Raw genomic sequence first — 72089 nt, 5'->3', positions numbered from 1 at the left:
CTCCACCCTCTCGTGCCCCTCGTCCCTCTACAAGGCCAATGGTAGGGACATTAAGCTCTCAGCAGGATGGACAACATGATTTATTGCTCAGGGTTGAGTCAGGACCTGAAAAATGAGGCTGTGTGATGAAATTCACAGAACAAGAGTTGGGACCGAAATTAGTTATTGGAAATACTTCATGGAAAATCCATACGGTCTTGAAAAGACCTTTTTCATAGACAGGGATAATAGAGCAACATTTCCAAACATGGAAGACCTTTGTTCATCTTTGAAACACAAATTAAGATATTTTTGAAGAAATCTGAGAGCTTTCTGACCCTCCATAGACAGCAATGCAACTGACATGTTGAAGGCCCAAAAAGGTAGTAAGAACATTGATAAAATAGTCCATGTGACGTCAGTGGTTCAACCGTAATTTTACAAAGCTATCAGAATACCTTTTGTGTGCAAAGAAAACAAAATTAACTACTTTATTCAATTTATTTTCTTCCGTGTCAGTCTTTGACGCTCATTCTTGGATTTCATCAAACATCTTACTTTGTCTTCTGAAGAAAGAGGAACGAAGGTCTTTACTGGTTTGGAAAGACATGAGGGTAAGCAATAATGGCAGAATTGTCATTTTTGGGTGAACTTTTCCTTTAATTGTATTTAAAATAATAAATTATTATTGATTTATTCAAATAATTCAACTGAAACCATATTTCTTCCATATAGGGGTTCAAATATTGAATAACAAGGGACTTTCTAGTCAGAATGACTGAGAATCACTCTAGTAGAGAGAGAAAACAAGAACAAGAAACAAGGTAGAAGGAACAGAAACGGAACTCAAGCCAAACTAAAACTCATAACGTCCACATGAGCACCGTATCTCAACTTCTAACTATAATGCCACACTTAAACTAAAGCAACTAAAGCATGTATTAAACAATCTATTTCTTTTGAATATCTAGACAATGTTATTGAAAAAGGAAGTTTGTCTTTTTAATATTTTCTACTTGTCCTGCTTCTAAAACAACGTGGATTTGACCAAGTCCTCTTATTTCCAAACCCCTTTTCTCCAATCCCATGTTATTTTACTTTTACAATTTCATTAAGAGTAAACGGGGTCATGAACGTCATTTCAACTTGACTGAAACGAGTGGTTTATGTTTAGAAAACATCTCTGGCACTGATCTTAATAATGATTTACCATCAGCCAATGCCTCACGTCTGACTGCTCCGCTATTTAAATGCCATCAGATTTGATTCAAAATACATTTTCATAAGGCAACTTGACTAAAACATAGGTCTGGGTTGGTCAGGTATCATTGTTTGAGTTTGATGTTGGACAGATAATATGTGACAGGACCCATTCAGTCTTTCATTTGGTATGGAAATGTAATCAGCCTGCAAACACTATTCAAATGAACCCTCTTCCTGCAGTCACATAAAAGACTTACTTCTTTATTTATACTCACACAAACAGCTAAAGCAGTAATAAAGCTTAAATACATATAGATGAGTTTGCATCAGGTGTTTAAAACTTATTGAATTACACAAATATTATGCAAAAGAGACATTAGAAGGCCCAAGCAACAAATCCAACTTTGACAGTTCAACCAGCACTGTAACAAAGAATAAATAAAAACTTCTGCTTTCATTTCTCTCTGCTCACCTGACAGTCACACGTGTGGATACATCTTGCAGGTCTCCAGGATGGAAGAGCTGTGCTTCATTAAGCCCTAGCTTCATACAAGCCTTGAGAAACACATTCACGTTGTCCTGAAGAGAGACCAAGCTTGACTATTGCAGCTAGTGTAAATGAAAAGTTAAAAGTCATCCGCAATTCTTAAGTGTCCATTTAAATAATACAGTTTAGCTGAGAGTACTAGGCCAGGGAAGCTTGGATGACGAAGCTCCACTGAGAATAGACCAGCATAAGAAAGAAACTAGTTCAGCAGAAAAGGGGTGGGAACTGAAGGAGACAGTTGTCAGGTACTGTCCCACACATTCTGAGCATTTACTACTGGAATCCTCTAGACTCGTGGGAAAATGTCTTGGCATTTGCACCGTTTATACAAGTATACCTGAATCATTTGATGATAAAATAATGGTTTCGTTAGACACTACCTGGTTGACTAAAACTTAATTCTACTTTTAAGTTTGCATTTAAAATATGCTCACCAAGCCTGCAATAGGAGTGGAGAGCCTGTTCACTCGTTTGATGATGCCCGGCTTCAAAGTGTTGATCAGACTGAAAATGGATGAAACATATTTTAAAGGATTAGTTCACTTCTAGGGCTTCACTTCCAAGGATTAGTTCGCTTAGAGAAAAATCATCTCCATATAGTGCACTTTAATGGAGATCAGAGGGTTGAAGGTCCAAATTGCAATTTAATGCAGCTTGATACTAGAGCAAAGGGCTATACACGATCCCAGCTGAGGAGTAAGGGTCTTATCTAGCAAACCCATCAGTCATTTTCTAAAAAAGAAAATTAAAATGTATATACTTTTCTACCACAAATGTACGTCTTGCGCTAGCTAGACCTCATGCATTACAATCTGTATTCACATTGGAACGGTCACACGGAAAGTACCGACCCCGTGTTTACAAAGCGCATATGCACAAAAAAAGAAAAAAAAGAAGGTAAAACAACTTATCTTTACCGTTTTACGAGTACACAGATGAAAAACGAACCACACATGACCTGTCCAAGGTGACTACGTAATGCGCATTATAAAGCTAGTGCAAAACAAACATTTGTGGTTAAAAAGTATACACATTTTTATTTTTTTTTGGAAAATGAACGATAATTTTGCTAGATAAGACCCTTCTTCCTCGGCTGGGACCATGTACAGCCCTTTGAAGCTGCAGTTTGGACTCCCAAACCACTGTCCACCATTGAAGTCCACTATACGGAGAAACAACCTGGAATGTGTTCCTCAAAAAAAACCTAATTTCTTTGTGACTAAGGAAAGAAAGACATGGACATCTTGGATGACATGGGGGTGAGTACATTACCAGGACATTTTCATTCAGGAAGCAAACTAATCCTTTAAGTAAAAAAAAAAAAAACTGCAAATCAATACATTGTTATGGTTAAATAAATTAAAGAATTAATAAAATAAATATTTACTAAATAAACAATTACTTACTCGCACAGAAGGACACCATCCTCTAAAGCCACTCGAAAGCTTTTACTTCCAAAACGCTTTTTTGTCACTTCCTGTTAAGAAATTAAACCCAAAAAGATCACATGCACAAACTATGAATAACAACATAAAAAGAGATTTCTATTATGAAGAAATGCTGTTCTTTTAAATTTTATATTCAAAGAATCCTGGAAAAAAGTATCACAGTTCCCCCCAGCTTTCAGCTTTGCCACCACAGGAATAAAATACATTTTAATAGTATATTAAAATAGAAAACCATTTTTTAAAATTAGTTTTTATTGGTTTATATTTTTGATCAAATCAATGCAGTTTGCTGAACAAGACTTTTCAAAAAGCATCAAAAGACAATATTACAGACCCGAAACTTATGAACGGTGGAATATTCATATATAGCAGGTGTATATTTGAATTATACACAGTTGTAATCGAAAATATTCAACCCCCTTGACTTGCAAGACATTTTGCTGCAGACAACAAAATTTCATGAAAATGTTTTAAAGGCATCAGTACAGTATTGGAGAAAGTTTATTAATACACATTTGAGTAATGCTGAGAATGTAAGTTGATAAACAATGAAAATCAATAAATAAATAGCCTCTAAACGTTCATGTTTAAAATTATTCAACCCCCAAAAGTCAAATTTTGCGCAGATTCATGTATTCTTTAAAACCACCAATTAATGCTGCCTATAAGTGCATAGAAGCTTCTGCAACCTCTCTACTGCAATCTTGGCCCATTCCTCACCTGAAAAAGCTTTCAGATCACTGATAATCTTTGGTTTTCTTTCTTTGCTAAACTCAACCTAATATTTTCAATGAGAATTAAATCTGACTGAACAAGCCACTCAAGAACATTCTATGACTGATCCCTGAACCAAACATAAGTACATTTGGGTGTATACTTTGGGATGATTGTCCTGCAAGAAAGTCCATTGATCATTAGCTTCAGTGTTTCTTGCCAAAATGGCCTGATACTTCAAAGAATCAATGTCGTCTTTCATACAGTCATGATTTCCACTTACCGCAACTGTAAACACACCCATAACAGGACTGGCCCACCTCCAAATTTGACAATGGAGATGGTCTTTTGCTCATAAGTTTTGGCTTTTTTTGCACCAGACATACCGCTGATCAATGGGTCCAAAAAGTTCCAGTTCCAGTCATGTCACTCCATAAAACATACTTCTAGAACTCCACAAGTCTATCCTTTTTGTGCTTTTTGGTCAAGAGTGGTATTCGACAAGATGCCTTAACATGAAGGCCATACTTGTCTAGTGTGCATCTTATACAGTGCACTAAAATGTTTTTCCTCCTTTTCATCATCTTGGAAGTCTTCAATATCTTCAAAGTTTTCAATATCATCAAGGTTTTCTGGTACAACATATTTTAAACTATGGCATAAGGCTGCCAGCTGCATCTCTAGGAACTTTTAATGTCTTAGAAATCTTCATGTAGCCTTAGACTTTCTAACATAAAACTATTTCTTTTCTATAGCTTTTGTGAGAGCTCTGTTGACTTTGCCATATGTGCTACTCGACTTCAGCATATGCATGGGCTAAATGAATGTTTGTGCAATTTTGAATTAAATTTGAAGCAATTTTAGGCAATGTTGAATGGGGGTTGAATAATTATGACATAGCTGTGTTATTAAAAAACCTAGAACTCAAAAACATTACATTATATATTGACAGTCACTTTTAATAAGCCAGTAATATGTTACAGATGCAATTTTCATAAAGTACTGCATTCATAACAAAAACTGCTTTATTAACAAACCCATATAAAAGCAAATCCTTTCAGCAACACATACAGATTACCAAGTAAGAATTCATCTCATTGAGTGAATGTCCACAGACGAAACCACAGGCTTTCTCAAAAACATGGCATGCTACTTTCCACTCCAACCACATATATTTCAGAGCACATTCTGATCTTCAGTCATCATATGCAATAGTACACCACATAATTACTTTTACTGTCATTAACCAAGCAAAACAAACTGTGAGCAAAATCAACAAGTGCCCTATAATTCACAAAAAAACACCACCACTATCTCCACTGCTAACCTCAGATGGCACTATCACAAATCAAGCCAAGTTAAGCAACTCTCTAACCAAAACCACATTTTCTCTCTTTTGGTACTGAATTTGTTCCACTCAAATGATCATCCATCAAGTCGTCCCATCCACACATTATAATTGTGCACATTCCCTCCCTCCATTATGCCACACAGTATAACATGTTTAGAGACTGAGGTGCCCAAGCAAGAAGCACCTGACCGTACCAGTCATGTGGTGGAGGGGGCATTTGGCAAGCAGAATGTGACAAACAACTCAGGGGTCCTTTGTGTTCAGATTGAGATGCACTGAAGCATCCATGCCTGATGCCTGGCCAATTCTGCATCCTGATCATCAGCTTGTTTGGGCACATGGAATGTAATCCATCAATGGCCGCTTGTGTACAGTCTACTCTACACCAAAAGAGACCTGAGAGAGCCAAGGCAGACTCTAAAAGATCTAACAGTAACTCACAATTCCATTATTTTATCCCATTTTCAAATACATTTCAAAGCATAGAAAAATTCTGCTTTCATAGTTTTGCATGTCTGAATCACGTGCAACAACAAGAGCAAAAAACACTTCTATTCTAGATGGCACAGGAGTGACAGGACAGGAAATGGTGGTTAGATCTGAGAGGTAAGACTTCAATGCAGTTTGCTGAAAGCAAGAACACACTCAACTTGCAAAGCTAAACACTTAAAAAGTAAATACATTTGAAATATTGCAAAAATGATCTTCTTTTGAACGTCCTATTCACTAATGAATAGAAGAACTGTTTCCACAAACATATAAAGCAACAAAACGGTTTTTAACACTGATAATAATAATAATAATAATAGTTTCTTGAACAGCAAATCAGCATATTAGAATGATTTCTAAAGAATCATGTGAAACAGTTCAAACAAAAATAAAAATTGTCTTATTTATAACTCACCCTCATGTTGTTTCAAACCCATAAGACAATAATTCATCTTCGAAACACAAATTAAGATATTTTTGATGAAATCCAAGAGCTTCTTTGTGCACAATAGGTATTCTCATAGCTTTTAAAATTAAGGTTGAAGCACTGATGTCACATGGACTATTTTAACAATGTCCTTACTTTTTTGGGCCTTCAACATTGTAGCTGCCTTGCTGTCTATTGAGGCTCAGAAAGCTGTTTGATTGTACCCAAAAGTTTTTAATTTGTGTTCCAAAGATGAACAAATGCCTTACGGGTTTGGAACGACATGAGGCTGAATAATTCTTGACAGAATGTTTATTTTTAGGTGGACTATCCCTTTAAGACTGGAGTGATGGCTGCTGAAAATTTAGCTTAGCCATCACAGGAACAAATTACAGTTTACAATATATTAAAATAAAAATTAGTTATTTTAAATCGTAAGAATTTCACAATATTACTGTCTGTGCCTCAGTACATAAGTTATAAATAAAAACATTGTAGAAATCTTAAGTGGTCCCAAACTTGTGAATGGTAGCATATGCCATACACGCAACATGGTATTCTTTAAAATTTCATATAAATACCATGGTACAAAACACAATTCATAGTGAATAAATACTATATCATCAGATACATCACTGTACTGTATTACAGATCCAGTACTTTATACTAAGGCCATTACAATACAAATTTATCGTCCCACTGCAAATTGCTGGATGACATTTAATAAAAGCCACTCCGATGAAAGCAAACAAAGCATTACATCATTATTCAAAACAATTAATAGCTTAATAAAATACCACACATGGTATCTAAGATTCTGTGGAGCTGTACTTGGCTACTTTGCAAATGGTAAAGCTGATAAAAAATAAAAAATAAAAAAAAAAGTCAACCACAAATGGTACAGGTTATCTAAGGCTGCTTTAAAAACATAAGCATTCAAGACAGAAGGGAACTGCATGATCAATGTTATCATGTCTAGTTTCCATTTAATTGGTGCTTCTAAAATAACACTCAGGAAATAAAGCATTTCCTGAGAAGCCCTCACACATGCAAGTGCATGCAATACTAAAGATGTGCTAAAATATTTGTCAGGTTATTTTTTTTAAATATTGCATATTTAAAGCATTTGATTCTCTGAGCGCCCAAAGTACAAAGTCAATCTCAACAAAAGATGAGGGTGAAAAGACCTGCACTTTTGTGGCCAGCATAGGGGAAATACTTGATAATGATGTCATTACCTCAAGCCATCTCTGTGCCTCCTGGAACGCAAGCTCACAGCTGACTGCAGACTGCTGACGCCACTCCATCACACCTGTGTGCATTTCACAATGAAAACTAATATGAATATAAACCCATTTAGAGACAAACTACATTCAAAGACATGAACACAAAAATCTGACTCTGTATATTGAAATATATATTTATACACTACCAGTCAAAAGGTTTTGAACAGTAAGATTTTTAATGTTCTTTAAAGAAGTTTCTTCTGCTCACCAAGCCTGCATTTATTTGCTCCAGTACAGCAAAAACAGTAAAATTTTGAAATATTTTTACTAAATAAAATAACTGATTTCTATTTGAATATATTTTAAAATGTATTTTATTCCTGTGATTTCAAAGCTGAATTTTAGCATCATTACTCCAGTCACATGATCCTTCAGTACTCATTATAATATTCTGTGCTGCTTAAAAAAAACAGCAGAGTAGAAATTAAAAGCATCTTTGCTACACACACACATACATACATATATATATATATATATATATATACATATATATATATATATATATATATATGTATACTGACTCAAAGCTTTTGAATGATATAGTGTATAATGTTACAAAATCTTTTTATTTTAGATGAATGCTGATCTTAGTATCTTTTTATTCATCAAAAAATCCTGAAAGAAATGCACTGTTCTAAATATCTCAACTGTTTCAATAATAAAAAAAATCAGTTTTGACATCACAGGAATAAAATACATTTGAAAATATATTTAAATAAAAAAACATTTTTTTAATTAGTAAAAATATTTCATTATGTTTCTGTTTTCGCTATACAGAAGAGACTTCTTTAAAAATAACACGCATTAAAAATCTTACTGTTCAAAAACTTTTGACTGGTAGTGTATAACTGTATATGAATATTTATATAATATTTTAGATGAATAATAATAAAATAGATTGAGCATCCATTGTTATTTCTAGTTATTTTTAATGTTTACTTTAACAACAATTGTTTCCAAACAGTTACAACATTATTATTTAAAGTTGTTGGAGTTGTTTCACTGTAGGAAGCAGATGAAGCTGTAAATTAATACAACTGTAAACATGTAAAACAGTGAAAGACAAAACATACAGTAAATATGTATCACAGACAATCAATTTTAGTGAAAATTAGACTAAGTGTGTCAAAGAATAAAGCTGAAATCAAGCAGCTCTGCAATAGCATACAGATCTATTACATCAAAAACATATAATAATAATAATTAAAAAAATATGACTTGTTTTAGTAATGTCACTTAGTAGTTTTAATGTCATTACGCATCATCTTATCTAAACCAACATTTATTCTAATCGATTTAGGTGACACCAAAGGACAAAAAAACACCACCAATAGAGAAAACTGACGTCTCTCGGAGTGACTCTGAACGGGTTAAAATGAACTTCCATCACCTCCATGTTTGCAACCCCAAAATGTTTCATGTGATTCATAACGCTGCGCACCTGTGGCACCCCACAAGCATCTCAAGAGGAATGACTCAAAACTTACCTGCTAGCCTCTGTTTCAATTACTTTTATTGATTTCCTGTAACTACTCTTACATTTCACTCCCCAGATGTGTCGACTCGAAAGCGCAAGGTGTTTCCCGCTACCAGTGCTCGTGCCTCCAACACAACTCTTTTAATCTGTTGCAAACATTGCTCTTCAACTTCACACCTTGAAGTCTCTGCAGCCCTCGTTCCACCGAACTTGCTTGTTGTCGTGAGCAGGAACAGAAAAGTCCCGGTTCGGTGATGAGACAGAGGCGGTGAGCGCACAGGACAGTTTGCTTGTTTGCAGAGACAAGTGCATATGTAGTGATGATGAGTTGTTTAAATATATGCCACGCCCCCTGCTGCTATAAAGAGTGATGATATGGGTCGTGATATGGCATAGGAGCAGCAGATGGCGCCAAAGATTCACTTCAAAAACGTTGTCATCTTGTTGAACGCCGTAGAAAAAGGCAAGGGCTTAAACTTTTTATCAATACATACATCTTAGCACTTCAGTTGTAACATGAAAAATAACCCTTAACACTATGTAGTGGAGAAGTAAATTAAATTATTTAATAAAAATGACCATACAACCAGCTAACAAAAAAATGTTTTAATAAACTTTACCGTGAAAATGAAATTATGAGTGTTTTATCATTTCAAATTTTATTTGGATAAAACTGATCTATGCCTAAAAAAAAAAAATGAATTAGCATACATGTTAGGTCTAAATATGGACTGTGGTTAACACTGCTAGGTGCTTTTAACCTCACAGATGAGTTTGGGGTAGAAAGCTAATCTATCAGGCTATTGTATTATTATTTATTCATTTAGCTATAGATGCAAACTTGTATGCTTATATATTTCCATGAACATTAAGAAAAATGTTTCATGAATTTTCACAAATCTCTTTTCCACACAAACCAGTTTAGTGATGCCTATTCATGCCTGTTAAGATCCAGAAAGTACTAAACATATATGATGCATGTACACACATGATGCAGTTTGGTAAGATGCAATTACTGCTGTTTGTTGCATCAGTAACATGCTTATAACTTACATTGAGAGGTGCTTTCAACAGCTGGAACTAAAACAGGAAGTGTTTCATCCAGCAACAGGAAGTGTTAACCAAAGCTGGAGCGATGTACAAGCCTGTCTGCCCACTGGTTTCCTGTGTGACTAGTCTGCTGTCAGACAACCAGCACTTTATCACACTATTGTTGTCATCTGATGAACATTAAGACGAAGTATAGGTTTCAAAACATGCTAGCAGCTCTTCACCGGATGTTGGTGAAAGGTGTCCTCTGTTGTTGGTCTATAAACTTTGTGGTTTCACTCGCAAAGTGATGAAATCTGATGATAAATGTCTGGATGCACTTTTATTGACAAATAAGTTGGATTTCATGTAGGCCTATATACATTATTATATACAGTTGAAGTCAAAAGTTTACATACACCTTGCAAAATGTTAATTATTTTAGCAAAATGCATGTTATTTTTTGCTTAGTACTGATCTGAATGAGATATTTTACATAAAAGATGTTTACATAATAGTCCACAAGTGAAAATAATAGTAGAATTTATAAAAAAATGACCCTGTTCAAAAGTTTACATACACTTGATTCTACTGTGTTTAGTAATAGTAATAGTTCATAAGTCCCTTGTTTGTCCTGAACACTTAAACTGACCCCTGTTTTTCAGAAAAGTCCTTCTGGGCCCACAGATTCTTTGGTTATTCAGCATTTTTATGTATTTGAACACTTTATAACAATGACTGTTTTTGAGATCCATCTTTTCACACTGAGGACAACTGAGGGACTCATATGCAGCTATAACAGAAGTTTCAAACACTCACTGATGCTTCAGAAAGGAAAACGATGCATTAAGAGCCAGACATTTTTCTTATTTTGCCTAAATATCTAGTTTTTCTTATTTTTTTTCATTTAGAACTGCCCTTCAGAAACTACAGAAGATACTTACATGTTACCCAGATGATAAAATAGGCTAAATTTACCCTGATCTTCAAATTCAAAAAGTTTAATTTTAGATTCTAAAAGTTTTCACCCCCAGCTCTAAATGTGTTTTTTCCCCCTTCTGACGCATCAGTGAGCGTTTGAACCCTCTGTAATAGTTGCATATGAGTCCCTTAGTTGTCCCTCAGTGTGAAAAGATGGATCTCAAAATCATGCAGTCATTGTTGGAAAGGGTTCAAATACACAAAAACGCTGAAAAACCAAAGAATCTCTGGGACCTGAAGGATTTTTTTGAAGAACAGCAGGCAGTTTAACTATTCAGGACAAACAAGGGACTCACGAACAACTATCACTAAAAAAAAAAACACAGCTGTGGATCATTCAGGTAAGAAAACAGTATTAAGAATAAAGTGTGTGTAAACTTTTGAACGGGGTAATTTTTATAATAATAAACTATGATTTTCTCTTGTGTACAATATGTAAACATCTTTTATGTTAAATATCTTATTCAAGTCAGTACTAAATAAAAAATAACATGCATTTTGTACCATCCCTTATATTTTGGTAAAATAATTCATATTTTGCAGATTCTGTTTTGTGTTCATTAAAGAGATATCTAGCAATAGAGATCTCTACTTGGGTCAGTCTGAAAAAAAAAATAGTGCACAAAATGTACCAATTGTTTTATGGAGAGGCCTAGTCTGATTGGCAATGTATGTTAAGTACACAGATTCAAGTTGAACAAAAGTGCTCCAAAACTGAAGCCAATTATAGGATTCCTTAGTGGGTTTGATATTCCAAAATCGTTCTCCTCATCAGACATAACTGGTATTTTTAAAGTTAGTTCAAGCCCGGCCAAGAGATCAGAGTTTAAGTAAACATTGTAGAGGTTCTAGAATTCTTAGCAAGCTAAAGCAGATCTAATAATCTTTTGCACATCCATTGCCACAGACTTCTATTACATCCTGATCTTAAAATGTGTGTTTTTGATTCTAATTCTTGGTTTCTGAAGCCACTGGATGGAATGAGCTAAACGAGAAACATACAAAGAAAATTTGTTTACAGTTTGGAGTGGCTATGAGGTTCACCACACATATTAGAGGTGATGTTCATCTAGCTCTAACCCACTCTTACTTACTGGATATGTGCTGGATATACATGTGAAAAAGTCTTCCAGAAATGAATAGATAAGTGAATGTTGGTTTGGCAATGCATGTTTGCGTGAGAGACATTCTTTCAAGCAACAATGAAGTTTGGTTATAAAACAAACATCTAACCAGAGCCAGTGCTACAATTCACAAAGGTTGAAATTAGCTATTTTTCTTCCCATCTTTAAGGGATCATTTCTATTGTTTTCAGCTACGCAGTGGAATGAAACCTTTGTTTAATAATGGTTATTGTGAAATATCTTTTTCTCACACCAATTGTATATTATTTAAAAAATATATATTTTTAGATTCCAACCTCTAAAATCCCTCATATAGTTGCTGTAGAGCCTCAGGGTGTGCATGTACGTATATATGCTTCTTTTGTCCCTGTTCACCGACTGGTGGTCTATTTTACCTGGAGCTGGCCAGCTGTTTAGAGTAGCACTAAACCAGCAGTGCAGTTCCCTGAACACTGTAGCTTTGTCCTGATCTGGCATTGCCAAGCAGACGTGAGAATAGGGAGGGATAAAGAAGGGAAGGTGGGCAGCCAGATATGTTAGTCCAGCCAAGAGCATATTTCACTCCTGTTAACACACATTTTAAAACACTACTAGCATCCAGACTCACTCCCATTACAAGGTTCAGCAAATATTTGATGACAATGTCAAAACTGTATGAATCAGACTAAGAATGAGCTCACCCTAACAACGTAGAATCTAGATTTTTTTTAATGTTCTGAGCAAAATGTGAGTGGTGCATGACAGTGTAAATCTCACCTCCCATGGTGCTCAAATGAAGTGGGTGGTTGCTATATGATGGTCTTATAGCCGTTACTTCTGTGGTCTGCATCAGTGGTTCTCAATCATAAGGGGGCCTCAGCAAACTTACAAAGGAGCCTCAAGATGACTTAAAATGAGACAAAACAGGCATTAAAATAGGTCAAAACTCTTTGAAAAAAAGGAAGAAGATGAAGTTGAACATAATTGTGAAAGTGTGATTCCTAGAACTAAAACAGTTACATAAAATGAGCTCTAAAATATTTTAGCGATTATAAAATAATAATTGTCCTTAAAGGGTTAGTTCACCCAAAAATTAAAACTCTGTCATTAATTACTCACCCTCATGTTGTTCCAAACCCATAAGACCAAGTTTAATTGAAATTCGAGAGCTTTCTGACCCTTCATAGACAGAAACACATGTCACATGGACTATTTTAATGATGTCCTTACTACATTTCTGGGTCTTGAAAGTGGTATTTGCGTTGTTGTCTATGAAAAATATCTTAATTTGTGGTCTTACTGGTTTGGAACAACATGAGGGTGAGTAATGACAGAATTTAAATTTTTGGGTGAACGATCCTTTTAATCCATATCCAGTTTATCACAAACGACTGAAAAAGTCATGGGGATTTTGAATATTGTTTTAGACAATCTTGGAGTCAGAAAGGTTGAGAACTACTGGTCTACATGGTTGCTAGGTGGTTCGGTTAATTGTCCTAAATCAAACCTCTCATGTCCATATGATTCCAGTTAACAATTACAGAACGTTCTTGGAATGTTGGTTTTTGGTTAGAACAAAATAGCCTGCAAAGAATATTTCATTATTATTGATTAGTTCCCAAAAACAACCAAATGGGCACAGTATGCTAACGTTAGGGGAACTTTCTGTGTTTTCAGGAATAGAACCACCCAAGATTATAAATAAATTTATATCCTATGTAATACTGAAAGACATTGATAAAAAAACAAAAAGTTCTACATGTTTAAAAAGATGTATTATTTTACCCAATATATTGGTATTTTTATGCTTATTAGACTTGGCATTAGCTTAGCAACATGCTAATGTCTAACGCAAAATATTTTTTAAGTCTGACGCCACACAACACCGTTTCTGTTTCTAAGCACTCAATCAGATGCCAAAAGCAAACAACATATAGTGTCAGTATGCACTTACTCTGTTTTGTAATACTACCAAAAAAAAAAAATCTCCATACCGAATATCTCAGTTGGCCAGTGATTCATCTTTTATGAATCAGTAAAATATTGCGGTCTAGCTTAGAGGTATGCTATATATGAATAGTGCTCATAATAGTGTTCATAATGGCTGTTAAAGGAATAGTTCACCCAAAAATGAAAATTGGATGTTTATCTGCTTACCCCCATGGCATCCAAGATGTAGGTGACTTTGTTTCTTCAGTAGAACACAAACCAGGATTTTTACCTCAAACCATTCCAGTCTGTCAGCCATATAATGGCAGTCATTGGGACCCACGGATTTGAGAGTCAAAAAAACATACACACACACAAAAATTAAACCCTGTGGCTTGTGACGATACATTGAGGCCTTAAGACATGAAACAATCGTCTGTCCAATAAACTGAACAATATTTATATAATTTTTACCACTGATCCACCGCAATGTCCAACTGTCCTGAGCGTGTTCACAACAGCAGGTGCGTGATGTATCAACAAAATGGTAATTACTTAAACTTATCCTGATTGTTGCAACCAATTAAAAACAAAAAGATTAAATTTGCTTGCGCAAACTCATCCGGAAGTGTTGACTTTTCACTGACTCCCCACTGACTCCCAACTTTTGAGCCTGATCAAATGAAGTTATGGTTGCTTGCTCTTCGACACACGCTGGCTTTTGTGACCACGCTCAGGACAGTTGGACATTGCGGTGGATCAGAGGTAAAAATGATTTGTTTGGTACCTCTATGTATCTTCACGAGCCGCAGGGTTTAATTTGGTTGTGTGTTTTTTTGACTCTCAAAGCCATGGGTCCCATTGACTGCCATTATACTGACTGACTGAAATGGTTTGAGTTAAAAATGAACAACTGATGCCACATTGACTTTTTTATTGATGTACTTTCTGGCTCTTCAATGTGTCAGTTGCAATGCTGTCTATACAGGGTCAAAATACTCTCGGATTCCATCAAAAAAAATCTTAGTTTGTGTTCTGAAGATGAATAAAGGTCTTGCAGGTTTGGAACAACATGAGGGTGAGTAATTAATGACAGAATTTTCATTTTTGGATGAACTATGCCTTTAACAAGTATATTGACAATAAATGCTAGTCAAGTCCAGTGCGGAGTGCTGTTTGAGTTTCTGCGAACAAGGAGCATTCCAGTTCAGTCACTTGTGAGGTTCTATGATGGTTAGGATGATTTTGTTTAAGATTGTGAGTGAGCCAACTAGATTTTGGAACAGAGTTATAATGATGCTTGTATTAGCAAGAACAACTAATTAGAATGTCTTGGCCAAGCAATTCTCAATGTAATAACTTCAAATCTCTAATGAGTAACATAGATGGGGTGAGGTCATCTTAAGTGTGTGTTTGTGCTATCATGTCATCCGTTCTCAACAGGACCAAAGGAGAGTGACAGAGTGAGAAGTTGCCATGGTGATGCCTTGTGGTGTCAGAAGGGTGAGAACAAACTGATGTGTCATACACACCAACTGATCAACTTCCAACATCTGTAATAAGAGAAACACATTGGATAACATTTTATATCTCACTCTTGACTCAATATAACCAGTAAGGCACTCTGATAGGACTGTAGTAGTGAGGCAGAAGCATTGCAGATTGTGGTGTGAGGGCAGAAGGCAGTCGGCAGTCTATTTACTGTGGCGTTATGAAGGCAGTGTCACAGAGAGAAACCATGTCGGTGGCTGGGTTGTACAACAATAAAGCATGGGTTGCATGTCAGAGTGCCTATGAGTCAGTGACAGTTTGCTGCTGTCATTTGCCGAATGGTCAATACGTATAATAAGGCACTAATAGAACAATGACTCAGTATGCTAATAACGCAGTACTGCAGTTCAAGTCTTCATTTACTCTCCCTCAAATTAATCAGAAGGGTTTATTTTCTTCTGTGGAACACAAAAGGAAAATGTTTTAAGACTGTACTGGTTGTTTTTTATGCAGTTTATCCATTATAATAGGGACTGGAGGTTTCAAGCCTCACCATAAAAAGTACCATTAATAGTAGTCCACTCAACTTGTCTACTGTATTCCAAGTCTTCTGAAGGCATAAAAGCGGTTTTGTGTGAGAAGCAAAAAAAAAAAAAAAAAAATCATTGATAATCTTTCACTGGTTTGCACAAGGCACACAGGTCTGATTTGTGAATTAAGAAATTCAAATAAATTTGTGGATTGGATCAAACGGTTCACTGAAATTAATGATAGGTTCATGATTGATACATGGCTGCATAAGTCTTCAGAAGACTTAATGTAACACAGATTCTTATGAATCATTGATTGTATCCACAGAGTGCTGCAGCTGAGTCCTAAATCTTAGACGCCAATGTATTTTTGGTTAAATGCCTAAAATAAGGTCTAACAGAAGCTCAAAATAGTCACAAGTTTAATTCTACAATATAAAATACATCAGTAATACCTCACTTTTACACTCTGAAAACCGCTGGGTTAAAAAACATTTCTGGGTTATTTGGCAACCCAGCGCTGGGTAAATATGGGACAGAACACATGCTGAGTTGTTTTAACCCAGCTTGTTGGGTTTTATACATTAACCCATTTGCTGGGTTGTTTTTTGACATAGTGCTGAATCAGTCAACATATTGAAGGTTTTTCATTTTAAATAATAAAAATGCATTCTAAAAGTTTTATATATTGGGCAGATATATATTATATATCTTTTACAGTCTTAAAATCTTCAGAAACATTCAGTTTTGATATAGGACGTGACAAGAGCAGCCAATGGGAATATGTGGGAAGAAAACTGCTATCAGTAGGCTGTTCCAGTTCATTAAATGACTTCTATTTATGACTTATATTCATGTCTGAAACATTACATCAAAAACAGCTTTACCTTGTCTGTCAGACATAAGTTTCAACCTGTAAATACATAGCGCGACCACAGCTGCAACAATTGCGCACTGGATCAGTAGACGTTCTATTGTAGTCAGTGGAGCACACAGAAGCTTTGTTACATTTAACAGCAAAGTCAGGTCGCATTTCAACCCTATAGTCACCTATTCGTCTGGCGGGAGGTGAAACAGGCTGGTTTTAGCAGGTGGTTTTCCAGCCTGACCTGCTAAGACCAGCCTGGCCAGGCTGGAAAATTGGCCAAAACCCCTCTAAAACCAGCCTGCTGAACAGCTATGGCCAGCTAAAACCAGGCTGGTTGACCAGCTAAAACCAGCCAACCAGCCTAGGCTGGTTTTACCTTTTTTTTTTTTTTTTTTTTTTTTTTTTTTACCAGGGAGAAGATTGCAAAAAAACTGTCTGATGAACAAAAGGCATTTGTGGGTGGCCAAACTGAACCATGTTTTGCAAGAATCTTGACATTCGTGTTTGTTTTCAGTCAGAAAATAGGCTGGTTGGCTGGTCTTAGCTAATTAAAGCTGGAAGTAGCTGGTTTTAGCTGCTATACCCAGCTAAAATCCCAGTATCTTTACAATTTGTCAAAATATTGTGCCCTTTCCTGTTTATTAAGTACTTCTCTATATGATTTAGCAGCTTCCACGGTTTTTTTTTTTCTGTGGTTTGGACAGCGTAAATTAGCAGAACAACGTATTCAGTAGTAGATTGTCCGCAAAATCCATGCTGTTTTTTACATCTTAGTATCGCCAATATGGTCGCATATTCGGGTAACTGACCAAATTGTGACATAAGTGCAGACAATTAATTTCATTCAGGAAGTTCCACGTTAGTCAAGTTTTCTCTACACAAAATGACCGCTGATCAATGTATCTAGTTTTAACTGTTTTAGCACAGATTACCCAACATTGGGTTACACTGGCCCAGGGCTAAGTAGGTATGTGAGGGGGTTCGTCATTTATATTGACAGTAAAAATGACCCTGAAGCTGAGTTACAGAAAAACTACCCAGCACCTGGGTAAAAATATTAAAAATAACCCTCAACCCAGATTTTTTAGAGTGTACATGTCTGGAAAATGGAGGTTGCTAATAAGTGGCTAAATGGGATTGTTTGGGGACATTTGAAAGTCATTATGCTGAACTCTGCTCAGTATAGTTCACTTTTACTGGCTTGTTTTGTTTATACTCTTCAAACTATTCTAACTCAAAATGTCCAACCTGTAGATTTTACATTAAGATTAAAAGAGTGGTAGGAAATGTAGTGGTCATGAATGTGAACTCTTAAGACTGTGGTTTAGTCGCTTATAGCCTACATTTAGCTTTTTACTTCTGGTGATTGTATTTAAGCTTCAAAATTCATCCAAGTCTTGTTCATTTTGTGAAAATTGCCTTGATGAACAAAACATGTAAAGATCAGAATCTTTTGTTGGTCACAGAACGTATTTTCTGCAACAATCCAGAAGCCAATGGAAAAAATCCTATTGGGTTTTTGTAAAGGGCATTAGGGCGATGCTAACTTATGGTTTGGCCAACAAAAATACGCCATCACTGCAACACTATTAATTGCAACTGCATGAAAAAAAAAACAACCAGTACACACTTCAACATTTCTTCTTTTGTTTTCCATGGAAGAAAGAAAGTTATACTGCTTACGAAGGATATGAGGGGTGAGTAAATGATGACAGAATTTCCATTTTGGGTGAACTATTCCTTTAAGGGTGAAGTGGGTTTGAGAGGGAAAGTGTGTTGGGTAAGGCTGAGGTTGAATTTGAAGGGAACGCAAGGATGAGAGTGTTTGTTGTAAGATGGGGAGAAGGGAAACGGAAAGAGAGCGAGAGATCGAGGTTGGTCTGAGAGAGAGTGTGTGTGTTGGAATGCTGAGGTTGGTGTCTGCGCTCATGTTTCCCTCTGGCTTTGAAAATCAGGGAGCCCTGAGCCCATTAGGAGACCGACTCAGAGCTAAGCCAGGGCCTCTGAACCTTGCCAACCACCCTTCTTTCTCTCGCCCCCTCTCTTTTGTCTTCCTACTGAGGCACTCACTTCAAAATAACCTCTTATTTATGCTCTCTCTCTCACTCATCCTTTACTTCTTCGCAGGCACTCTATCATTTTCATTTCTTTGTCACATTGTTGGCTTCTCTCGTTCTTCTCGTCTCTTTCCCCCTCCTGTCCTCCCCCTTTACTCTTCTTCTTTCTCTCCACTCCTCAACTGTAACCACCACAACTTGTCCCTAAATCCAACTCTTTAAAACATTCTGTTATGGATTTTATCAGCGCAGGTTCTGTTTATCAAAAGACACTTCCCGTAAGGATATTTCCTGTGATGCAATGTAATAGGCATCACGGCTCAGTGCCATATGGGTCTAGTTTGTGTGCGCCCCTAGTAAATGAGTCAGACAAATGTTTATAGTAGTACTCACATTTTGTACCGATGTTTAAAGGGGTAGTTCGCTTAAAAATGACAAATCTGTCAGCATTTGGGTTTTTGTCCATACAATGAAATTGACCATTTGGACCCCATTCACTTTCACAGTATAAACAAAAAAAGTTGAAACTTCAGAATATTTTCTTTAGCATTCCACTAAAGAAAGAAAGTGATACAGGTTTAGAACGACATGAGGATGATGACAGAATTGTCATTTGGATGAAGTAAACTTATTTAAGTGGTTATTTTACTCAAAATTTTAAATGATTGACAAATTGACATAATTTGCTCACGTTAATGTTGTTTCAAAACCACTATTTAAAATACAATTGAAGATATTCTGAATAAAACCTGAGAGATTTCTGTACCTCAATTGAAAGTCCATTCTAACAAAACTCTTATGCTTAAAAAAGCATAAAGACATAATTAATGTAATTTATATCAATAAAGTTGTTTAATCAAAGTCTTGTGAAGAGGCATGTTTACTTTGTGTGATGAGCAGATTTCCCTGTTGAAAAAACAGCATATTCTGTTTAGGTATGTTTTGAAGCATGGTTTGAACTGGTTTAAGCTGGTCCTGAGCTGGCTATAAGCTGGTTATATGACCATCTTAAACCAGCTCATGACCAACTAAGGACCATCTTAAACCAGCTCAAACAAGAGCTTCAACAGGGTTAATTTAGACTTTTATTCACATGTAAACACTAATCAATGAACAAACAGAGCACCCCTGTTGTAAAAAACAGCATATACTGGTTAGGCATGTTTTTAAGCATGGCAGCTGGTTTGAGCTGGTTTAAACTGGTCCTGAGCTGGTTATAAACTGGTTATGAGCTGGTTTGAGCTTGTCATGTGCTGACCCTAAGCTGGTCTTAAGCGACTAGATCTTGCTTAGAACCAGCTCATAACCAGTTTATAATCAGCTCAGGACCCGCTTAAACCAGCTCATGACCAACTAAGGACCAGCTTAAACCACATCAAACAACTTCAACAGGGTTAATTTAGACTTTTATTTACATGTAAACACTAATCAATGCACAAACATAAAGTACCTCTGCTGTAAAAACCAGCATATACTGGTTAGGTATGTTTTAAAGCATGGCAGTTGGTTTGAGCTGGTTTAAACTGGTCCTGAACTGGTTATAAGATGGTTATGAGCTGGTTTAAGCTTGTCATGTGCTGGCCCTAAGCTGGTCTTAAGCAACTAGATCTTGCTTAGGACCGGCTCATGACCAGTTTATAACCAGCTCAGTACCAGCTTAAACCAGCTCATGACCAACTAAGGACCAGCTTAAATCAGCTCAAACAACAGCTTCAAAAGGGTTCATTTAGACTTTTATTTATGAGTAAACACTAATCAATGCACAAACATAAAGTACCTCTGTTGTAAAAACCAGCATATAGTGGTTAGGTATGTTTTGAAGCATGGCAGCTGGTTTGAGCTGGTTTAAGCTGGTCCTGAGCTGGTTTAAGCTTGTCATGTGCTGGCCCTAAACTGGCCTTAAGAAACTAGATCTTGCTTGGGATCGGCTCATGACCAGTTTATAACCAGCTCATGACCAACTAAGGACCAGCTCAAACAACAGCTTCAACATGGTTAATTTAGACTTTTATTCCGAGGAAACACTAATCAATGTACAAACATAGAGCACCCCTGTCAAAATATACTGGTTAGGTATGTTTTATAGCATGACTGCTGGTTTGAGCTGATTTAAGCTGGTTCTTAGCTGGTCATGAAGTGGTTTAGACTGGTCATGTGATGGTCCTAAACTGGTTCTGAGCAGGTGCTAGCTGCTTAGGACCAACTTAAACCATCTCAAACCAGCAGCCATGCTTTAAAACATACCTTTTTCAACAGGGACATCAAATATGGTAAAGCTCAAATATGCTTGCCTGATATATGGTGTTTGTTCTCTCATGTCAAACAAGCACGATTGATCTTTCACAGGAACAAATTGCACTTGTTCGTGTGTGTTAAGTACGGACAGTCGATGTTCTGTTTAGAGTTTTTAGTGTGCTTAATGTATGTTGATCATTGTTTTTATTTGAATTAAAGCCTACATTTTCTTAAAAACTATTCGTCATATACTGTAAAGCAATCATGTGTTTTCAGAACTGATTTGGATTTTTGTGTAGATTTTTAAATGTCAAGGTTTTGGTTGCTTGGCCTTTTGATGGAGAGACAGAAATCTCTCAGGTTTCATTAAAAATATCTCCATTTGTGTTCTGAAGATGAAAAAACAACTTATGGGTTTGGAACAAAATGTTGGTGGTATGCAGATGGTAAAATAATGTACCATCTGCACTACACCTAAACCTACCTGATAGTGTGAACAAAAGCTAATGTGAAATAAAAACACAATCATGCCGTTTTAGCTTGTTTTTCGATCTCTCATCTTTCAGCTCTTTCATTATGAGTTTTTCACGGGATTCGTACCCAAGAATTCCACATCCTAAGTCCAATTTAGTGCCGAAATTGAGCTACAGAGCAAGCTTGTTACATTCGGAAAGCGAAACATATGGAGCTGTAATTATAACTGTGTAAGAAAACGATTACAAGTGCTCACTGTTTTATTGCCTCTAGTGTTCAGTATTGTTGGAAACTTCATGATTGGTACGTATTTCGCTTCTCGGTACGTTTTTGTCATGAGATCAGGTCAAGTAAGTATGCTTGATCTTCTGTTTACAGTTTTTATTGTGTTTATCACATGATCAAAGTTTATATGTGAATTAAAGCATAAATATTGTTTAAAACTTCAAGCAATCACATGTTTTTTTAGATCTGCTTGATTGATTTGGATTACTTTTGTGGATTTTGAAATGTCAAGGTTTTGGTTCCATGGCTTTTTAACAGAGAATCTCTCAGGTTTCATTAAAACTATCTCCATTTGTGTTTTGAAGATGAACGAACGACTTATGGGTTTGGAATAAAATGAAGATGAGTAGATGACGTCAGATTTTTCATTTTTTGGATGAACCTTCAGACTGCCCAACAACTGAAGTCACTCATACCAACATACAGAGCGGGCGTGAAATTGATTCCTCGTCTAGTTTAACACAGACTGATCTATATGAAAGACCCTTGAAATGTGAACACGGTTGTAAAACAAACTATTTTTCCTCTGAATCATGACATGTTGCTCTCTCTCCTTTCCTTTCGCTCTCTTTTTCCACAGGCCAGTCAGCAGCTCCCCCTCCTTATTGACTTCTCTCCACTACATGTTCTCATCGTCCGAGCATTCCCTCCACCACGCCGAAAAGCTGTCTCTTATTTTCCCACTGCGCTCTGGTCTGCACTGGGGGCTGTAAGGGGGGCCGGGGGAGCGGACCCCAAACGACGTGGCAGAGAGTGTGTGTGTACCGACTAGCATAACCACACGCCCTTTGAGGACAGTCAAATGAATACGATGGGATTCGTTCAAACACATTTCCCATAAATGATTTCTGTCCACTATGGTATCTGGAATGAATTACCAGTGCTGGCAGTAATTCATCAACAGCTACATCAGTTTAGAGAGGAATTTCACTGATACCAACCATGCAATTTCAATAACCATTGGCGAGGTTACGGGGGGATAAACTAACAGACAGACATGGAAGGAATGGCAAGAAAGGCACACGGGAAAGAGTCGAGCGAATATGATGGTGATTGTTTGCTGGTATATTTGTGTGTCGGACACATTGAGCACAACAGGAAAATGGAGGCTGTGGGAATACTGGCAAGGAGGAAGTACTTCCCTCAAACACACACACACACATTCCGACGATCACACACACACTCCCTCCGCACACATAAACTCCCTGGCCCCCTGCAGACTGTGTGGGGGGTGGTCAGTAGGGCTGATTTTGGCAGCGAGAGTCTGAAGGAGTCGAACAGCACTGAGAAATACATTATCTAGGGTTTAAAAAAACACACTAGACTTTGGGAAAAATATTGGACGGCAAAGAATTGGACGGCAAAGCCACAGTCAAACCCTAAAGCGAACATAAGACTGAAAAGAAACAAGACGTCCAAGGCTACGCTTGTCAGTTTTAAGGGAAAGGTACTGAATCAAGACACTGAGCTGTATTGATATGGGACAGTTGTTGATTTATGAAGGTGATTCATATGAAAGATATTGTTGGATTGAATGTAGAGATCTGAATCACATTTCGTTCGATTCGAAAGTGTCTCCTCTGTCACGATATGTTACGTCATAATACGCACCCTGCCCAGTGCAATCAATTACCCATAATGCCTCACAGTGTATCCATGCTGTTTGTATTTGTGAGCGTTGGTGGTAAAATAGATAAGTATCAACCTGGGGGGTATTAGGCTTCAGAAACAAACACAAACAGCCTCCTAGATTACAATAGCAACCCTTGCCGTGAATGTTGGGGAGCCTGAACTAAATTTCAATAAATCACAACACATCCTATTCAGAGAGCTATTTCTTCATCTGTCTCTAATATAAATAACTCACAAAAGACAATTTTATGACAATTTTATAAAAGTCATATTTTAAACCAGTGTTGTTATAGTTAACTAAAACAAAAACTATTCAAATGAAGATTAAATAAAATACATTCTGTCATTAGTTACTCAACCTCGTGTCATTCCAAACCTGTAAGATCTTCATTCATCTTCGGAACACAAATTCAGATTTTTTTAATGAAACCCAAGAGCTTTCTGGCCCTGCACAGACAGAAATACAACTACCACGTTGAAGCCCTAAAAAGGTAGTAAGGACATTGTTAAAACAGTCCACGTGACATCAGTGATTCAATTGTAATTTTACAAAGTTACAAGAATACTTTTTGTGCGCAAAGAAAACAAAAATGCCCAAAAGTGCACAAAAAGTATTCTTGTAGCATCATAACATTACAGTTAAACCACTAATGTCACATGGACTATTTTAACAATGTCCTTACTACCTTTCTGGACTTTGAATGTGGTAGTTGCGTTGCTGTCTATGCAGGGTCAGAAAGCTTGGATTTCATTAAAGATGAAGATGAACTGAAGATGGAACGACATGAGAGTGAGTAATTATTGACAGAATTTTCATTGTTGGGTGAACTATCCCTTTTTTTACACTCACTTGGTCCTGTATGTTTCAGTGACCATCGTTTACCTCTCTTTTTTTCTCACAGTCTGCTCCAGTGTACTTGACCGAAGATTCCTGGGCCCTTCAGCTGAAACAATATAAAAGTTTGTTTAGGTTAGTGTTGTGTATGTGTGTGCGTATGTGTTGGCGGACAAGCTTCATTTCATGCCAGCTACTCAGTCATCCTTTATAGGTCGGACACAGTCAAATCTACACATAGTTAGTTTACATGCACAGTTATGATCTAGTTTTTAGAATGGGTTTTTGTGTATTCAAGCTACAGCTTTCATCTGTCCGTCCAAGTATACATAACACGATACGTAATCAAATATTTGTATGATTAAATACACATCGCATGTCTCAATTGTAGTCTGATTAGTTTGTATACATACTGAACATAGCTACATCAAATTATAGATCTGTTATCGACTGGAAATCATAGATGAATCACATAAAAGATGAATCATGATTTAAACTTTTAAAGTGCATGTAAAACAAAGGTTGCAAATGGGAGTTTTTGCTGTGATGCCATAGAACTATTTTTGGTTTTTTGGTTTCCCAAAGAACCTTTCAATGAAAAGTTCTTGAAAAGGACCAATTTTCTTAGTGTGAAGAACATTTTAATATTCTCAAGGACCTTTTCCACTAAAAGAACCTGTTAATGGTTCTTCATGGAATTCGCGTTTTTATTTTTAAAAGTTACCATCTTTAACAACCTGATTTCATGACGAAAAAATACCTGTGAGAACTTTATCGCAAGATGCGTAATATGTACATTTCATGACATATTCAATGTGAGATGTAGACTGAGTGGTGCTAAAAGAGTGTTCGCTTTTTTTCCCTGAAACAGATGACTGTACATATAGTAAGTTTTGTGTGACGCTGGTTTTGTACGTCACCACAGTTCTGACTTGAAATGTCCATTGAGTGGTGCTAGAACTCTGTTCCGAGACGTTTTAAAATAACGTACCATCTGCACCACACCTAAACCTACCAGATCGAATGAACAAAAGTGAATGTGATGTAAAAACGAAATCGCAAGTATGCCATTTTAGCTTGTTTTTTGATCTCTCATCTTTTAGCTCTTTCATCGTGAGTCTTGTTTTTCAAGTGATTGTTACCCAAGGATTCTGTAACCAATTCCAAGTCCAATTCCTAGCTACCGAGCAAGCTTATTATGTCCGGAGAGCAAACCATATGGAGCTGTAATCATAACTGTGTGCGAAAACGATTACAAGTGCTCGCTGTTTTACCGCCTCTAGTGTTCACTTCTGTTGGAAATTGCAGTGATATGTACTTATTGGTATTTCACATCTTGTGAAAAAGTTGTTTTTGTCATGAGATCAGGTAGCAAGATTCATACTTGGCTTTAATACACAGAAAACGAAATGCAAAAACTATTACAAGTGACAAAGAAATGAACAGTCACACTCCTCTTTGCAGATCCTCTGCTAATCATTAAGGTTTCGAGGCCACAGATTTTCTATGGGATTAAGGTCTGGAGACTGGCTAGGCCACTCCAGGACCTTAATGTGCTTCTTCTTGAGCCACATCTTTGTTGCCTTGGCCGTGTGTTTTGGGTCATTGTCAAGCTGGAATACCCATCCATGACCCATTTTCAATGCCCTGGCTGAAGGAAGGAGGTTCTCACCCAATATTTGATGGTATATGGCCTGTCCATCGTCCCTTTGATGCGGTGCTGTTGTCCTGTCCCCTTAGCAGAAAAACATCCCCAAAGCATAATGTTTCCACCTCCATGTTTGACAGTGGGGATGGTGTTCTTGGGGTCATAGGCAGCATTCCTCCTCCTCTAAACACAGCGAGTTAAGTTGATGCCAAAGAGTTTGATTTTGGTCTCATCTGACTACAACACTATCACCCAGTTCTCCTCTGAATCATTCAAATGCTCATTGACAAACTTCAGACGGGCCTATACATGTGCTTTCTTGAGCAAGGGGGACCTCGCGGGTGCTGAAGGATTTCAGCCTTTCACGACATAATGTATTACCAATTGTTTTCTTGGTAACTATGGTCCCAGCTGCTTTGAGATCATTGACAAAATCCTGTGTAGCTCTGGGCTGATTCCTCAAGTTCTTATAATCATTGAAACTCCACGAGGTGAGATCTTGCATGGAGCCCCGGACCGTGGGAGATTGACAGTTATTTTGTGTTTCTTTCATTTGCAAATAATCACCAACTGTTGTCACCTTCTCACCAAGCTGCTTGGCGATGGTCTTGTAGCCCACCCTTTTGTAGGTCTACAATCTTGTCCTTGACATCCTTGGACATCTCTTTGGTCTTGGCCATGGTAAGGATTTTGGAATCTGATTGACTGATTTAGGTGTCTTTTATACAAGTAACAAACTGAGATTAGGAGCACTCTCTTAAAAGGAGTGCTCCTAATCTCAGCTTGTTACATGTATAAAAGACAGCTGGGCGCCATAAATCTTGCTGATGGATAGGGGATCAAATACTTATTTCACTCATTAAAATGCATATCAATTTATAACTTTGAAGTGCGTTTTTCTAGTTTTTTTGTTGTCATTCTGTCTCTCACTGTTCAAATAAACCTACCATTGAAATTATAGACTGATAATTTCTTTGTCAGTGGGCAAAGTAAAAAATCAGCATGGGATCAAATAATTTTTTCCCTCACTGTACTAACTTTGCATCTTGCGAAAAAGTTCCCACAGGTACATTTTCGTTATGAGATCAGGTTATTCTTCGTTAGTAAAGAGCACATATATATGCAGATACTTAAAACAAATTACACTCCTACAAGGTCTAGTTTCTCCTTTTTAATGACCTTTTTTTAAAACATCTATGGTATCCTCAGGTATACACTCCTTAGCTAGGCTGTAAAGGCATTTTCTTCTTTATTATAGTAGTCATGTATAGGGGTTGAAGGCAGGTGTTGGAGCAGTCAGGCATACACTTGCCCTGGGCTTCACATTAGCGTCATGCTCCACTGGCTTTTTTAGCAACCTGGCTAGCAGTTCACATACACAGTGACTGCCAACCACTCTAAATCTCTTTTAGTTTATATCTCAATCTTGAAAAGTATGTAATAATATATCAAATAACACTTCCCTCGGTACGACTTGACTGACACCACTTCAATGAATTAACATTAAGACAAGCAGGCAAATTTATTTTTACAAGCCATCACACTAGCTTCTGCAGAAGCCCAGTAATCCAAGACGATAATTAAATATATTCTCCACACTTTTTCATTTCTCTCTTCATATCACCAAGCTTAGCAAACCTGAGCCATTGGAAATCCATTCAAAGCGGTGAGAAAAGACCAAGCCAAAGTCAACAGTCCAATCATCTGTCTTGATACAGTTTGACTCATGTAAAATTAACATTTCAACGCTTGCACTAGCAGCAGATAAAGTTCTGTCAATTTAGACACCCTTTCAGAAATACAAGCTTGTGTGATGGACAACTGTAAACCACTAAACGTCAATGTAAAACTAGTGTTTTCTTTTCGAATTGCAATGGCAATGAAGCAGCTAAAAAAGATGCCAAAAGCAGTTTCTACAGCCAGTTCACAGTCATTCTTTACCTGTAACCAACCAATTCCTGATTGCACTCAACTTCCTGTTCACTTTAGCTAAGCCAGCCGAATAGTTAAAATGGAAGGGGTGTTTTTAACAGCTTTGAGACACAGTAGCACAGTGAGAGGGGGTGGAAAGAGAGAGAAAGCTAGAGAGAGTCCTCCACCTCCTCTCACACCTCCACAAAAGCACAGGACCGACACAAGGTGGGAGAGCAGGTCGCTATGGCAACTGACGACTGGCCTCCAAGGAGAGTCACACACATCCCCCAGACTTCCTCAATTAGCTGTACACACACACACACACACACACACACACACACACATATGTTAGGGAGGGCTAGTGCTTGCTCTGGATGGACATTTTGGTTGCTCATTAACACTGGGTGAAAACTGTTTATTTCTGGATTGTTTCATACATTTATTCTCACATGTATTGTGTCTTTTTTAAGCTTGTATCTACTATGTTCACTGTATTTAGCTGTATGTTTGTAGTCTGCTTATAGATCAGAGGTCACACACCTCTGTATCCACTTGGGAATGGTGACCACCATTTCTATTGACATGCTGGTGCATTGTTACCTCTGGCCCAGTGGTGTTTATTGTGGTGAATCATTTTTGCTATGTAAGCAGCAAAGCTTGAGGACCAAAATATAATGCGTGTAACTGGACAACGTGGTGGGTTCACTACTATCCAGGCATTTCTTAATCTCTTAGATGCTTTTAGAGCTCTCTTAGGTCTCCTGGGCTATGGATGAGCAGCCTCTAAGCAATACAAATCAATGAAAGATTGTTTATTTACTTTTGTTCACCTCCTGAGGGACATTTTATTGCTCTGAGGTTGGTATTTTAATGCTCAGGAGACTTACTGGAGATCTTCGGTTCATGTCATTTACGTATCAAGGTGTTTCTCCTAAAAGTACTAAAATTACTCCTTAAAAATAAAGATTATACAAAAAGGGTTGGCTATATAATAATAATAATAATTGTATAATATTGTTATTATTTAGTTATTTATTTACTGGCCAAAATGATTTGTAGTGAAGCTCATTTTTAATGAAAATATGACTGAAAGTTGAAATATTAAATACAAAACAAGTTGAAAAGATATTTGAATATATGTTTCATTTATTTATTTTTTCTGGACAAAATAATTTAAGATCATTTTTGTTGAGTATGACTGAAAGTTTAACTATGAAATACAAAATAAGTTGAAAAGAGAATATATTTCTATTATTTTTTAGTTTGATTATTTTTTATTGTGTTTATTTATTTAATTGTATTTAATTTTTTATTGATTGGGCAAAATTGTTTTTAGTGAAGCTCATTTTGTTGGCAATATGACTGAAAGTTGAACTACGAAATACAAAATAAGTTGAAAAGATATTTGAATATATATATATTTATTAATTTTTAGTTTGATTTGTTTTTTATTTATTTTTTTTTTTCTGGGCAAAATTATTTTTAGTGAAGCTCATTTTTGTTTAAAATATGACTGAATGTTGAAATATGAAATACAAGTTGAAAAGATATTCAAACATACATTTTTATATATTCAGATTTTTTTTTTTAATTCATTTTTTCTGAACAAAATATTTTTTGGGATTTTTTTGTTTTGTTGAAAATATCACTTAAAGTTGAAATATGAAAGACAAAGCAAGTTAAAAAGATATTTGAAAATATATATATTTATATTTTTTATATTTAAAATTGTATTTGTTTCTGGGCAATATTATTTTTAGTGAAGCTCATTTTTGTTAAAAAAAATGACTGAACGTTGAAATATAAAATACAAAATAAGTTGAAAAGATATTTGAATATATATTTGTATTAATTTTTTGTTTTATGTATTTATTTTTATTTAAAATTTTATTTTCATTTGTTTCTGGGCAAAATTATTTTTAGTGAAGCTCATTTTGGTTAAAAATATGACTGAAAGTTGAAATATGAAATACAAAACCAGTTGAAAAGATACTCGAAAAGATATTTATTTATTCATTCATTCATTCTGGGAAAAATTATTTGTATTGAAGCTCATTTTTGTTAAAAAAAATGACTAAAGTTAAAATATGAAATACAAAACAAGTTAAAAAGATATTCAAATATATATATTTTATTTATTTTATTTGTTCATTCATATTTATTTATTAAATTTTTGAGGGGACTTTAAATTATGTTCCATGTAGATTTTTATTAAGTTGTGCTATAGACATTTTAGATATTTTTTCTTTAAATTTGAAATATGTGAATGTATTTTCTTAGATTGAAATACATGGAGGACAAAAAATATATTTTAAATGCTTTATATAGTTTTATTATTATTAATATAACTTATTTATTTCCCCAAATATCCCAAAACAATATACTGGTAGAAAATATATTTACATAAATATATTTTGAAACATATTTTTTATTTATAAATATGTTTTTGCCATATGAGTGGAATTCTACAGAACCTTTCAGTGAACTTTACTTTTTTCTTAGTGTGAAGTACATCTGAATAATCAAAATATTTTTTTTTTCCCCACTGTAGAACCTTATGTGTAAAAAGTTGGATGAACCACTGAACTATTATGAAGAACCTTTATTTTTAAGAGGAGACAAATAGACAAAATGAGAAAACCATTAACATACAGTGATGGAGCTATAAAACTAATGTGTACCTGACAAGAAATGTTCGAGTTCATATTCAGTTCACTTCACTTTTGAGAACCAGAAAGTTAAAATGAACCAGCTGACACGAAAATACAAAGTTAAACACCCACAACATTTTCATAGTCTGTCACCTACACAAACGCGCGCGCGCACACACACACACACACACACACACACACACACACACACACACACACACACACACACTCCTTGTCCTCTCGACTGGCAGCCCGAGGGTCCACCCCCTCTCTTCATTCAGCCTGGTCATGTGACCCGAGCTCTGTGAGTAGAACAGCACCGTGTGAGCCATCCATTCATTTCCTCCTGAGAAACACACGGCGGCGGAGGAGGGAAGAGAGAGAGAAAGAGAGAGAGAGAGAGAGAGAGAGAGAGAGAGAGAGAGAGAGAGAGAGAGAGAGAGAGAAGGGGGTCACATCAGAAAGTGCGACAGAGGAAAACAAGACGGAAAAGAGGGAGACAGAGGGACGCTATAAGGATAGTGCTTCTCGCTGTCAATTACTGAGGTTAATAAACAAGGTCAGTAATGTCTAACTTTTTTTTCTTCAGTTTATCCCTCTGTTAGTTTGTTAGACTGTGGACCTGTCAGCTGTCATTTAAAAGCTAGTTAAAATTGCCGGTGTAAATAAGAGCTTCTTAAACTCGTTATTTCATGAATTAAAAATGATAAATATTTAGAGTTTCAGTGTTAACACAGTACATTACGTGCATAAATACAATTTAAGAGCTCGAATTTGATAGCATGAGAGTTCTAGTTCTAGTGAGGCTAAAGTTCTTTATAACTTTTATTGCTGTTGACATATTTCTATTATTTATTATTTGAGTGTATTATTGATTATTTTATACAATATTGTGGTCTTTACTGCATGTTCTCCCTGACATTTGTTTAATGTCATATAAGGGCTGAAGTCAGGTATATATAGTTACATAAATGCTATATATTGGGTTTGCATTTCTTATGGTTACTTCTGAAAGACTCCAGGATTGCGTTCACTTCCTTTTTCTTGCTCTCTCTGTCTGTCTGTTTTACACTTTTGTAAGGAACTGCTTCAAATTTCTTTAATACAACAATAAATTGCTCAGAAAAACAGTAGCTTTGTTGTAGACCAGTAAGGAACTAGAGCTGTTGCATCTGTTGGTCTGATTTGGCATGGATGATTTTGTCTCTCTCCATCTGCCAGTGGTTTCCCTCTCAAGTATGTGAGATGGTATTCCTAGCCAAGTCAATCAGGCCTTCAAAGCTCTGAAAAATAATTAGACATCATTCAAAGCGACCACAGTACTATTAGAGTTAAATACAATTTAAGTAGCTATAAATATACAGCATCCTCTGCACCGCAGAACAGAAACCGCACCTGAGAGTTCCTCCAGAGTGTTGATCAGTGTCTGGTGTCTGTCGCGTCTGCACCGGATGAGCTTTGTGTTGCAGTTGCATGGGGAGGAAGTTCGGGGGTCACTGGGTCTTGTGTTTTTTGAAGTGTTTCTTCACTTTAAACGCCAATAAAGTAAGCAAACTTTCCTCTCGCTGTGGTGCTTGATTGACCCAGTGAGGCAGCTGTAGCTCTGGCAGGTTCACCTCTGGGTGGTTGTTGTTGTAGATGGGCTTTAAGAACACAAAGTGGGCGCGAGAGAGAGCTGCTGAAGGGTGAATGTGTGGGCTTTGTGCAAACAAGATCTGAATCAATAGTTTGAGGGGGTGTGAATCAGGTGTGGATAGAGTTTTGTGTTGCAAGTTTTTAGAAACCCTGTAATGGACTTGCAATCCATCCAGGGTGTTTCCCTGCCTATGGTGTGAGATGCTGGCATAGACTCCCATACCCATAAATGGACTGATTGAACTTTTTTAGAAATAATACTGAACTGAAAATCTATGTAAAAATTGTTGTGGATTTGTAGAAACTTGTGATTAATGTTAAGGTTGTTATGACTAAAACATCAGTAGTCAATACTAAAGTGAATTATTATGATCTTGATATTTGGTTTCAGTTTCCAAGACACATAAACCCCACTGATACTGAACCTTGATTTAAATAACAAATTAAATTAAATCAAATGAAATAAATAATAAACAAAGTGTCATGTAAACAATGTTTTGAAGTTGTTTTAGCATTTATTATTTATTTACTAAATAATTAGTAATATAGAACAAGGAAATTAACTAATCTTTAAATAAATAAACATATAAACAAAGAAGTGTAGTGTAAATAGAGTATTTATTATTTATTTATTGTCATAAAAGAACAAAGAAATAAACTGAAACAACCTTTAATTAAAAACTAAAACAAACAAATAAATACATATTAGTGTAATGTAAACATAGTTTTTAAGTTTTTAAAGTATTTATTATTTAGGCTACTATGTGAATAGTCATAACGAACAATTAAATAAAAAACTAACCTTTGAAAATAAATAAATAAACAAACAAACAAATGAATAACAGTGTAACGTAAACTCAGTTTTGATGTTTTTGAAGTATTTATTATTTACTATGTAAATAGTAATAACGAAAATAAACAAACAAACAAACAAACAAACAAACAAATAAAAGTGTAATGTAAACTTAGTTTTGACGTTTTTGAAGTATTTATTTTTTACTATGCAAATAGTAATAACAAACAATGAAATAAACAACTGACCTTTGAAAATAAACAAACAAATAAATAAATAAATAATAGTGTAATGTAAACTAGGTTTTGAAGTATTTATTCTTTAAAATGCAAAAAGCAATAAAGAACAATGAAATAACAACTGACCATTGGTAAAATAAATAAATAATAAATAAGTAAACATAGTTAAGTTTTTAATAATTACTATGTAAAAAGCAATAAAGAACAATGAAATAAACAACTGACCTTTGTGAAAAACAAAATTAATTATAGCATAATTTAGACATAGTTTCAAAGTATTTATTATTTACTATGTAAATAGTAATAAAGAACAATGAAATAAACAGCTGACCTTTGAAAACAAATAAATAAATAATATGCAAACATAGTTTTGAAGTTTTTGAAATATTTATTATTTACTATGTAAATAATAACAAAAAACAATAAAATAAACAACTGACCTTTGGAAATAAATAAATAATATGTAAACACAGTTTTTAAGTTTTTTTTTTAAATATTTATCATTTACTATGTAAATAATAATAAAGAACAATGAAATAAACAACTGACCTTTGAGAATAAATAAATAAATAGTGTAATGTACATAGTTTTTAAGTTCTTAAAGTATTTATTATTTCCAATGAAACAACTGACCTTTAAACAATCAATATTGTAAAATTGTAATGTAAATATATTTTCTAAGTATTTATTATGTGTTTACTATTTACATAGCAATAAATTATACTTATCAATATTGTTGTGTTTAAGAAAAAAATAATACAACAGCTGTCAAAGGGGCAGTATTCTTTCAAGAGGTACACCTTTCTACCCTATTTACCCCTAATAATGACATACGAATACAATAAAGGTATATATCTAAATGTAGTACCTCTTGAAAGGGTATCACCCCTGTAACGGCTCACCTTTTTTGGGATAGTGCGTAATATATAGTAATAGACAGTGGAATGTCAGTGGAAGTACATTAAGACACCTTTTTACACGACTAACTGTAAGCCAAGAAGGGCAAGCTTTTTGCCCAAGATGGAACTGTGTTGATTCACGTGTGCAGCTATATTTAACGAGACAACACTCAAAATTGGTATCGAATTAAGTACTCAGTGATACCGATACTACAGAAACAGAAAGTAAATGTTTAATTATATACTGTTATCCCTAATCAGAACAGTATATAAGACTAGTCTAGGTTTGGAAGCCAAAACTGTAAATGGAAATGCAACTAGAAGTACTCAAAGATAAGCTCAGTTGTTCACTTTCAAACAGATTTTCAGTGAACTGCATCTCGCCTTGGCATAGAAACCCAGATTGTTGCACGCAGCAATGCACTTACACTTACACACACCTACACACATGTGCACACAGAACAGAAATCAGAGGAACTAAATCTCCTTTGTGAGTCACCAACCTACAAAGAGTGAAATGGCAGGGAGGTTCCTGTACAGTACGGGAAACAGCAGATCTCCCTAGTGACCGCCTGGCCCATTAAATGCAGCTCTGCAAAAGGGCTACAACCAGAGCCTGTAGCGGATGCACTTCCTGCGAACACTGTGACTGAACTTTGACCTCTGACACCACAGCTACTCCTGGTGGGGCCTGACCTCCAAACGCAAGAGGAAGAGAGAGTTTCATGTGGGATCTGTTCCTGGTTAGGGATCTGTCAAAGCCAGACAGTTGTCTTCAGCTGCACTGCCGCTGTCAGGGTGCATTACTTCGGAAGAGCTAAAAGCTGTACCTTTTCTCAACCTCTTTACTCTCTCCCCCTTGCACTCCTTTCGGTTTTTTCGTTTCACCTGCAGTTGTTCGCTCATGTTCACTTTCTCCACTTCTCCCCAGTCTTTAGCTGCAGCTGTGACTTTTCCAGCTTCACCGAGGGCAGAGAAGGAAAAACAATTCTTACCCAGCCCTGTGTGAGCATGCACTGCTGGAAAACAAACACAGCTGCCTTGCTCATTACGAGCTGGGGCATCATAACACTCGGGGTAGAAGGCTAATATCGTTCAAGGGGTGAAAACGTATGCCTTTTGAGTGTGCGAAAAGACAAATGTGTAATTATCTGTTTTGGAAGGGCTGCGTAATCTCTAGAGATCACATCCTTTCCTGTCCTCCTTTCCTTCTGCTTCCCTTCTCTCTTCGCTGCTTTTCTGTAAGTTTACTCTTTGTATGATGTTCAGTCTCTGGGTGGTTAGCGGTCATGCTAGTTAGCATGCTTGGTTACTGGCACTCACGCGGTGCTTTAGGGGCTGAATCTTTTCTGGCACTGCTCTAGAAGAGGCTCAGGCTTTCCCACAATGCTCAGGACAGCTGGGGAGGGCTATCGCTGCCCCCCTGAGTCTGCACTGCCTAATGGGAATGCGGGCAGATCTCTTCCAGCTGTGAAACAGGCAAGACTTTCAAACACCTTGGTGGGTGGTTATTTGGATTGAGCGACATACTGAATATTCATGATATATGTGCAATTCTTTCCTGGTGATGTAAAATGAATCAGTACTGTAAATATTGTGATTTTAATGTGTTTCATTTGGATATGGGTTTACTAAAAGTGTCTTGATGGAAATTCCATGGCCTTTTCTTGTTTCACATCTTAGTGTGTTTAGTTGGTTTAGTCGTCTTGCACGAATCAATTCATCGGTTCTTGATTCAACATTTTATGTCAACATTTTATGTCACTATTCAAAAATGTACACACATTGAATTTTTTTTTCCTTTTAAAAAAGGTTTTAGATGTTAAAAATATGACATTTTGCGTTCTTCTCTGTTGATTCTCAAAACAAAGCCACAGTACCTTAAAACAAAACTGTAATCAAAAAGTAGGTATTAAAAATACATTGCTGCTTATCACTATAACTTTTTAATTTTAAATATTCTAAAATATGAAAATATATATCTATATCTATCTATCTATCTATATCTATATATATATATATATATATATATATATATATATATAGAGAGAGAGAGAGAGAGAGAGAGAGAGAGAGAGACAGAGAGAGAGAGAGAGAGAGAGATCAGGACGTTATATAAATAATATATATTTATATAATAAATAATATAATATAATCTATTTATATAACATTAAAAAGTGTATAAATCACAAATTTTCCTAAAGAAACATTGTTCTACAGCAACACCAGCAGGTAAAGTTACAGTAAAGTTACTTGAGTCTGGCGTGTCTCTCCCCTCCCCTGAGCCCATTGAGTTTTAACTAGGGCTGGGAATCGATTCCAAAAAGAGTCGATCCCAAGGTGTTGGGAATCAAGAGTCCATTCCAAAGGTTGGAATCAGTCCCATCAAGTGGAATCGACTCCTCATTCAGAGCCGTTTTCAGGTGCTTGTCTGAGTTTAAGGATGCAGCCTTCCGTTAGAGAGGCACCCACTAATTCGCCTCTTGCTGATTCGTTTTCATGAAAAGGTTCTTTTTGTTCAAAACAAATACTCAGAGGTTACTTTAGGGTGGAGATCACGAGATGATTGAGGATCTTGATCTTATTTCCATCTTAAATTAAATGCAATTTTTTTACCTTTCTATCAGCCAATGATAATTCTGAAAGAAAACGCTAAGAGCACAGATAAGTAGCCGACAGTTCAGTCAGAGCTACAGAAATGTATCGTAATTTTTACAAATAGCTTCATATTATGAGGAGGCTATTTTTTACAACCTTTATATCCTGAAGTCATAACAAAATTACATTCCTGCAATCTAAAAAACAAGAATCAAAAACAACAGCGAGAAATTGATTCTTAGAATCGAATCCCATCGATTCCAGAACTTGGAATTGGAATCAGACTAGATTCCAAAAAACCTGGAATCAAACAGCCCTAGTTTTAACAGACCATCTAAGTATGTGGTGAGTTTGGTGCCTCCATCGCGATATAATTGCTTGACTTACGTCAAAATAAGACTTAAAATAGGATGAAAACATTATCTGTGGGAGTTATTAGTGAGTAATCAGCTTGGTGAAATTTAAAGTAAATCTCTGTGTCTGTGAGCAGTATTTACCAAGCTTTGATGACTGATGATACAAAAAATTCAAAAATAGCTAAAGGATTACTCAGAATAAAAAAATCCTGATAATTTACTCTCCCCCATGTCGTCCAAGATATTCATGTCTTTCTTTCTTCAGTCACAAAGAAATAAAGTTTTCTGAGGAAAACATTACAGGATTTTTCCTCCATATAGTGGACTTCAGTGGTGCTCAATGGATTGAAGATTAAAAATGCAGTTTCAATGCAGCTTTAAAGGGCTCTAAATGATCCCAGCTGAATAAACAGAATATTGATTATATTGCTAATGTAAAAATATAAAATAGAACATATAGTTACCTATCATGTCCACCTGTAATTATTATAACCATGCAAGACAATGTTTGTTTTCTCAAAACAGTTGAGAATGTCATTAATTCCCTTCTGTACATACTGTGCACCATTTTGAGAGCAATCAGAGGTGTGAAGGCAGCAAATTGTAACAGCATATAAAGTGCAAAATGGACTGCTGAGCACAATAATCTCTAGGTTTAACTACAGTTGTGCTCATTAATTATGATTTAGATCAGACAAAATCCAAAAATGTCCCTCTTAGAGGCTGTCCCTTAATGGAACCAGAAAGCAAGTCCACATAGCCACTGTATAAGTTTGGCTCAAGTCACTGCAGTCAACTGACCTGCATTTGAGAATATTAAAAAAAATAATTTAATGGTTGCCCTATTTATTTTTATTTTTCCAAGCTCTCATTTTCAAGGAACACGTTTTCTTAAACTCTTCACTGTCGACACCATGCATTGCGCAATATTGCCTAATAACATGGCCTTCGAATATTGCGCAACATAGTGTGTGCCAGACCTCTGATAATAAACAGTTTGACGGCATGCGGTTCAACAGTTCAAGTCAAATTACACACATCTGTCTCACCCTGTCCAGCGGAACACTAGAGAGAGAGCTTCAGATGTTTCTGGCCCGCTGTCTTCATGGAAGAGAGCACAGCAAACCAGTCCAAGCTGTGACCGAGAGGCCATTTGTCATCTTTTTGGCCTGATCTGAGAACAGGATCGCTTTGTAAGGTCTTGATCTTCACTATTGTAAAACTGATCTTGAACCTGCACTAGTACGTGTCTTACACCACGCTGTGCAGTGTCAGAAAGTAGCAGATGATGAAGAAATTACAGACAGGAAGACAGGAGAGAAAAAAAAACGTAGACTGCATTTTGAGTTTTAGTGGAGTTGTTTGCAAAACAGGAAAAAGAGTTTTTGACACTTTCACTCTTCAGAGCGTATTGGTACTTTTGTCAACTTGATCTTCTGTGAGACACAAAAGACACTTGTTGGATTAAAATGGTTTTACGCATGCGTGATAGACGGCCCGTAGACATTTGACAGACTTTCCACTCACAGACACAAAGACTTGACCCGCTGTCACCTGTATGGCAAGAGGCAAGTAGGTCCCACATGAGGTCAGTAAATACTAACCTATGCGTTCCTCGCACTGACAGATTTAAACGGAGGGGTTCCAGGCTCCCCTCAAATCAATAACAGATGTGTAAGTAAGCGTGTTCACTCCTAGTTCTCTCTGAAGGCAAGTGGAAAATGCAGAAGCCTGATTTCTGAACTAAATCTGAAGAATCTGCAGGAGACGTTCTGTAGTATTTACTTTAAAAACTGTGAGGAGCAGATGAATCTCCACACAAAGCATCAATTGTGAGGCTGAGAGAGAAGGCCATTTCATCCATGAAGAACATTCAAGGATTTCATACATCAACATCTTGTCTGGAATGTTTATTATTGTAACCATAATGCCAAAATCTCTTTACAACTATTGATGATAGATCACTAGGTGTGTGAAATGGGCCGCCAAGAGGTCAGTCAGTTTGACTGAGAGTCCCTGAACGTTCACTGACTCTCTGGATTTACTGAAGTGACTTTTGAATAAACTAGCCTTTTTTTCTTAGAATTGTGAGCATTAAGCTTTTAACAAATTGACATCTCTCTTAGTACACATTTATGGACTGTCAGCAACATACACATACTGTATGTCTGCCAACTGACAAACAAGTGATCAGTCTATAATTAATGGTAGGTTTATTTGAACAGTGAGAGAATAAAAAAAACAAACAAAAAAAAAAATCGCATTTCAAAAAGTTATATTGATTTAAAGTTAAATTAATTAGCATTTTAATGAGTGAAATGAGTATTTAAACCCCTATCAATCAGCAAGATTTCTGGCTCCCAGGTGTCTTTTATACAGGTAACAAACTGAGATTAGGAGCACTCTCTTAAAGTGAGTGCACCTAATCTCAGTTTGTTACCAGTATAAAAGAGACCTGTCCAGATTCCAAACTCTCCTCCATTACCAAGACCAAAGAGCTGTCCAAGGATGTCAGGAACAAGATTGTAGACCTACACAAGGCTGGAATGAGCTACAAGACCATCACCAAGCAGCTTGATGAGAAGGTGACAGAAACACAAAAAAACTCTCAATCTCCCTCGGTCTGGCGCTCCAGGCAAGAGCTCACCTCAAGGAGTTAATCAGTGATCATGAGAATGGTGTGGAATCAGCCCAGAACTTCACGGGAGGATCTTGTCAACGATCTCAAGGCAGCTGGAACCATAGTCACCAAGAAAACAATTGGTAACACACTCTGCCGTAAAGGACTGAAATCCTCCAGCACTCGAAATGTCCTACTGCTCAAGAAAACATATGTACAGGCTCATCTGAAGTTTGACAATGAACATCTGAACGATTCAGAGGAGAACTGGGTGAAAGTGTTGTGGTCAGATGAGACCAGAATCGAGCTCTTTGCCATCAACTCAACTTGCTGTGTATGGAGGAGGTGGAATGCTGCCTACGAACCCAAGAACACCATCACCACCGGCAAACATGGAGGTGGAAACATTATGCTTTGGGGGTGTTTTTCTTCTAAGGGGATATAACAACTGCACCACATCAAAGGGACAATGGACAGGGCCATGTACCGTCAAATCTTCACCAAAAGGTCCTGGAGTGGCCTAGCCAGTCTCCAGAGCTTAATCCCATAGAACATCTGTGGAGGGAGCTGAAGGTTCGAATTGCCACAGTCAGCCTCGAAACCTTAATGACTTGGAGAGGATCTGCAAAGAGGAGTGGGACAAAATCCCTCCTGAGATGTGTCCAAACCTAGTGGCCAACTATAAGAAACGTCTGACCTCTGTGATTGCCAGCAAGAGTCTTGCCGGCAAGAACTAAGTCATGTTTTGTGAAGGGGTCAAATACTTTTTCATATTCTTATTACTCATTAAATTGCAAATCAATTTTGCTGTTATTCTGTCTCTCACTTTTCAAATAAACGTACCATTAAAATTATAGACTGATCGTTTGTTTGTCAGTAGGCAAACGTACTAAATTAGCAGGGGATCAATTTTTTTTTCCTCACTGTACCAATAAGTACATACCACTGCAGTATTTAACAATGGACTGTGTAATGAACAGGATGATGTAAATCCAGCAATTATCATTGGCTGTATATTATCCCTTACATCTAACAGTGCCTAGTATTACATTTTATTTACTGCACCAAAAAAATTGAGAGACTATTGAGAGACTAGCAACACAGTAGTGTTGAATGAATTGGTTGAGTGAATGATTCAATAACTCACTCATAAAATCGATTACCCTTTTCATTCCTGAAAAAAATCAATATTATTGAATGATCGATTATTGAGTCTGTCTCTTTCTCTCTGCTCTGGGGTCCACAGTAACCACAGTTTGAGAACTACTGATGATTAGTAGATTTCCTCAATAATGAGACACTAATAGGAACAAAAAGAGAATACTCTAACAGAAACCAAGAATGACAAAAAATTATTTATGAACCTATTTAGTGGAATGACATGTTCTGATGAAATTGTTCGGAGAGCTGCTGAACAAGGAGAGTCAGTTCAGAAGACTGGAATGTTTACATTAGTGGCCACAACTGTTCCTGGCATTGTTTTACTGCAATGGTCTGGCCAATCAATTCTTTAAACGATGCCGTGTATTCACAGTTGATTCAAATAGTGTAACAGCACACCTCTCCCCAGCAATTCCTCACACACACACACACACACACACACACACACACACAGTCTTCTTCTCTCCCTCACTTTTTCTCTCTTGGAGGTTTGACAATGTCCTGGCTCTATCCGACAGAAGTTGTCCTGCCAAGGAAAATGAGCTCTGTTGAAATGGAAAGTCTGAAGTCACTCAAGGCTTTTTGGCAAAAGACAATTACGCAAAGCAGGAGAATCTAGAAGAAGTCTGCATCCTGGGGATGGATCCAGAGCAGTGTCTTTGGTTATGTTCAATTTTTCAGCACTTAGTTAGTAAGATCCATTTAAAAAGGAGAGGTCTGATCTTGGAGCTGTATCCCAAAGCTTTGTGAGTAAAGACACAGATGGGTCTGTTATCTAACCAGGGGAGGAAGGAGAAAAGGGAAGAGTGGAGATGAGGGAGATGTTTTTACAGGAGACATTCTGGGTGAGGTTTGAGCCTGGTTATCAGTAGCCTGGCAGTGGGCAGGAAGCAGCTTTGACCTGAGGTCACATTCTGATGAAACTCGCCAACTTCCCAGAAAATAAAATGTTGAGTCACCGCTTTCTCTATAAGTGAAAACTACCAAGGATGATTTGCTTTGTTACAGACCTCATCTGATGCCAGGAACAGTTGTGGCCACTAATGTAAACATTCTAGTCTTCTGAACGATCTCTTCTTGTTCAGCAGATTTCTGAACAATTTCATCTGAACATGTCATTCCACTAAATAGGCCCATAAATAATGTTTTCTCATTCTTGGTTCCTGTTAGAGTATTCTTTTGGTGTTCCTATTAGTGTGTCATTATTAAGGAAATCTACTAAATCATCAATGGTTTTCAAACTGTGGTAACTGTGGACCCCAGAGGAAAGAGAGAGACTCAAGAATCGATTTGTTCAATAATACTGATACTTTCAGGAATGAAAAATGTAATAGTCTTAAGTGAGTTATTGAATCATTCACTCAACCAATTAATTCAACAGAGATTACATCTAATCTTGGATGACTAAATAGAGGTTCTAACAGATTTTGACATTAGCATGTTACTAAACTAATGATCTAAAACGATAATATTAAACAACATTTAATAACATAATTTTACCAAACTAATGATCCAATAACACACACAAATAATTGGAATATAGAATAATATTTCTAGTAAGATAAGATTCTGATGTTAGCATGTTGCTAAGCTAACAGCCCATACTCCACCCAAATTTTTGACAAATATTTCTATAGATATTGACTTAAGCATGTTACTAAGTTAATAATCTAATAGCGCACACAGATATTGAATAATATTGAAATAACAGATAATATTCCAATAGATTTTTATGTTAACATGTCGTTAAGCTAATAGCCGAAATATTTCAATAGCGCACCCAAATATTAAAAAATATTTTAATAGATATTGACATAATCCTGTTACTAAGTTATTACCCTAATTGCACACACAAATATTGGATAATATTGAAATAATGGATAATATTCCAATAGATTCTGATGTTAGCATTTTGCTAAGTCAGTGACACAATATTTAAATAGCATACCCAAATATTAAAAAAAATTAATAGATATTGACATAAGCATGTTACTAAGTTAATAACCTAATAGCACACACAAATATTGGATACTACTGAAATCACAGATAATATTCCAATAGATTCTGATGTTAGCATGTTGCTACGCTAATATCCCAAATACTTCAACTGCGCACCAAAATACTGAAAAAATATTTCAATAGATATTCACATGTTACTAAGTTAATGATTTAGTAGCACACACAAATACTGGATAATCTTAAAATAATTATTAATATTCCAATGGATTTTGATGTTAGCATGTTGCTAAACTAATGACCCAATTCTTAAATAGCGTACTCAAATTTTGAAATATATTTCAATAGATGAAATATGACTTAATAGCACACACAAATATTGGATAATATTCCAATAGATTTTTTTTACTAAGCTAATGACTCAATACTTTAATACCACTAAATATGTCAATAGATGAAACTATTTTTCACTGACTGAAATATTTTATACATTGGTTGGTTGGTTGTAGCTGGTTTATTAAGCTGGGTTAAATTGGTTAAGCTAGTCTCTTAACCTGGCTAAGGTGGTTTTAGCTAGTTGGTAAGCTGGTCTGGAAAGTCAGACTAGTTAGAACCAGCTTGACTAGCTAAAACAGCGTTCAAAAGACTAGCTGAGACAAGCCAGCCACCATCTAGGCAAACATTTCCACTGAGTTTGCCACAGAGCATCCTGGGATTGCCTTTTCTGTAAAGGTTACAGTACATACCATATACTGTATTGTATTTTGGCCAAAATAAGTTATCTTAAAAGTTATCCTACCTTTTAAATCTAACTAAAAATCTTCTTTACCAATTATGTGTAAAGACATTCATTACAAATTTACCTCATAATTCAGACCAAGTCATCATAACAGGAAATATAAAGTACCACAATGACCACCCAACCCTAAGCAACAAAACATCTCTAATGGCTTTATCTGGAAACTCACTGATGCTTTAAAGATGTTGTATGAGGTGTTACTGTACATACAGACATGTAAAGTGGGGTGCTGTCGATCATCACCTGGGTGTGGTGTGGAGCAGTGCTTTAAAGTGGAGTTTCTTTGGTAGGAATACTCCTGGGGAAGTATTTGGTGCCATTAAAGTGGGTTTGGGCGTTCTCTGTCTTGAAAAACCCAGGGACACATGGACTTAGACAGCATTTGGAAGCAAGGATTTTAAGTGGGCACAGCCCTTCAGACCCCACCCGTTTCCTCTGACATCCTGTCTGCCAGGGATTACAGTCATGCACACACACACACAAAGAGAGAGAGAGGTAAACTAACCAGGTCAACAGAAGCCAAAACAGTCAGCAGTTTCCAGTCTCTCTAATGAATCTGCAAGCGCTGCAGTAACAGGAAGAAATAAGGTGATTTCCAGATATAATCCACCTCCTCCGTTTATCAGTGCTGCAGAGTTATGAGACAGGACTAACCCCATGACCTCCAATAACCAGGGAAACATTCAACCTTATGCAATACTTCCGAATGCTCTTTATGCAAGTTTGTGAGCACATAGCTGCCTGTGCTTTATCCCTGTAGTGATAGTTTTAGTGAAATTGAACAATTGGAACAATACCTGGGATCAGAATTATTTTAAGAATTAGCTCAAATGTGACTAAGGTCAATGACAAATAGTGTCCACGATAAAGAAAAGGGGGGAAAAAATCATGTGATGTGCCATTTTTTTTAAAAAAGTACACTTTGTGTTATGTTCATGTTAGCACCATATGTTTTTTAACTGAAAGAACAACCAGTAAATGACTAGATTTATAATGCCATTACAAAAGCAGGGAAATCGTAGTAATTGCTAGCAGAGGGTGATTCTGTCATAGTGAATATAACAGCTTGTCCATTTAAATTCTAGTAATCTGTGCAAGTGTAAATTTCACACCATTTTTTCACATTTTGTTATGTTGCTGCCTTATGTTAAACTGCTTTAAATGTATTTTTATTTCCACATTGATCTACACTACATACACCATAATGGCAAAGCAAAAACAGGTTTTTAACATCTTTGCAAATTTATTAAAAATTAAAAAACTTAAATGATTGCATTGCATAAGTATTCATACTCTTATCTGAGGCTGTGGAAATTTAGCTCAGGAGCATTCATATTGCTTGTAGGTGTTACCACACTTTCAGTGAAGTTAACCTGTGGCAAAATTAATTGAATGTGTATGATTGGAAAGGCACACACATCCTAATAAAATGGCTTAATCTTCTTTAAAAAAAAAAAACCAGCTGAAAATGCATATTAGAGCAAAAACCAAGCCCTGGGGTAAAAAACAATAGAAAACAACAACAACAAAAACAAAAACTGCCTGTAGAGCTCAAAGGCAGGATTGCAGGAAGCCACACATCTGGGGAAAAGTTCAGAAAAAATTCTGCTGCATTGAAGGTTCACTGAAGCATGTAGTCTCTGTTACCTTTAATGGAAGGAGTTTGAAACAACCACAACTCTTCCTAGAGCTGGCCTCCTGGCCAAACTGAGCAATTGATGGAGAAGAACCTTGGCTAGAGTGGTAAGCAAGCACCTGATGGTCACTCTAGTTGAGTTCCATGATCATATATGCAGATGGGAGAAACCTACAGAAGGACAAACATCACTGCAATACTCCACCGATCTGGGCTTTATGGTGGTCTTCTCCTCGGTGAAGACACATGAAAACACACTTAGAATTTGCAAAAAAATAAAATAAAATAAAAGCATCTAAAGGACCCTCAGACTGTGAAACAAGATTCTGTGGTCTGATGAACCTCAATTCCACGCATAATGTTTGAAGGAAAACAGGCACGGCTTCACCTGCAGAGTACCATCCCAAAAGTAAAGTGTGCTGGTAGCAGCCTCATGCTGTGGGGCTGTTTTTCCAGTGGCAAGGACTGGGGTACTCGTTAGAGTAGAAGAAAAGCTCAATACACCAAAATATTGAGATAGCCTTAATGAAAACCCAGTTCAGAGCATTCAGAACCTCAGACTGGTTAGGTTCAACTTCCAACAGGACAATGAACCTAAGCACACAGCAAGAGTGGCTTGAACCTAATAAAAGAAAGAAACCTGAAAATGTCTGCCAGACCCCATTCAAGCTGATGGAGCTTAAGAGATGAAGAGATGAGGCAAAGCATAGCAGATCTTTTCCAAATGTTAATGTGCAAATCTTGCATCATACGCAAAAAAAGACTTGAGGCTGTAAAGGTGCTTTAGCTAAGTACTGAGTTAAGGGTATGAGTTTTTTTATGTAATGAGATGTGACAATTCTGTTTGTGCTTTGTCATTATGGTGCATGGAGTGTAGATTGATGTGGGAAAAAAGTCATTTAAAACAGTTTAACATAAGGCAGCAACATAAAACGTGAAACAAATTAAGGGGTATGAACTCTTTCGGCACTGTATGTATCATAACATTCCTTATGGAGTAACTAATGTCTTGCCAGATGTCATAATTTGGGAATGTTGCTTTAAAAGAGTCTAAAACAAGATTACGTGGCAAAGTCGGAGGCAAGCTGCTTTGTTCGCAATTGGAGAAGCAAACAGAAAATGATAAATAACGACTGGTTTTTGACAAGTCAAGGCATCTGTTTCGATCTTGAAAAACATTGTAAAATAGCTCAAGTAGTACTAATAGTAAACACTCTCTCAGAATGATATATTAACGCTTATTAAACCGTCTGGCCTGGCTCTCACATATGTTTATTGTTATCCTCACACAGTCTATCTATTGAACTGTCACTAGGCACAGCTCCTATATGATCTGTGAGACAAATCCAAGGCTGAGAGGTTTTTACTCTGTCGTGTCATCACAGTTATACCAAAACATATTTGATTTCTCTGTTCCTCACTATGGCTGGTGCTCTGCAGAACAACAGGTATTAAAGCCTAACATTGTTTTTCTGCTATCCCTCACAGGAACAGTGCTATCAGGATGTTGATGCTGGATGGGATGCCAGCCCTGCCAGTCAAAATCGATCCTGCAGAGTCACAGAGACGGGTAAGCAGTCAAAGCAATGCCACACAGGTGCAGTCAGGGCTCTTAAAACTCAAGATGATATGTGGTAACAGTCACACTTTCTTTTAAGGTCCAATTCTCACCAATAACTAACTATTAAAGTAGTTCACGATCATGTCTTTCTTTCTTCATTCGCAAAGAAATTAAGGTTTTTGAGGAACACATTCCAGGATTTTTCTCCATATAGTGGACTTCAGTGGGTCCAACGGGTTGAAGGTCCAAATTGCTTTCAATGCAGCTTCGAAGGGCTGTACACAATCCCAGCTGAGGAATAGCATCTTATCTAGTGAAACGATCTGTCATTTTCTAAAAAAAAAAAATACAAATTTTAAATTTATATACTTTTTAACCACAAATGCTTGCGCTACCTCAACCTCACGTCTGACGTAGACGGAAGTACCGACCCAATGTTCACAAAGCGAATGTGCAAAGAAAGTCAAACGCTCTTTACAAAAAAGGTAAAAAATGTCTAATGATTATGAAGTTAGAGGAGAAAATGAAATGGAGTTTTTCGCCCTATACCCTACCTTTTTGAACTAAAATACACAGAAGAAGAACTAACCGCACGTGACTTTTCCAGCGTGATGCATGGCCACCACTAAAGTAAATTATATTGAGAAATCTCCTGGAATCTTTTCCTCAAAAATCTTAATTTCTTTGCAACTGAAGAAAGAAAGACAATGGGGGTGAGTAAATGATCAGAAAATGTTCATTCTGGAAGTGAACTTTAACTACAACTTTACAACTCTGCAAAACAATTAATTGCAATTAATCAAGTCAAGATAAAAGTTTATGTTTGCATACTATATGTGTGTGTACTGTGTGTATTTATTATGTATATATAAAAACAATACCTGTATATATTAAGGGAAAATATGTTAGATTTATATGTAAAATATTTAGATTTATATATAATATAAATTATATACGTGTATTACACTGTAAAAAAGTTGTTGCAACTAAAAAAAGGGTCTGTGCTGCCTTAAATTTTTTTTGTTTAGTCAATGTGAAATGTTAAGTTGTACTACGTGAAAATGTGGATATTTAAGTTGAATAAACTTAAAATGACGACGCAGTACTAAGACTTACTTTTTAAGTTGAAACAACTTGTTTACAGTGTGCATACAATATTTTTTAATATATATAAATATATATATATATATGTGTGTGTATTTATATATACATAATAATATACACAGTACACACATATGTCACGATTACACTAAACACACGAACAACGACGGAGTAAAAGTGAAGGTATTTAATAATCCAAGGGAAGCAGGCAGATACAGGAACACAGCGTGGTAACATATAACGACCGACAAGACATCATGGAAAGCACACACATTAAATAGACATGGTGATTACAAACACAGGTGTTGGCAATGATGGGAACAAACCAAGTAACAGAAAACAGCGGGGGGAAATGGATGGGAGAAACCAACTCAAAGTCCAGGGGTGTGACAACATATAGTATGCAAAAATAAACTTTTATTTTTAATTGCGACCAATTGTTTTGCAGCTCTAAACTTTTGCCTCAATAAACTTACTAATAGTTAGTAAGGTAGCTGTCAAGTTTACATGACAATGACAATCTTTTGCAGCATAACGAATATGTCGGTGTTTATGCAAAATGTAATTACTTTTTTTATTTGGAGTAAAACATCAAGAGGTTTTTCTTTGGAAATGAGGATGTTTTCATGAGACTAACTATATTATGCTTTTCTGTGCTATCTTCAGTGTACTTTGGATTGCTTGACTAGAGGTTTAGTTTAAGGTGTCCTGTGCTTGGAGTCTTCAGGATACTTGCCAGAATTTCAGGCTTGACCAAATAAACATATACACGTGCTTTGCGAGTCTTAAAGTTCTCTCCATTTTCATGCACAGCAAAACCCACACACATAATATTTTGCACCCGTTTTAACGGTTGCCGTTGTCGTGTCGTTGATCGGGTCGAGTGCAGGATGTGCGTGGGCCACGCAGCTCAGCTTTGAAGTGTGTTAAATCAACAGGCAGCGCAGTCGCTGAAACGTGCTTCTTGTTTGAGTGGGCTCGACGCCAAGACCCTTTTCTTGGAAATGCATTGCTCCCCCCTATTAAAGCCGTCCTCACCAGAAGCTCTTCGGATTCGGAAAATTAGCCATAATGACTGGTAGCCCCCCGTACGAGGGGTTGGACGTGGGCCGTGCAGGAGGGGAGGGATAGGAAGGTGGGAAAGGTGAAGCATGAGTCGGGAGAGAGAGAGAGAAACGGGGTAGAGATGAAGTTTCAAAACATGTTCCATTTCGGCTGAACAGCCTCCAAGTCAACCACAGTAAAAAACAGAAGGGAAATTTTTGGGCTAGAAATAATGCTGCCAGCAGACCACTTTTTGTCCATGGTTTCATTGAGTCTGAGTGAGTGCTTCTGACATCTTTGACTGGAATGTTTTGTCGATTTACTGATGTCAATTTAGGATAACTGCTGAGTCAGTAAAAGTCTGCAAGACGGCTTTTTTCTTCAGTTTTTCTCTACACCTATTTCTGCTGTGTTTTCCTTCTATATAACAAACAAGCACTCTCAATACTGTAGGTTTTGCAGTCTTTCAGCCCTCTGGCTTTCACTTCATTTCGTTTTTTTTTTCAGTCCCCTGCAGTAGGCAATCTTAGGTTATTTCACTCAGAATCTCCTCTTACCAGTCATTAAATATATAAATTAAATGTAATCCTCTATTGAGTGATACTATTGTAAAATAATGTAATATTGTGAAGTTGTATTACAGTTGTTAAGATTAACAAATTTTCAGCAGTGTCATTTGATCTTTCAGAAATCATCTAATATCATCTAATATGCTTATTTGCTGCTTGATATTTTTGTCTATACATTTTTTAAGTTTTAAGTTCTTATTTAAAATAAGAACATTGTCACTTTTGATTGTTGATCTTGCTGGAGACAGAGAAAAAAAGAAGGATCTATAATTACTAGGGCCGGGACTTTAACGCGTTAATTTAGATTAATTAATTACACAAAAATAACGCGTTAAGTTTTTTTAACGCATTTTAATCGCACTTAATTTTGCACCGCGGAACGTTTCTCACTGGATGAGTTTCAGCGGCGGGCCGATTATACTGGAGCACCAACTAGCGGAATGCGCATATCACCGTAGCACATCGAGCCTCATTTATCACCTCACCTTCTTTTACAGAAGGTCTACCTACCTATAGGGTACCTGAATTTCTGAACTGAAGGCTAGTATATTTCTAAATATCCCAGTGTTTCCCCTACCATTATCTTAGGGGGGCGCGTTTACAATGTCTCCTCCAAGAAAACACGGACTGGATCGCGGACTCCATTCATAAAAACCGAATTTACTATAGCGCGGAATGCCACGTAAGTTCGTCGATTTATGGATTGATAAATCAAAAGTTGGTCTGTCACTTAATTCAAATCGCGATATGGACTAGTGTCTGTGAAAACTGAAATGCAAAAAGACCGTTTTAATATGGATCCTGCATATACTGTTTGCCTCTGTATGTTAGAATGGCAGAGACGCTTTTTTAAACTGCACGCGTGATGCTCCCGTTCATTTTTGGCATTTGCATCTCAAATGAACAGATAGACTCAATCTCCAAAGCTAATGTGAGTGTCACTTTTACCGTTTCATTTGAGAAAACTAGCATCATATCATACTTTACACACAGAAACTTCACGGCAACCTGTCAAAATAAAAGTACGGTTTAACATGAAACAGAACAATATTCCTATTTAAATAATTGACAAAAAACAATATATATGATAAAAAATAAATATAACAACAAGATTAACCACTTAATTGTAGAAAAAAATACTATGATTATTATTATTTATTGATTTTAACAGCAAACCTCCAAAAATTAAAAAGGTTTATTTTTCATTTGATTAAAAATAAAATAAATGTTTATGCTTTCATTTGATTATGAGAAAAATTAAAACACAAGAATTTATTTAAAAAAAAAAAAAAATAGCAAAGGATTGTAAAGCCCTATTGTTCAAAATGATAAAATAAATGTTTTCGTTATGGGAAATACTGTATCCTATTGCTACAGTTAATGGCAATATTGCACTGGTCTGTTGGACTTGGTTGAACAAAAATAAACAATATTTTGTTGCTTCAGTTTATGTATTCAGACATTATTCAATGGTGTACTAAAAATCCATATGAAAAATTACTTCTCACTGTTCTCAGGTCAAATATTTATATGCGATTAAAATGCGATTAATTTCGATTAATTAATTACAAAGCCTCTAATTAATTAGATTAATTTTTTTAATCGAGTCCCGGCACTAATAATTACTTAATTGCTCGTGTCGTTCCAAACCCATAAGACCTTCGTTCATCTTTGGAACACAAATTAAGATATTTTTGATGAAATCCAAGAACTTTCTGACCCTACATAGACAGCAAAACAACTGACATGCTCAAGGTCCAGAAAGGTAGCAAGGACATCATTAAAATAGTCCATGTGACATCAGTGGTTCAACCATAATGTGATGAAGCCATGAGAATACTTTTTGTACACAAAGAAAACTAAAATAATGACTTCACTCGACAAATTTTGGTTCCATGTCAGTCTGATGTCACATAGACTATTTAATTGATGTCCTTACTACCTTTCTGGGCCAGGGTCAGAGTGCAGGGTCAGAAAGCGCTCGGATTTTATCAAAAATATCTTCATTTGTGTTCTGAAAATTAACAAAGGTCTTACGGTTTTTGAACGACATGAGGGTGAGTAATTAATGACAGAATTGTCATTTTTGGGAGAACTATCCCTTTAAGACTGTTCTTGTTTGAGTGTAAAAGTAATTAATAGTTTCAACTGATTTTCATTTCTCTTTCCTCTCAGTCTCCTGTGATCCATGACTACACAGAGATGGGCGTGTTGGTGCTGAACCGCAGATTTCGGACACCATCAGATGACAGACGATTCCTGTCCGACCCCTTCCAGACGCAAACAGAGCCCGTGGACCTGTCCACTAACAGAGCAAGAACATCCCCGTCACTTTCAGCATCGTCATCTTTATCCTCGTCTCCCTCATCATCTTCATCATCAATACGATTTTGTCCACGATCCCCTCCTTCCAGCAAGTCTGTGTCATCTTCATCACCATCATTATTATCTATGCCTTCATCCTCCTCCACTTCAGTCATAACCCCAGTTCCGCGCTTGAAGATGTCTCCAGTGGTGGCCTCTCCTCCATCCAGGAGTCTCAGGGGTCAGTCGTTTTTGCACATACCCCAACTGATGCATCCTTGCTCCAGCCCGGTCCACCTCCACCCTCGCCGGGTGCCAGTGGTGGTGCAGCCTATGCCGCTGGTCTACCCTGGAGTAGGATCACTGGGAAGCAGCAGGCTCATGATGCCACTGCTGGAGGAGAACAGGATGCACAGGAAAGGTGAGACAGAAGCTTGTGTGCTCAGCTTGAATGTGACCTTACAACAGATAAATGACTGACAGCTCAAATATCCATTGAAATTGCTGCACTGATGAGCCTTGTTGTTGTCTGCCATTTTACTATCAAACTTACTGAACTGTCTGTAATATACAAACCTCCTTTTTTGGCAAATTCACAATATTATGGTTAAAAAGTGTTGTTATGGTAAATGTAATTTTGATTTTAAGTATATAGAGAGGCTAGTAAAATGAGTTTTACTCATTCCATTCCATGGATGGTTGGATGGATGAATGGATGATGGTTTGGATGGATGGATGGATGGATGGATGATGGTTGGATGGATGGTTTGGGCGGATGGATGAATGATGGTTGGATGGATGGTTTGGACGGATGGATAGATGGATAATTTGGAAGGATGGATGGTTTGGATGAATGGATGAATGATGATTGGTTGGATAGATGGTTTGGACGGATGGATGGTTTGGATGGATGGATGGATGATGGTTGGATGGATGGTTTGGATGGATGGATAATTTGGAAGGATGGATGGTTTGGATGGATGGATGATGGTTGAATGGATGGATGAATGATGGTTGGTTGGATGGATGGTTTGGACGGATGGATGGATGGATGAATGAATGATGGTTTATGGATGGTTTGGGTGGATGGATGGATGATTTGAATGGATGGATGGATGATGGATGGATGATGGATGGATGATGGATGGATGGTTTATGGATGGTTTGGGTGGGTGGGTGGATGGATGGATGGATGGATGGATGGATGGATGTTGGTTGGATGGGTGGATGGATGGAAGGTTGGATGGATGGATAGGTAGATGTTAAATGATATAATGATAAATGATAAATGTTATTTAAAATAAGATAAAATATAAAAAAACATGTAGTACTTGATGTACTAAATAACTAAAACTAAAACTGAAATAAGAAAATACTAAAAACTATATACTGTAGATATTAAATATCCACTCTGGTGAATACATAAAATTACTATTTACTAAATTTACTAAAACTTGATAAAAATTGAAAATATAAAACATTATACATAATACATTACTGTGATTTTTTTAGAAAGAGGAATAATAACTTTTGCTGATTTGCTTATCCATTAAATACAAAGACTACATACATGCAGTCCATTAGACAATGCTTTTTCTGCGTGACGATAAACTGCATTTGAAGTAATTTATTAAGCTGACTTGTGACTTCATTTGTCTTAAAAATGCTAGTCATGGTTAAATAATCACTGTCGTAAGGTCAATTGACAGTATCAAGGCCACTATTATTGCAAAACCCATCCTCCTGTAAAGTCTTTCACTCTCTTCCTGTCTCCGCTTTCCTCCCTCTTTGTCTGTAGGTGCAAAGCACTGTGTTTCAAAGCTCCTCTTCGAGTTTCCATGTTCTTGGCAGGGTCAGTGACAGAACCCAGAGCCCGGCTGTGTGTTAGACAGGCTCGGCTCTTATGAGTGCAGCTCCATTGTGCTCGTCTTTTTATATTCCTCATAACAGGCAGCCGCTACATCAATGCAGGAAGTAGATGCTACAGCAAAAACTCCGCTCATCCAAACGAGGGCACCTGGGTTTATTAGTAACAAAGCGTATGGTGGAAACACAATAGTAACCATGATAAGAGGGATGTTTAAAGATACTCAAACCCTTTTTTCTATCTAGGAAAGCTTGCCCATGGGCAACAGAGCTGTTTTTAATGGGCTCTGTGGCTGGGAAGCCTTCCATTTATTCTTTTTCCTCTTTTTTCATCCTGTTTTTTCCTCTGGGGGGAGGTGTAGATAGAGGCTGGAGATGTCCAATGTCATATAAGTCTCTCTTATGTCCTGTATTAGTGTCTCACAGCTCCTTTTGCTATAGACTGACCAATCACAGAAGGGCGTTTATCTACATCAGACGCACAGAGTGTGTGCAAACAAGCAGGTTGACAAATAATTAGGCCTGTGCAGTTCACACTTTGATGATCCAATTTCAGTTCATTAAAAAACATTCAAGATTCACACACAGAGACCAGCCCCCTATCTTGAGGGTCCGTGCCCTTATGCTCTGCAGTCTCTCATGAAGTATCCATGGCAACAGGACAGGACATGGAATGACACGAATACAACGGAGACCTTTGAAATTGCTATTACAAGCAAACAAAACAAAACAAACCAATACAAACATGCCCAGCTCTTTTATTGCAAGAATAGAGTAAACTGTATTCTGTCATTCTTTCGAGCTAGGAATAGATGAGTTCACTCCAAAATTTCACTTCTATCATTATTTACTCATGTTAATGTCATTCCAAATGGCAAAGTGTGGACGTCAAGAACATAAAATGTCATTAGTTCTTGAGATTCTAATAACCGAACATCAAAACGTCAAAGTTGCAAAGGTTAGAAATAGCAGAGGTGTAGATTATTAGTGTTTAATCAACTGTAAAGTATTATTATATACTATTATAGTATTTATTCCTGTTTATACTTAGCTGTAATATTTACTTTTAGTTTAAGTAATTCTGCTTTTGACATTTTATTTGTTTTTGTTTGTTAATGTCTAGCTTTTAGGTTTACTTTTAGTATTTTTAATTCTTAAACGTTATTTGATTTCAGTTAAATTCCAGTTCAAGATTTATAATTTGTGACCTTGGACTACAAAACTAGTCAAAAGGGTAATGTTTTTAAACCTGAATTAATAAGCTTTCCATTGATGTATGGTTTGTCAGGGCAATATTTAGCCGAGATACATCAATTTGAAAATCTGCAATCTGAGAGTGCAAAAAAATCAAAATACTGAGAAAAATTGCCTTCAAAGTTGTCCGAATGAAGTTCTTAACAAGGCATATTAATAATTAAAAATTAAGTTTTTATATATTTACAGTAGGAGATTTACAAAAAATATCTTAATGGAACATGACCTTATACTTAATATCCTATTTTTTTTTTTTTTTCCCCTAATTTTCTGGCCCAGGGTCACATTTGTGTTTAAGTTTTACCATGACAACACTAATATCAATTAATATTTAAACTGAATTTTTGACCTGTTTATTTTACAAAGGTTTTGCGTGACTGCGGATAACTTCATGCTTTCATTGGTCTCTATAAATTGTTGTTGTATGGAAAAGAAAATCTCTGTGACAATTCTTTTAAAACATTGTTTTTGGTGTTCCATGGAAGGAAAAAAACAACAGTATATGGGTTTTGGAAGGACACGAGGGTGAGCAAATGAGTATTTAAGGAAACTCTCTGTCATCCACCAAAGCCTTAATTAAAACATTAATCAAAAAGTGTCATTAGATTAGAATCTTAAGAGTTTGACTGAATGTGTCAGTGCTATGGCCATGGAATCAACCTGAAGAGCCAGTGTCCACATAACTGAATCATTCCCATGTAATTACAGACAAAACATGCAGGTTTTTTTTTTTATATTAGTACAATGTAAAAAACATGTACACAAAAGTACAATGCATCTATTAATACAGTTAAAGTAGAAGTTAAAGTGATATAGTAGTTAAAGACGTTATGGTAAACCTTGCACAAACTCTGAATCAACTACAGAAAATCAACACTGATGATTTTCTATCAGTTTACATTTCCAAACATTCATTTTGCAGTTAATTATAATGATTCAGTGAGATTTTTGTTTGCACAAGGAGTCTGACGACAATCAGCGCTCCACACAGAGATCTGATCTCATCATCATCCAGTCTGGAATTACATGAAGAACGAACTGAGACAGGCCTAATCCAGAAGAACTGTGGCAATGTTTCTAAGATTCTTCAAGAAAGCTACCTGAAAAACCATGCACAAGCGCACCTAGGACAAAAGCTGCTTTAAATGCAAAGTATGGCCACACCGAATGTCGATTTAATTTACTTAATAGAAGTTAATTAATAAAGAAAATCTATTTATGACATTATATTTGACAGCATCCTCATTTTACAGCATTTTTACACAAGGGCTAAAACTTTTAACTGTATTGTAGCTTTGCAAGTAGGTTTCTTATAGCATCTTAGAGACATTGCCACAGTTCTTCTGGATTTAGTCTGTCTGTTTCTTCATGTCATTCCAGACAGACTGGATGATGATGAGATCAGATCTCTGTGTGGAGCACTGGCTGTTGTCAGACTCCGTGTGCAAACAAAAATCTCACTGGATTATTACAATTAATGGCAAAATGAATGTTTGGAAATGTAAACTGAAATTACACTACAGCAAAAGATAGAAATAACCGACTTAAAACCATTTTAGATGGTGAAAATACTAGTGTTCTAATAATTTTGGCAACCACTGTATTTTTATTTATTGATTGACTGCAGAGTGTAGGTTAACTCTGGTGGATTAAGGCATCATTTGGTCATATATTCGTATTGTAAATTGAACTGCACCAACCTTCTGTTTTTATCCAGTCACACACCGAATCGCAGATGGACTGTCGCCTCGGCGATCTTTGAGTGACAGCGAGGATGATGACCTGCCCAACGTGACCTTGGAGAGTGTGAATGAAACAGGATCCACTGCCCTGACTATCGCCCGCGCTGTGCAAGAGTAAAGACACCTTCATCATTAATCTGCACTATTTTTAATCCAATTCTGTCTATCACTATGATATATGATGGTAATTTGGTAACACTTTACATTAGTTAATGTATTAAGTAACATGAACGAACAATGAACAATACATTTATTACAGTATTTATTCGTCTTTATTAATGTCAGTTAATAAAAATGCATTTGTTCATGTTAGTTCACAATGCATTAACTAAAGTTAACAAACTCAAATTGTGATTTTAATCATTTTTAATGCATTAGTAAATGCTCAAATTGACATTACGTGTTGTTCATTCATAGTTCATGTTAACTAATGTACTTAACTAATGAACCTTATTGTAAAGTGTTACCGGTAATTCTAACTAAAAGTACAGAAATAAGATGTGATAGGGACACAAGAGGTCACAAGTAGAATAACATTGAGATGTAAACACAGGAGGGATTTTGCACAGCTTTTCAAAATTATTAGCGTGGGTAAAAATTACAACATCGTCAGCATACATCTAAATATTTACATCTTTACTAATCTAGGTAAATCGTTAACATTAACTGAAAATAAAATTGGCCCCAAAATAGAACCTTGTGGAACCCTTATGGCAAACAAGGTACAGTAAACAAGAAAATGCCCAAATATATATGTATAAGAGCATAAAAACAAAGGTTATTAATAAAAACAGTATAAAAACTAAAAATGCCAGGTGCCTCTACACGATTGAGGCCTTAGTTTACTGCACTCAAGCTTAAATAACCTTATTGGACTTTTGACTAGTATAGGACTAGCCATGGTACTAGCCATCTTATGTACACAGATTTTCTGCTCTAACTAATTGGAAAATACCATTTTCTTAAAATAAACTCGCCTCTCCATATGATTAATAATAAATAAGTACATGAGATAATTACAAACAAGAGCCTATCCAAAATAGATAAAGACAACAAAAAGGATGGAGATGGACATACATTTGCACAAACATTTCCACAAATGAACTAAAACAAGCACTTCCCCAAAAGTTTGTGTTTTGCCCACTCAGCTAAAACAGGAAATATATTCCAGCAAACCCCATGTAAATATAAAAAAGTGCACAAGAACAGTAGAAACACAAAATAAACTGTGATGGAAGACAACTTCAAGGTCTCTCTATCACATACAAAAATAAGTCTGAGTGTTAGTGTGAATTATCGTTTAAATGAAGAATTAGATATAGCACATATAACCGAAGTGTTTGCGAATTTGGAGCTAGTTACAAACTAACATATAGCTTACTTATAAGAAAGCAAGTAGGGACAGAGGAAAACGGGTGGAAAGGACAAAGGTGCCAATATGATTTATAGAAAGTTGCAGGCGTGAATATTAGTGTGAAAAAGAAAGTGTCTTATTGCTTATTTGACCTGTTGCTTCTTAAATCAATAAGGATTCGATCCAGAGAGTCATGTAGTGTTTGTATAAATACTGTTTCTATGCGGTTATAGTTTAGGGACAAAACCACCCTGGGGACATTTCGACTCATAAATAATTCCAGTAATATTCTTCCTTATATATTGTATTATTATTGTTATTATTATAATTAGCTTTATACACTATCAGTCAAAAGTTTTTGAACAGTAAGATTTTTAATTGTTTTTTTTTTCTCTTCTGCTCACCAAACCTGCATTTATTTGATCCAAAGTACAGCAAAAACAGTACAATTTTGAAATATTTTTTATATTTTAAATAGATCTTTTTTATTTGAATATATTTTAAAATGTAATTTATTCCTGTGATTTCAAAGCTGATTTTTAGCGTCATTACTCCAGTCACATGATCCTTCAGAAATCATTCTAATATTCTGATTTGCTGCTCAAAAAACAGCATAGTAGTGACCATATTTTTGTTAGGTTTCAGAAGTTCAGAAGAACAGCATTTATCTGCAACAGAGATCTTTTGTAACATTATCGTCACTTTTGATCAATTTAAAGCATCCTTGCTAAATACATTTACATTTACATTTATTCATTTGGCTGACGCTTTTATCCAAAGCGACTTACAATTGGGGAGAACAGCAAGTGATTCAAGCGGGAAGTGCTCGAAAATACCATACATCAGGCATTGTTATATGAGTACATGCTATAAAGAAATAAATAGAATGACAGAGTGCTTTTAACAGCAGCTCAAAATAACTAACGCCTATTGAAATAGTATTAAAGTATCACTTACGCGCAGTCGTTCTTTCTCGTCTGACGAATGAATTCACTTTCTATTAATAAAAGTATTAATTTCTATAATTTCTCTCCCCCCGCCCCCAAAAATACAGATTCTCAACTGTTTTAAATATTGCTACTACTACTACTAATAAAAGGTTTTGTGCACAGCAAATCAGCATATTAGAATGATTCCTGAATTATCATGTGACACTGAAGACTGGAGTAATGATGCTGAAGATTTAGCTTTGACAGGAATAAATTACATTTTAAAATATACTTAAATAGAAAGCGGGTATTTTAAATTGTAAAAATATTTCACAATACTACTGCTTTTGCTGTATTTTGGATCAAATAAATGCAGGCTTGGTGAGCAGAAGAGAATTCTTTAAAAAAAACATTAAAACTCTTACCGTTCAAAAACTTTTGACTGGTAGTGTACATTCTCAGAAAAAAAGGTACAAAAGCTGAAGTGGAACCCTTTAAAGTTATATATTAGTTCTTAAAATGTACATATTAGTACCTAGATGGTACACATTAGCACTTTTTTAGAAAGGTACTGTCCCAGTGATAGCTTTTGTATGTTTTTTGCTGAGCGAGTTTGGCAGGTGCCTTTCCGATTTAAAGCATATTCAGGGTAAAGATTTTGCATACATTCCCTTGAAATCATACGCATGACCTTGTTTAACCAGTTGAGCTTCAGGAACTGATTTCAGTCTCAGAGGGAGTGTGTGCTTCAGGTTGAACGTGTTGTGGACACAGGTGCAGGAGTCGTTGCAGGTTTATGCATCCCCTGACCCGTGATCAGCTAGTGAATAATGAATGCACTTTATTCTTACCTTTATTATTATATTAAGCTGATAAACTGGTCCCCAGACAGTGATACTGCCCTGCACGTCACCACCACCACTGGAAAGCCCCTCTGGTGTTCTCCAGTGGGAAACATACAAACAAAAGACGGAACATAAATGACTGTGCTGAGTTAGTCTGACGGCAGCTGCTGTTTCCCTCCCAGGTTCTCTCTTGTTGACAACAGTCTAACGTTGATTCTGACTGTAAAACTAGATGACCTCGGACTAAAAATTCCAAACTGCATAATGGAATGTGGAAAATAGTGACAGCATTTTAAAGAATGTAGATATTGTTTAAAGGAGGAGAAAAGATCTAGGATGTTTTCTTTCTTTCTTTTCCTCTTTGGGCCCCATAAGTGATGGAGTGTGCCAAAAGCTACAGGTGCCCCTTGTTGACCCCCCTCCACACACACACACACACACACACACACACACACTCACACCCTCCACTCCTGCAACCCAAAAGAAACAGGAAGTGGCTCTGTAGGGGGTGAAAATGCCTCTTTTGCCACTCGTCTCCAACATTTACAGCGAAAAGTATACTATGAGTCAAAAGTTTTTTATGTTTTTTTTTTTTTTAAGAATTCTCTTCTGCTCACCAAGCCTGCATTTATTTGATCTAAAATACAGCAAAAGTATTTTGAAATATTTTTTACTATTTAAAATAACTGGTTTCTATTTGAATATATTTTAAAATGTAATTTATTCCTGTGATCAAAGCAATTTTTTAGCATCATTACTCCAGTCTTTAGTGTCACATAATCCTTCAGAAATCATTCTAATATGCTGATTTGCTGATTTTACTTTTTTTTTTTTGTATTATTATTATCAATATTTAAAACAGTTGAGCGCATTTTGAGCATGATGAATAGAAAAATCCAAAGAACAGCATTTATCTGAAATGCAAAGCTTTTGTAACATTATACCTTATACCATTCAAAAGCTTGGAGTCAATTTTATTATTATTCATTTATTTTGTTGGGGGAGAAAATATAGAAAATTAATACTTTTTTAATTTAGCAAGGATGCTTTACATTGATCAAAAGTGATGTATAATGTTACAAAAGAATTTTATTTCAGATAAATGCTGTTCTTCTGAACTTTCTATTCATCAAAGAAACCTGAAAAAAATTATACTCAGCTGTTTTCAATATTATAATAATAATAATAATAAATGTTTTTGAGCAGCAAATCAAAATATTAGAATAATTTCTGAAGGATCATGTGACTGGAGTAATGCTGCTAAAATTCAGCAATTTTAAAATATATTTAAATTTATTTTAAATAGTAAAAAAAAATCTTTTTTTACTGTTTTTGCTGTACCTTGGATCAAAACAAATGCAGGCTTGGTGAGCAGAAGAGGAAAAAAACATTAAAAATGTTACTGTTTAAATGCTTTTAACTGGTAGTGTATAAAGCTAATTATAATAATGGAAATAATAATACAATATAAAAGGAAAAATATTACTGGAATTATTTATGAGTCAAATCTTGTCAAAACAATAAAACTGAATTCAAGAAAGAGCAGATTTCCCTGATAACAGAAATATGCATAGTAAATGTAGGCTATTCATTTTCATAAAATAAACATCTAATACTCATTTCTGTTCTTTAAATGACTAATACTGTAATAAAAAAAATGTAAATGCTTTGAAGAATGGTATAGAATTCTGCACATTTTTAATATTTCTGAACCACTAGCGCCACCAAACGGAACTGCAAAAAAGCTGTTTTTGCATATATATGTCCCAGAGGGAGACACAAAGATCCGCTCTAGTTATGTGCAATTATTAAGAGAACCAAACTACTACTGGTATAATTATAGTTGACTGCAGATTATAGTGGAAAGGTAGGAATAAATATACTTAGGAGAATATATATATATATATATATATATATATATATATATATATATATATATATATATATTTCACCTGTAGAACAATGTCTGAGGGCGTCCATTGATTATTCTATTAATATAAGCATAGCTCCCTCAAGTGGCCAAAGAAAGTAAATACGTAAAGAAACATTCTTTTATTCCAATTTGTGTTCTGATTTGAGTTTATTCCCACACCTTTCCAGTTTGTGTGTGTGTTAATAATGAATACATTTAATAATAAATATAATACATAATAAATGATTATTTTATCTGTCATTCTGAATTAAGAACTACATTAGACCTGACATTTTATATACAGAGTGGTGTGTGTGTAGTTCAGGTATACCCTATATTATAAGGACAAAATGTCCCCACAAACATGACAATATCCAAAACCCTTGTCCTTGTGAGGAAACAAGCTTAAAAATCATACAGAATAAAGTTTCCTGTGACGGGATAGTTTAGGTGTAGGGTTGGGATAGGGCAATCGAAAATACAGTTGAATGCAGATAAATACAGTATAAAAAACATTATGCCTATAAAAATGTGGCCATAAAACATGGAGCCCCGACATGTGTGTGTATGAGACTATTATCATACTTAAAGGGATAGATCACCCAAACATGATAATTCTGTCATTAATTACTCACCCTCATGTCGTTTCAAATCTTGGCCCTTGTTCATCTTCAGAACACAAATGTATTAATTTTGATGAAAGCAGAAAGCTCTCTAATCTTCATAGACAGCAACAGTTTTACCATGGTCAAGGTCAAGAAAGGTACCAAGAACATCTATAAAATAGTCCATGTGACATTAGTGGTTCAACTGTAATTTTATGAATCTAGGAGAATAATTTTGTTTGCCAAAAAACTTTTTTCAACAGTTCTTCTCCTCTGCGTCACCCTAGAGCCATCCATTGAAGGTAAACAAGGCACAGAGCATTGCGTTTTCTGAATCAGCAACATCACACGCATGCGTTGTTTATGTGCAGATCAAACAATGGCTCAGTTTTTTTGTACATAAAAAGTATTCTCATAGCTCATAAAATTATGAAATACCACTGATGTAACATGGACTATTTTGTCAATGTTCCTGGTACCTTTCTGGACCTTTGCTGTCTATGGAGGGTCAGAGTGCTTGCGGATTTCTTAAAAAGTCTTGCAACTTGTATTCCAAATACGAACAAAGTTGTTTTTCAGACATGAAGGAGAGAAATTAATGACAGAATTTTCCTTTTTGGGTGAACGACCCCTTTAACAAAACTGTCTTCAAATCCTTAACTGCTTCTAATAATAAAATCTCATATTCTTTCATTGCAGTTCCCTGTTGCCGTTCAGCATTGAGAGTCTGCGGAGGCCCAGGCCTTCAGAGTCACCTGACTCAAAGAGGAGACGCATTCACAGGTGTGAGTTTGAGGGCTGCAATAAGGTTTACACCAAGAGCTCCCATCTTAAAGCCCACAGACGCACACACACAGGCGAGTCAGCATACACTTACATTTTCCTGTTCCTGTTATTCATTCTTTCATTTATTAAACATGTATGTGTTTTTCTCTCTCAGGTGAAAAGCCATACAAGTGCACGTGGGATAACTGCACATGGAAGTTCGCTCGTTCAGACGAGCTGACACGGCATTACCGCAAACACACCGGTGTCAAACCGTTCAAATGCAGCGACTGTGACCGCAGCTTCTCCCGCTCGGACCACCTCGCCCTCCACCGTCGCAGACACGCCCCACAAACATGCATAGTGTAAAAAAAAAAAACGTATGATGGACAATAGAAGCAGACAGAGCAGGTCTCTATCTGCCAGTGTCGCATGCAGAAGAAGGTCTGGAATTACTCCTCGCCCAACAATAATGAGATGAAAGATGTGGGAATTTGTCAGGAATGAGAGATGGGAGATGAGGACCATGTATTATCTGCATTTATCCACATTTTCCTCATATGATCTATCTCCGGCACTTTTATGTGAGGTTTATTCATAAATGTGGGAGCCTCAGTTTGTACTAACTATTAAAAGCCATGTGCTGTTAAAGATGCTGTATACGATTTTTATAGCCAACAAAAAAATACTATAAAATCAGCAAGAAACTTGCCATGTAAAGATATAGTGTAGTAACAACATCCTTAGCCGAGAGTAAAGTCAGAATCCTTCTGTGTGCATGTAATTCAAGCTTTTCTGTTCAGTTTTTCGGTTTGTTATTGTATGCAAGTCCTCCCTTTAATGAGATAGTATGGAACTTTCTGCTTCCACATGCCATGTTTCTATATTAACATAATACTTACCTCGTCACTTGACATTGTTTACAAAAGCCAAAGGTATCTTTATATCCATCTTAATCTTTAACGCTGAAGTAAGCCTATGGGCGAGACTTCCGGTTCATTAGCCGCTATAAGGAAATAACGAGAAAAACAACATGTAGTAAAAGGTAAAACTGTTTGCATTTCAAACCACTGTGGTCATAATTACGATAATACGTTAACATAATATTATAAGATTTACCAATTTGCAATATCAAGCAGCAAAACTGGATGTTTTGTACAGCTAAAAATATCTGGACGCAGATAAGACCGGAATGTGTTGCACGTAGGGGCGTGGCCGAACGGAGGGGTGTGGCCGAATCGCACGTTTGTTTGGTTCTTGATACGAGTTGCTTGTATGCGACATCTAGTGGTTGAAAAATCGTATATAGCACCTTTAAATGTATTTGATTTTCCAAACTTTCAGGTTTATTCATGGGATGAAGTTGGAGCTTTTCATATTACAATAGCCTCAAAATATTTAGAATTCATTTTGTACTTTTTTTTTTGTCTAAAAGCATTGCAGATGAGCCTAAATCTGTTCAGTGCAAGCTTTGGTTATGCATTTAGCAAATGAAAGTCACTTTGGGAAGAAAAAACAAATGTAATTTACAGTTTGCAGGGTAATAATAGCGTGGCTGTCACTGTGTAAAACTATGTAGGCTACAAATTTGTTTCAGTTAAAAGGACATGCACACACACAAAACAAACTAAAACAAACAAACATTAAACATGACATTATCACAATGCATTCGCATTCTAGCTTCAAATTCTGCATGGGCTCCAGTAATCACTTTATTATGGAATCTGAAGTTGTTGTTTTTTTATATAACTGAATGTGAGGAGACGGCCGTACCATTGATGTAGTTCTGTCCTCTTAGGACTGATTCTCTCACACCGTTTTCAAGTTTCCTTGCATCATTTGTGCACAAAACTAGTGTAGCAGATGTCTGTATATTTTATAGTCTTTACCATGTGGTATATAATTTTTGTTTGTTTGTATTGTATGTCATATATTTGTTCTGTATTCCGAGATTTGCACCCTTCTGTCCATAAATATGTGATGCCAAATTTATAGTATTTTACAGGGAACCCAGTGACTCAAAATCATGAGTGTAAATGATCGTCAAATGGGCATTCCTTTTTATTTTTTTCTCTTCTACAATGATGTATCTGTAAATGATGTTATGGTAAACATTTCAGTTTTATATGGATTTAACTGTGAATTTATACATAAATACAGTATATGTTAGAAAAAGGCATGAATAAAAGCACAGATTTGTATGTACAGAAAAGGCTCGTGTGACTTTAAAGACCATTCAACAAAAAAAAATCTAAAAGTTGTTTCAACTTAAAATAATTTGTTATCTCGCTGACTTAAAATGTTTAGTTTAGTCAACTTCAATTTTTAAGTTACTTAATGTTTATTTAAGTGCCAATTGGAATATGTTAGTTGAGTAAACTTAAAATTTTAAGTCAGCAGGGTAACAAATTATTTTAAGTTAAAACAACTATATATTTTTTTACAGTGTAAATGCAATTTCCTTAATGAGTTTAGAGATAAACTGTTAATCTTTCTTGATGGAACAGAATAAAAAACAGCAATTATTATAGAACAAATACAACTTGGATGCATTTTATGTACACTACAGTAATTTTTTTACAGTAATTTTTTAAAGAAGTCTCTTCTGCTCACCAATCCTGCATTTATTTGATCCGGCATAGAGCAAAAGCAGTAATATTGTGAAATATGTTTACAATTTTAAATATCTGCTTTCTATTTTAATATATTTTAAAATGTAATTTATTGCTGTGATCAAAGCTATTTTTAGCATTACTCCAGTCTTCAGTGTCACATAATCCTTCAGAAATCATTCTAATATGCTGATTTGCTGTTTAAGAAACATGTATTATTAGTGGTAGTATTATCAATATTTAAAACAGTTGACTACATTTTTTAGGATTCTTTGCTGAATAGAAAGATACAAAGATCAGCATTTATCTGAAATAAAAAAGCTTTTGTAACACTATACCAAAAGTTTGGAGTCAGTGTAGTTTTTTTATTTTTTTGGGGAGAGAAATTATAGAATTTATTTCTTTTATTTAGCAAGGATGCTTTAAATTGATCAAAAGTGATGATAAAGACATTTATAATATTACAAAAGATTATATTTTAAATAAATGCTGTTCTTCTGAACTTAGTCATCAAACTATTATTATGTTTTCAACATAATAATATTTAATAAATGTTTTTGAGCAGCAGATCAGAATATTAGAATGATTTCTGAAGGACCATGTGAGTAATGATGCTAAAAATTCCACTTTGAAATCACAGGAATAAATTACATTTTAAAATATATTTAAATATGAAACAGCTATTTTAAATAGTAAAAATATTTCAAAATGGTACAGTTTTTGTCGTACTTTGGATCAAAATGAATGCAGGCTTGGTGAGCAGAAGAGACTTCTATATAAAAAAAATGCATTTAAAATCTTACTGTTCAAAAACTTTTGACTATAGTGTATTTAGGCTATTTATTTATTTATGTTGGTAGATACTGAAACTGGAACTACACTATTCTATGGCAAAATGCAGGTTTTTTTTCATTGACAGACATTCCAAAGAAATTGTATAGTCCAAAATAATGTTATTCTTTAAGTAATATATAAATATATAATATAACAAATATATAGTTATATTATAGTAGATGTTTTGTATATAACACATTTTTGTAGAGTGTTAAAAACATGAAATTGCCCCTTTTTTGCCTTACCTTATAGTGGCTGCTGCTGAGATAGCATTTTTTAAAGCTTTTGAACGTTTATGAGTGTCTAGGTCGCATAGTTTACGTGCCAGCTAAGCAGCCGCCAAATAGAATGCTAACGGATGGCTTTTCTTAGGCCTTAGGACCTTTCCTATGGCAAGCCGTTTTAGCCTAAAATATACTAAGCGTTACTCGTCGTAATTGCATTTTTACTAGTAACAATTCAATTAGAGAGCTCTCTAATTCAATTATTACTAGTAACAATTCCAATTACAGAGCTCTCTAATTCAGTTCTTATAGTGACAATTCCAATTAGAGAGCTCTACAAATTAATTTTTACTAATCATATGTCTCCATTGACTTCCATTAATTTTTAATTACAGAGCTCTACAACAGAATTTTTACTAGTAAGAATTGCAATTAGGGAGCTCTACAATTGAATTCTTACTAGTAATAATTACAATTAGAGAGCTCTCTAAATCAATCTTTACTAGTAAAAAAAACACATTAAATATATGTTTAATTGCAGAGCTCCGTAATTGAATTAGTTCTCTAAATGGAATTCTTACTAGTAAAAATTCAGTTGTAGAGCTCTATAATTAAAAATGAATGGAAGTCAATGGAGACATATGAATAGTAAAAATTCATTTGTAGAGCTCTCTAATTGGAATTGTTACTAGTAAGAATTGAATTAGAGAGCTCTCTAATTGTAATTGTTACTAGTAAGAATGTAATTAGAGAGCTCTCTAATTGGCATTGTTACTATTAAAAATTTAATTAGAGAGCTCACTTATTCAATTCTTACTAGTAAAAACGCAATTACGACGAGTAACGCTTAGTATATTTTAGGCTAAAACGGCTTGCCATACTTTCCTAACTACTTGGAGAACTTCCTTAGACACTGGAGCCACTGTATGTGTAATATTTTACAATAAAAACAATAAAATAAATTATTATTTATATTTTTTTATAAAATACATTTTCTACTTGTAGTGTATTCATGCATTCGGCAAGGTACGTTTTGGTACACTTTTTATAAATAATGTACTTGTTCAATTAACCACAAGAGTGCAGTAGTATGCCATTGTTAACAGACTCCTTGTCATCCGTTCAGACAGCTGTCCTAAACTAGACTTCATCATGCAGGTCAGTTCATGACACTCGATTTAACCTTTAACCCTGACTATTACCAACATTTTGAACGAAATGCCATCCGTTTTCCTTGAGTGTTGTCAGTCTGGGTTTTTGTTTTCTTTGTTATTAGTGCAGATGCTAAGGCTAAGTCACCAGGTGGGGTTTCATATTCGCATAATAGCGCAAAGTATTTTAATTAGGAATGAAAGGCAAGCCGTTCAGGAAAAAAATTCATGTGTATTGTGTGAATATGGATTGGTTCACTGGTTGAATGTATGGTTTAATCACAAACGCATTTGTTCATAATACATTGGTATAACCAGACATGTATTGGTTTAGATACATCGGTCTGATCACATGCACATGGGTTTGCTCCTGTATACGTTGGTTCGTTCAAGTAAACATTGGGCTTCTCAATAATGCATTGGTTTCCTCAACTATGTATTGATTGAGATAAATCGGTTTCCAATATTATGGTTTAGATACATTGGTTAGCTCAAATATACATTGGTCTAAACCGATGTATCTAAACCAATATATACTTGAATAAACCCATATATACTAACCAATACATAGTTCAGGAAACCAGTATATATAAACCAATATATACTTGAATAAACCAATATATAAATACACAAAACCAATATGTTCCTGAAGAAACCAATATATACAGACCAATGTATACTTAAATAAACCAATATATAATAACCAATACACAGTTGCGGAAACCGATATATCTAAGCCAATATGTAACTGAAAAAAACAATATAAACTTAAGTAAACCAATGTATCTAAACCAATCTACAGCTGAACAAACCAATGTATATTTGAGCTAACCAATGTATCTAAACCATAATATACCTGAAGAAAACAACATACATACAAACTGATACAATGTATACTTGAGGAAACCGATTTATCTCAACCAATACATAGTTGAGGAAACCAATGCATTATTGAGAAGCCCAATGACTACTTGAACGAACCAACGTATACAGGAGCAAACCCATGTGCATGTGATCAGACCGATGTATCTAAACCAATACATGTCTGGTTATACCAATGTATTATGAACAAATGCGTTTGTGATTAAACCATACATTCAACCAGTGAACCAATCCATATTCACACAATACACATGAATTTTTTCGTTCTGTATGTGTGTGCCCCTCAATAAAAACGTAGAGTCAAAGATTATAAATATATTAGCTTAGTGAAACCTCCTTTTGAGATATGTTATTCAAACTATTTTGAGGTTTGTTTGTTTTTTTATTAATTAAGTATTACATTGTTTAAAAAATGGGTTAAGTAAAAAAAAAAAAAATTAAATAATTAAAAAGACAAACTGTTCTTACCATTCTGGGGTGCGTTTTTCAAAAGCATCGTTAGCTAACTGTCGTTATTTCCATTGAACTCTATTAACGACGGACCTTGCGACCATGTTGCTTTTGAGAAACGCACCGCTGTTTGGTTTGAGTATATCCCAAAATATAATAACAATGTTTAGTTTTGCTTAATAGCACACTGCACTTTATTAACATTAGAACATTCATGTGGCATGAATCTAATAGAATGCTTAACATCTAATTCACAAACTTCTGTAGTAATATATTCCTGTAGTATTTTGGTAACCTTTAAAGGGTGCCTTTCTGTTTGTTTTCCTTTGGTATGTTAGAGATGACCTTTAAATGTTGATTTAAAACCGGTTTCACAGAATTTCTTCTCATGATTTGAATGGAATTGCAGCTGGCTGATGACTTTCTTACTATTTAGCATTAATTTTACTGTATGTTATCATTTTAGCACTTTTTGCTAACAGCACCTAATAAACCCAAAACCTACTTCATAACTGCAGCTTCATAAAGCTGTTTTCCATCAAGCTACAAGGCCAGTGTCACACTTCCACAGCCGTCAGTAGGACAGGCGGACACACTGAGTGTGTTTGTGTTGGTTGGAAATAGATCCTGCATGTCTCAATCAGCCATCTCCCTCTGATCTAAGAGGATGAGAAACACCTTATGAAAATATTGTTTATCTGACAGTAAAAACAGCAGTAAGGCTTGTTGTTCCCCTTCCCTCTGCCTCATAATCCAAACAAAAGAATCTCTGTCATAACACAACCGCTGAGCACTCTTCAAAACAGAAAGAGAGAGAGAGATTGAGAGTGGATGTGTACGGAAAAAAAGAGACATAGGCAGGATGTTCGTATTTTAGTTGGCACGGGCTTTGCTCACTTGCTTTTGCTCTTTCTTTTTTCTGCTCTATCTCCTCAGGAATTTTGCTTTATATATAAATGAATGATTCAGAACTCAAATTCTGACTCTGACTTTGTGTATGCCTCCGAAAAAATTGCGCAGCAGTGATCTAAAGGTGTTCTTACGTAAGTCACTCTTGCGATGCCAATGCCATATGACGCGCAGAAGCGAACGCACAAGGTTTAGCGAAGCGTTTGCAGGTTTGAGCAAGAATCAGGTGTCCGTGCAAATCTCTGGTGCAACGCCACAGGTTTCACAACAGACCCCAGGGCATTAGAAGAGTGCCAAGCACACAAAACGTGATTGCAGTACTTGCACTGCAGGCTGCCAGACTCCACAAAGTCTCTGTCATGTTTTAGTCACAATTATACTGGTGCCATTGCAGTAAAATTACACCCAGAGGTTCAAAGGCTAAACTGATAATTGTAAAGGTGTGCTTTTTATAACCACCCTATGAGTCATTCTTTGTTATGCACAATGCTGGTGCATGAACAAACTTGAAGGTTTTATCGAGACAGAGAGAGGTCGGGAGAGAGTAAATGTTTGCATGGTGCCTCAAAGAACGTTTTTGAAGTCAGTTATATCATATTCTGAAGTTTTCTGCCCTTTAGATTCCTCTTATGCGCAAAGGTCTGATGTGCTGAATGCTGGAAGCCTGCACGCTAATTTGCAGTGAGCCTAAAGAGTGGCGAAATGACACATAAGGACGCAATGTCATTTTGAACAGCAGCGTCACAAGCTTTTCTTGTCTCTGGGCAAACCAGCCCTGTAACTGACGCCTGTAACCACGCCGTAAAATTTGGAGTGAAACCATTTATGACCAGTAACAGAATTCTTTTAGAGATTGTGACATAATGTTCCAAAGCCACTGTCTTCTGGGTAACCGCTGAGCTGCTGAACAAATGCAGTCATGTAATTGTTTACTTCCCATTTGCTCCCATTACAGGCAGTTCTGAGACTGCATTTATAATACAGCTAATTGACTTTGGGGGATGGGAGTTCTGGTAAATATTTGGCAATTCCTCTTTGTGTCAGGAACAAAAGTCATATTTGTCAGAGGAAGCTGGCTTTTTATTCATGAAGGGTTCATTGCCGTGGGGAGATTTTGGAGCAGCTCATAGGAAAGCCGTCAGTGTAATGATCCATAGCAAATGGTATAGTGACAAGGTGAGGAAATGAGAAGGGTGCTTGTGTCTGGAGACTATTGCTGATTGACAGCACGTTTTTTTTTCTGTATTTTTCCTTACATTCCATATGAATGTTCCCACGGAAGTGAGGGAATCCCTGTCCAGGACAGAAGGTTTCTGTGTACAGACAGATGCCACATATCCCTGACTTTTTTCATTGTGTGTTCATGCATCATCTTTGTTGACTCATCCACCTCCACCAAATACGCTGCCTTTTCCAGATTAGCAGGTTATTCCATAAAGTTATTGAGATACAGGCTTACGCCAGAATACTAAAAACTTACGCCATTCTGGAAAAAGGTAAATTCAACGTCTAAAAATGGTTCATATTGGCGGTGAAAGTTTTTTTTTTTTTTTTTTTTACAATAACGTATTTTTTTTATAAATTAGAAAATTGTCAATAAATTAATAATAAATATTTGTAATATTTTAAAAGATCATTTTAAAATATCAAATAATTCTATTTGTATATTTATATTTATAGGGAATTTTTGCCCCTTTTTTTTAAATAGCTCAGGTAATTATGACGCCTGCAATATCATATTTTTTTTAGTAAAAAATGCCCCCATTTCTTTTATTTATTTATTTTTTATGTTATAAATGTTCCAAATATGTGTTGCAACAAGGAGTACTTGTAAAAAAAAAAATCTACGTAAACTTTAAAAAACATATACAATCAAAAAAGTTTGTTTGTAAACTGATTTA

At 35.8% G+C, this 72089-nt stretch overlaps 2 protein-coding genes across 7 annotated transcripts in view; one reads left to right on the top strand and one right to left on the bottom strand.

Moving 5' to 3' along the window:
• The window catches only part of lmo7b (LIM domain 7b), a 119293-nt gene extending 110088 nt beyond the window's left edge, over window positions 1-9205 (bottom strand). For all 6 annotated transcript variants that reach the window (XM_073843147.1, XM_073843142.1, XM_073843144.1 and 3 more), the window contains exons 1-5: window positions 8932-9205; window positions 7397-7470; window positions 3136-3206; window positions 2164-2233; window positions 1655-1761 (exon numbers count right to left, since the gene is read on the bottom strand). In XM_073843147.1, coding sequence (XP_073699248.1) covers window positions 1655-1761; window positions 2164-2233; window positions 3136-3206; window positions 7397-7465 — 317 coding nt within the window. In that variant the 5' untranslated portion in view covers window positions 7466-7470; window positions 8932-9205. The remainder of the gene's footprint in view (window positions 1-1654; window positions 1762-2163; window positions 2234-3135; window positions 3207-7396; window positions 7471-8931) is intronic.
• A 21766-nt stretch (window positions 9206-30971) lies between these two features.
• On the top strand, window positions 30972-65338 carry klf12a (Kruppel like factor 12a). Its single transcript, XM_073842339.1, has 6 exons — window positions 30972-31142; window positions 46764-46845; window positions 51726-52275; window positions 56692-56830; window positions 63061-63218; window positions 63302-65338. The coding sequence occupies exons 2-6, from the start codon at window positions 46780-46782 to the stop codon at window positions 63493-63495; spliced, it is 1107 nt and encodes a 368-aa protein (XP_073698440.1). The 5' UTR covers window positions 30972-31142; window positions 46764-46779; the 3' UTR covers window positions 63496-65338.
• The last annotated feature ends 6751 nt before the right edge of the window (window positions 65339-72089 follow it).

The sequence above is a fragment of the Garra rufa genome, chromosome 6, assembly GCF_049309525.1.
Source record: "Garra rufa chromosome 6, GarRuf1.0, whole genome shotgun sequence".
NCBI lineage: Eukaryota > Metazoa > Chordata > Actinopteri > Cypriniformes > Cyprinidae > Garra > Garra rufa.
This window is presented reverse-complemented; position numbering and strand designations above follow the sequence as displayed.

What these genes read in the sequence shown, in the direction of transcription:
- klf12a (XM_073842339.1), top strand. Translation starts at nt 46,780, where the DNA reads ATGTTGATGCTGGATGGGATGCCAGCCCTGCCAGTCAAAATCGATCCT. An exon ending in GAACAGGATGCACAGGAAAG is followed by an intron (nt 52,276 to 56,691) that starts GTGAGACAGAAG and finishes GTTTTTATCCAG; the next exon opens with TCACACACCGAATCGCAGAT. An exon ending in CCACAGACGCACACACACAG is followed by an intron (nt 63,219 to 63,301) that starts GCGAGTCAGCAT and finishes TTTCTCTCTCAG; the next exon opens with GTGAAAAGCCATACAAGTGC.